Source organism: Podarcis muralis, chromosome 4 (assembly GCF_964188315.1).
Source record: "Podarcis muralis chromosome 4, rPodMur119.hap1.1, whole genome shotgun sequence".
NCBI lineage: Eukaryota > Metazoa > Chordata > Lepidosauria > Squamata > Lacertidae > Podarcis > Podarcis muralis.
The window spans coordinates 88,749,421-88,821,509 of NC_135658.1; the positions used below are offsets into that span (position 1 = coordinate 88,749,421).

The following is a 72,089-nucleotide window of genomic DNA, read 5'->3' on the forward strand; positions in this document are numbered from 1 at the left end:
AGAGAGGGTAGTCTGGGAAAGGAGTTGCTGCAATCTCCTTGAAAGGATTACAATGACTGTACACTTAACTCGCAGTTCTTGAAAACAATGGAGCAGCTTAGCCATCTCCTTGAGCGCTGTAAGCAAGGACTGGTTTCAAAGACATCCATTGTTGAAGAAGCTAAAATTTCTTTCTGTAAAACAATTTGATTCCCCAATCCCTATTCATTTGATAAATAATACTTCTTTATGCTCAGTCCTTTAGAACAACCTATGCAGTGTACACACCCACACCCACACCCACTGAAAGAGACAGGGAGAGAGGGAATCTGAATACCAACCTTCTCCAGGTAAAGAGGGAGCAGGTTTTCCATATCTTCCCTTCTGATTCTAGCCGAACAATTGAAACCCTCTGACTGGGCTGAGGAGGGGAGTGGGCTGGACTAGCTGGAGGTATTGCTCTGCCCAGTTTTCCTGGCTAAGGCAATCTCCCACCAGCCACCAGTGATGGAGTCTGGATTTTCACTTTTTGAAATATGGCAACCCTACCCAAACAGGGTGAAGAGAGCCTGAGCCTTCCTGAGATGCACTGAATGCTGAGCAGAAACATGGCAACATCTTTTGTAGACATTGAGATTGAGAGATTGCCCATAAATGTGAGGAAAACAATGTAAGGACACATGGCTCATAGATGGAGTGCAATTCTTTTGAGGAGATGCTCCCATATTCAGTTCCTGGCATCTCTAACTAAAAGTATCTCAGGTAGATGGGCCAGGAACCGAACTTGTACCTAAGATCTTGGAAAACCACTACTGGATAGAGTGAAAAGGTAATGGACCCCTAGATGGATAAGTCCAGTCAAAGGTGACTACGGGGTTGTGGTGCTCATCTTGCTTTCAGGCCAAGGGAGCCGGCATTTGTTCACAGACAGCTTTCCGGGTTATGTAGCTAGCATGACTAAACTGCTTCTGGCACAACGAAACACTGTGGCAGAAACCAGAGCATAAAGAAATGCTGTTTACCTTCCCGTCACTGCAGTACCTATTTATCTACTTGCACTGGTGTGCTTTTGAACTGCTAGGTTGGCAAGAGCTGGGGCAGAGCAACAGGAGCTCACTCTGTTGCAGGGATTCAAACCACCGACCTTCTGATCAGCAAGCCCAAGAGGCTCCGTGGTTTAGAACACAGCGCCACCCGCGTGATAGAGTAGAGCATACTGGTTTGGATGAACCAATGACCTGATTCATTAAAGAGCCACTTCATGCATCCAAATAGTTATCTGTTATCGCTAAAACCTTTGCATGTGCGTAATACTCAGGTTCGTTCCTACTGTTATCATGAATATCTGTTTGGCTCTATGAAATGTCACGAGTACTAGGTGCTTTTATTCTTCTGCGGCATTTGGTGCTGCAAATAACATACATTATTTCCTGTAGTTCGCTGAGAACAATTCCAGCAACAATTGGGCCTTTCAGAAATAATTTTGTAATCAGCTCCCATTGTTACCATGCAGCTGGAGGAGGCACAACTCTTTCTCCCTCACGCACGTACTAGAAAGAACAAGAGCAACACAGATGATGTCCTTTTTTGTTTTGTAAGAAAGCAAAATCTTCCCATCTCTCCGTGTACCTTTCAGCTTTTAGAAATCTTTGGAGCATAGATGGAGAATGTTAAAAAGACAAGAGAGAGCCCACAGTTGCCTAACTTCAGTAATCCTAGCTTTGCTTAGCTAAAATAAGAAGGCAAATGGAGATCATGGTTGATTCTCTTATCAGTTACTGCTGAGCATTTTGCAACTTAAAAAAAATAAATAAAAAGTATCTCACCATGTGACCACTGTTGCTTACAGGGCGGGTGGTGCTGTAGTCTAAACCACTGTCTTGGACTTGCCGATCAAAAGGTTAGTGGTTCAAATCCCCACAACGGGGTGAGCTCCCATTGCTCTGTCCCAGCTCCTGCCAACCTAGACGTTCGAAAGCACACCAGTGCAAGTAGATAAATAGGTATTGCTGTGACGGGAAGGTAAACGGTGTTTCCGTGTGCTCTGGTTTCTGTCATGGTGTCCCATTGTGCCAGAAGCAATTTAGTCATGCTGGCCACATGACCCGGAAAGCTGTCTGTGGCCTAAAAGCGAGTTGAGCGCCGCAACCCCCATTAGTCGCCTTTGACTGGACTTAACCATCCAGGGGACATTTACCTTTACAGGACAATCAATGCAGCAGGCAAGTCAACACACCGTGAGTGCATCAGTAGACGATCCAGATTTGTTCTGCCATTGTGCCCCCCCCCCGCCGTTTTGTCCCATCCTCTCTCAATAAGTGGCAGTACCTCCATTACCGGGACACTAGTGTTGCTGCTGCACTCCACAGGGTGAGCCACTTCTGCATTGGCTGTAGGGCAGCCTTCCCCAAGCTGGTGCCATTCAGATGTTTTTGCACTGCAACACGCATCAGCCCCAGGTAATATGGTTGATGCTCGGGGACAACAGGAGTTGTAGTCTAAAATGTTTGGGCAGCATCAGGTTGGGAAAGGAACTTATGCAGACATTCCTGTGAGAACTGAGCTCTGATGGGCTCCTGTCCTTCGCTACCATGCAAGAGCCTATGCCACGCATAGGCAAACTCGGCCCTCCAGATATATTGGGACTACAACTCCCATCATCCCTAGCTAACAGGACCAGTGGTCAGGGATGATAGCAATTGTAGTCCCAAAACATCTGGAGGGCCGAGTTTGCCCATGCCTGGCCTATGCCAAGGATGGGGAAACTGTGGCCTTCCAGATGTTGTGATATTACAATGTCTGCCATCCTTTACCATTGGCAATGCTTAGCTGGGGTTGATGGAAGTTAGAATCCCACAGCATCTGGAGTGCCACAAGGTCTCCATTCCTTGTCTAAGCCCTTTCCAGTGACTATTTTTTTAGTGTTATGAGTTGCAGTTGCTGAGTTTATGAAAATGACAGTTGTTTTTTAAAGCGATGGCCATGAAATGCCAAAGCTAGGCATTCTTATACATGTATGCAAATTAGGCCATAATATTATAGTTATTTCAGTTGTGTCATCATAAATTATGTTCCCGCACACCAGATCATTCATTAATAAGTCATTCAGTGTCTGCAGAAATTGGGCTGGAGTGTCCATAAAAAACATACTTACTTTAGGTGGCATATGTCAGAATGCATTGACATTCAAGTTATCAAAGGAACCAGAGTGGAATTTCTTCATCTAAGAGAAGCAGCTATGGCCATCTCAGCCAGCAAAGGATTCTAAATTGCTGATTCAGAGCTATTGCTGCACAAAATTTATCCTGTTCAGGTCTTGTCTGACACAGTGAAAAGCCCCCATATGTGGGATATGACTTTGGCAAGAGTGGAGTAGTAGTGGAGCACATGCATTGCATGCAGAAATTTCCACTTTCCATTCCCAGCATCTTCAGGTTGAGCTTGGAAAGACCTTCTCCTTAGACAGCTGCTGTCAGTCAATGTGAACACAAATGGGCCAATTCTCAGCAAGGCAATTCATAAAATCCTGATGATCTAGTCCAAGCCCTTGCGATGCAGGAATATGCAGCTCTCCCAAAGGAGGATCAAAACCGCAACCTTGGCATCATCGGCACCATTCTCTAACCAACTGAGCTATCTCATAACATTTGCTGCAGCAGACCTTATAGATACTGAGAACAGAAGTCTAGCATATGCAGCAATGGAACATGACACTTAGCAATAAACGGGTTACCAGTTCTGTAACTTTTTTGTTTGGGGTTACCAGAGCTACATTTAACTGCAACCCCTTGTGGAAGACTTTTGTTTCCTAACGTGTATCACAATCACCACAGTTCTTAGTACGAATGGGTCAATCTGTCAATTCTGGTCTCTCTCGGGTTCCATTTTTATGCACATTTCGCTCTGGTATATGCAAATTGCATGCACATATTCCTTGGCTGGAGAATTTTGCATTGCAAAATTCAGAGAAGTGGGAATTTCGAAGGATGGGTTCATCTTGGTTCACACTTTGTTTCAAAAAGTGCAATTCACCTGTAAAGGCAAACTTAAATGAATTTCACCACATCCCAAGTTCTTATGAACAGTGCAGGAAGATGAAAACCCTTAGATATAGGTTGCATTTTGCACTTTCTATTTCTCTTCTTTTTAATTGCTAGTTGCTAAGAACAGACTCATGCATTTATTTCTTTTACTTTAATAGACTTCTGAGAAGTTTGCAATAAGCATCCAAAATGTTAAAATTACTATGAGCATGTACAAAATCACATTGCAGTACATCATAAAAATCTATTAATACAAGCCACAAGAGCAGTTACTAAAACAAGAGCAAACAGACAATTAATTTGTGTACGATTTCTGCTGGTGGTGGCACAGTAAAGCAGAAGAAACACATTTCCGAAACATCTGTTTGTTGCAAATGTAAATTAACAGGAAATAATGCAAATGAGCTTAAATGGGGGGGGGGGAGAGATAATAAGCACAATCTTTGAAAGAATGCAAGAGTTTGGGATGGGGCAGATTAATCAGAACTAGCATTGTTTTGTAAAATTACATTCAGAAAAAAATGATCTGCCTACATTGCAATTATTGTTTTGCAAACAAACTTGGACAAATAATACTCCTTCTTCACTGTCGTCTTACGCAGCCTATTCCAAATGTCCCCCCAAAAAGAGAGAGAGAGGAGTAAATTAGGGTTTGCATTCAGGAAATGGGACTTCCACAAGAATGAGCGAGAAAGGGCACTTCCAGATAACCTGTTTATTGAGTGGCAGCTGAAAGGACTCAGCAATTCTAAAAATCTCACAAATATTGTGATATCCTCAGAGGTATTCACACTGGCACAAGTTAGACCTGTGCTGCTAAATTTGGTGATGTCCCACCAAACTGGTTGACAATATATTCAGAGGTGTCCAAATTGCTGAAGTCATATTTTGGTCTGCCATCTAGATTCAAAATGGCACCCGACTGAGACTGAAAGTCTTGAGGGACCAAAGCAAAAGGGATGACCTGTCTGGTCTGATTTTACTTCTTTTGTAAGGAAGGAGGAACGTGGCTGAGGAACAACCTCACTCTACAAATGAATATGGCCGATGCAAAGGCTAAGAGCATGTGAATACTTTAATTACTTTCCCTTTGAATAATCGGTTTATGTTTTGTAACTCTCTGTTGTTTAACCATTGTGTCTGTGCCATTATGTCTAATAGTTCTAAACACTACTCTCCATGCATTCCCATACCTTTGGTTTATTTACTTTAGTTTTATTTTATGTATGCCTTTTTCAACTGTGATCTATAATTGTATGTGGACTATATTGCCATCAGATCTCGTTTGATAACACTGTATCTTGCAAAACCTTGTATAAGCTTATTTTTGAAAATTAATTTTAAAACATAAAAAAATATGCAAACAGTGTTGCTGCATTTTGCAAATACAGGCATGCATATTTTTGAGACGCAATTGCATTTTGAACTTTGAGGCTTTGAAGACAGGGCTTTCGATTCAGCTGTGTATTAACCTTATTTGCATTCTTCACTTGTGATTACAGAGTTCTATTTTTTTGCCTTTTCCACAGTCGGGACAGAGTAAAGGGTGTTGGAGGGTTTGTTTTACATATTTAGCAGAGGGGGAATCTGTGGAGAGAATGACAGGTGAGAAATGTAACTGGAATTACTAAGAATTAAAAATGAAGTGAGATTGCATCTGTTTCCATGGGAAATTGATGTGTGTGTTTGTGTGTGAGAGATTTAAGGCTGAGTGAGTGAGTCTCGCCCCATACACTTTTCTGTCTGGCCACAGCCACTATTAGAATGTGAAAAATCCCAGAAAAATCCCCCACCCTGGGTTAAACTGACTTAGTGAAAGGCATACCATTTTAGGTTGCCTATGGATTCCAGAACGAGTTCATCTAGTTTCAGATGTATTAGTTGGTACAAATTCCCTGCAGTTTCAAACATGGTTATACATTAATTCTTTCTGTAGAATATATATATATCTGAAATGGGAACACCATTCCTCTGGGCCCATAGTGAAGGTCTTCAACTCATCTCATATACGTTCCTTTCTTCTTTCTTCCTACTCTGGATGACCTATCAGCCATTAAAATTCCATGGTGTTTCTTCCCCATTACTTTTTAATGGCACTTTAAACTCTGGTATAATAAGTGTTCTCAAGTTGGTGCATAAATTGCATCAAGAGAATATTTCATCAAAGAAGAGAATTCTTATAACACTGCTTAAGGTACCTGTATGAGATACCAAACTCAATTTTTTTTTTTTTAATGATGGGGAAACCGTATCGGTTGTAATTATGGTGAAGCAGGGATTTGCCTCTCCAGAGCTGGAGATGACACATTTATCATGGGCATAATCACCATTTCCTGAACATTAGGAAATATTCAGAAGACTGTGGCTAAAGGGAACGGAGGGGGAAAGAGATGAGGAGGATCTGGAGTTATAGTGGAAAGACTAATAACGATCGAGTACCCCACAGGAGATAGCTATTTAAATTAGAAAGATGTTCATTAACTTTCAGGTTGGGGAAGAGTAACCCCTGCATTTCCTCAAACACCAGTCTTAAGCCTCTTTTTGCTAGTGACCTTGCAGATGAACGGAAGAGCATTTCAATTAAACCTGCTGATGATGACAAAGTTAAGAAGGCTGATACATCGCTAAACTCATGCATTTACCAGAGTTCCCAGCATTCCAAAATGCACCACACATACATACACCAAGGCTGTGTACTGGCATTAGCTGATGCCCAAATCCCAAGCCCAATTGGAACTATTTGGAGAGATCTGGGCCTTTGGTGAGGAACTGATTTATGGCCTGGAGGCCACAGTAAGACTGCAGACTTCTAAATCCCAGCACAGAGTAATGGGACCGTTATCATTGCACCAAGCACCAGAAGCTTCCAGAGAAGGAATAAGTGGCCAATGTGCCCATTTCAGACTGCAGCAGACCCTGATTGTGGCAAAGTCCAATCTGAAATTGAATGAATCCATAAACTACAAACTCTCTAAATCTGTCCATGACTAGGTCTTGGAGAGTTCCCAATAACTCTAACAACAAGAATTTCAACAAACCAGTCCAAACTAACAATCCAATAATTTTGTTGATGCTTCACATTTTTAACAACAACAACAACAACAACAACAACAACAACAACAACAACAACAACAACAATTTATTTATACCCCACCCTTCTGGCTGGGTTTCCTCAGCCACTCTGGGCGGCTTCCAACAGAATATTAAAATATAATAGTCTATTAAACATTAAAAGCTTCCCTAAACAGGGCTGCCTTCAGATGTCTTCTAAAAGTCTGGTAGTTGTTTGTCTCTTTGACATCTGGTGGGAGGGTGTTCCACAGGGCAGGTGCCACTACTGAGAAGGCCCTCTGCCTGGTTCCCTGTAACTTGGCTTCTCACAGCGAGGCAACCGCCAGAAGGCCCTTAGCACTGGACCTCAGTGTCCGGGCAGAACGATGGGGGTGGAGACGCTCCTTCAGGTATACTGGACCGAGGCCATTTAGGGCTTTAAAGGTCAGCACCAACACTTTGAATTGTGTTCAGAAACGTACTGGGAGCCAATGTAGGTCTTTCAAGACTTGTATTATGTGGTCTCGCTCCCAGTCACCAGTCTAGCTGCTGCATTCTGGATTAGTTGTAGTTTCTGGGTCACCTTCAAAGGTAGCCCCACATAGAGCGCATTGCAGTAGTCCAAGTGAGAGATAACTAGAGCATGCACCACTCTAGCGAGACAGTCTGGGGGCAGGTAGGGTCTCAGCCTGTGTACCAGATGGCGCTGATAAACAGCTGCCATGGACACAGAGTTGACCTGTGCCTCCATGGACAGCTGTGAGTCCAAAATGACTCCCAGACTGCACACCTGGTCCTTCAGGGGCACAGTTACCCCATTCAGGACCAGGGAGACCTCCACACCTGCCTGCTTCCTGTCCCCCAAAAACAGTACTTCTGCCTTGTCAGGATTCAACCTTATTATGTTTTTATGTGTTGGAAGACACCCAGAGTGGCTGGGGAATAGTAGTAGTAGTAGTAGTAGTAGTAGTAGTAGTAGTAGTAGTTATTGTTATTCTGGTCCTAGGGCCAACTATGAACTTGGGCTCAAAGGACTTTGGGGTTAGGGTTAGGATCCATCTCTATTCTAAGGGAAAACACAGAACTTCCTTGGTAGCAAACAGGAATCCAGAGAAAGATGGCAGTCCTTATGTTACCAAAGTTGGAAATTAATTTTAGGGGTTATACAGACATTGCCCTGTTATGGATTTTTTTTTATTTTTCTTATGGACCAATGCATCTCTCTTACCTTTTTAAACAAGGCAAAATACTGCAAATCAATAGATAATGCACCCCGTTCCAAGGCAACTCCCCCGCCCCCATTTCAGTGTGCCTATTCTGTATCTCTGGAGTTTAGTATGAACATTCTTGAAGGGCATTGCAACCAGCTATCCCAGCAACACTAACAACAGAAAACCACTTGTGCTAAAACTACACTAGAATGCTCCAACAAAAGCCATATGAGGTTCATCTACTTTGTAGGACTAGCAAAGTCCTTTACTACGGTGTTCTTGCTATGCACTTGTCAGGTTAAATTTTGTAAGCCATCACCAGGTTTTTTCTCTCTTTTTAACAGGAGCCAAGAAACACTCCACAATGCAACTAGTCCTTCTCTAAATTCAGAATATCGTGCTGAGGCAACATATGGTGCATTCTGGTGACCTAATACATTCATACCATGAGAGTGGCAACACCTTGGCATAATAATATATCCACAGAAGATCTGTTTACTTTCATACTGCTTTGCTCAAGAAACAAAACTTTCTCTTCAGTCATTTGAGACAATATTTAACATTATCATTTATTGATACATATACTGCTTATATGCCAACATGGCTTCTCAGTGGTATTGAGTAGGCTATTGGATTGCCCTTTCAGTGGATATGTGTAAAATTCATTATGGTATTCTGCTTAATTCTATTTCAAGGGACACATAAATGTTATCTTAGTTATCAGTTATTCCAAGATGGAGTCATATTTATGGGCAATAGATTATCTATATAACTGCCCTAGAATAAAATATGATGGAGTGTATAACATAAGAAAAAAAGAAAGAAAGAAAGAAAGAAAGAAAGAAAGAAAGAAAGAAAGAAAGAAAGAAAGGAAGAAAGGAAGGAAGGAAGGAAGGAAGGAAGGAAGGAAGGGTCATAAACCTTTTGGGACAGTGGACACATCTGGAGTTCTGAGGAAGCGCTATGGGTACCAGTCACAAAATGGCTGTCACAGGAATGTGGTACAGGCACCTCCCCACTTGCAAACAATCAGCATGCGTGTGACCACTGACACACGTGTCGTTTCTGATGCTGAAAAGGTGTGGAACAGAATTGCCCACATAAGCAGGGATCTGCCTGTAGCACAAAAAGGCTACCATATCTAAAACAACAGAAAAAACAAGACCAAATGGTGCAGGTGTTTGCCCATCTGGGATGCAGGCCTATTCAGCCTCTTTAGATGGAGCTCCAACGATGCTACCACCTCGTTGGGTCCTTGGAGGAACCTCTGCCGTCCCGCAACGCTGCCGCACCTAAAAGGATGAGCAGACTTCTTTAACTGTGTATCATCAGTCAGAGCCAGTCTACATCTTACTGTATATCCACATCCGATGGAGGCCAATGGCATCCGGTTACTGGTTCCTCATTATGTGGGATGTTCCCACACCAGTGAGGCCATACTGGAAAGAGGCCACTTGACGTGGAACAACAAAGTGCTTTGGACCATCATGATGTGTGCATGCAACAATGTGGCTGTCAAAGTTCTTAAACCAATTGCTTCTAACCTTTGCGGTCTTATGCATTTAAAAGCCTATGATAAATCCAGGGACAAGTTTAAGCCTGCATAAAGTTATGCCAACTTCAGCAGTGCAGTTATTGCTGGCTGAGCCTGGCAGAGGGGGCAGGGAGCCTTTCAAAGAATGTCTAATTTACACCACTCTTTGTGCTGGCTTAATTTATACTAGATTGCCAGTCACAAGGCTGAGCTGAAAGGACCAGGAACCAGGGTAAGTTGCCCCTCTCTGATCTTTGCCATGTCCCCAGAATGCCCGTTTTTCAGGGTTTGCCCTACCTTAAGATCCATCACACTTAGCTCAGCCAGCTTGGTTCCTGCTGAGCAAAGATGTGGGATATATGTCTGTGTATCTCTGGGTGATGGGACGCGGGTGGCGCTGTGGGTTAAACCACTGAGCCTAGGACTTGCCAATCAGAAGGTCAGAGGTTCGAATCCCTGCGACGGGGTGAGCTCCCGTTGCTCGGTTTCTGCTCCTGCCAACCTAGCAGTTTAAAAGCACCTCAAAGTGCAAGTAGATAAATAGGTACTGCTCCAGCGGGAAGGTAAACGGTGTTTCCGTGCTCTGCTCTGGTTCGCCAGAAGTGGCTTAGTCATGCTGGCCACATGACCCGGAAGCTGTACGCCAGCTCCCTTGGCTAATAAAGCGAGATGAGCGCCACAACCCCAGAGTCGGCCACGACTGGACCTAATGGTCAGGGGTCCCTTTACCTTTTATCTCTGGGTGAGCTGAGGATGAGGGAGTTAAGTTGGCATAGCTCAGTGCACCAGGGGTCTCCCACTGCAGTCACGTCACTGATACCAGTGGTTCTTGCTACAGGATTACTTCTTAAACGTCCTGCACCAGAAAAGATAATTAGTAAAATGGGTTTCTTAAATGGCGACTGCAAATCACACAGTAGCCTGGTCATTTGAAGTTTCCATCACTTTACTTTCTCAGTGCTTGCCTACTCTCGTATCCATTTTTCTGCACTCTGTCAACTGGAAAGTTTGAGTGCAATACAAATCCCCAAAACTACAAAGGAATCCTACTGCTGGCTATGGTACATTTAGTTGCTTCCTGAGTCATAGCTTGCAGCATCCCTTCCGCTTGTGAACTTCTCTTGCTGGGACATGCCTCCAATCTCTTCTACTTCTCATAGGATAAATTCTTAAGTTTCAGTTCACTACATCACGCCTAAAGCCGAACACACATTACATAGGATTGAGTGGCCACATATATCCTTCCAACGTCAAGTATTATGCAAGAGATCTTTAAAACATTGCCTAGCATCTCTCCAGTAATCTATTGATTTGTCTCTTAAAAATACAAACTTTGTTTTGAGCTGTACTGTGGGCATAGAGTAAAACCAGACAGGTCACTTTCAAGCCTGAGAGCTCTATATACTCAGTGTATACTCTCAGGAAAAAACAACATCTTTGTACAATGAGATAGGGCCTGCCTACCCCTGAGGCAAGGTGAGGAGACCACCTGAGGTAGCAGAATCAACAGATCTTTCTCCCTCCCACCCTTTTTCCTGATTTAAGATCTTCATTCACTCCTTCCCTGGTGGGTTGTGTGTGCCGTTTTGTGGTTCACCTCAGGCATCAAAATGTATTGGAGAAAAATATATAATTTATCTTTTAAAAAATGTTGTATGGAATTAAAAATATTAGGAGGATTGGAATGATACATGGAGTATGGTTGTAATGGAGATTTAATAGAATTGGATTAATAGAGAAGATGCAGGAGGGAAAAAAGTTAACACAAGGACCCACAAAGGGGAGGAGGGAAGTCCAGGGGGGGATTTATGGAATTCTCTTTTGGTTTTGGTTGTTTGACGATTGTGTATAAATTTCAAAATCTGAAAATTAAGTAAATATATAGTCGGGCCAGTAAAAAAATAAAATAAAATGCCTTGGGCTGTCCCTGCAATGAGGATAGGGTTGCTGTACATCTGGATTTTCCTGGACAAGTCCGGGATTCAAATGGCAAAAATAGTGTCGGGGAAGGGGAGGGGATTTTTTTAAAAAAATGCCAAAATGTCTGGAGGTTTGGGAGCGCAAAAAGCTGTGCCCTGGAAGTCAAAGCAAGCTGGATTGGTTCTGGGAATTGTGTAAAAACACACATAAGTATCTCTTTCCTGTTCTAGGGCTCCCGTTGCATTTTTTGGCTTTTTCGTTTAAAAAAAGTAATCAACAATTTTGGTGGTTTCGTAAAACAGAACAAAAAAGCTCAAAAAAAGGGAAAATTCCTCTTTGAGCTGATGGCAAGTCTGAGTTTTTTTTTTTATTACAGTGGTACCTCGGGTTAAATACTTAATTTGTTTCGGATGTTCGTTCTTAACCTGAAACTGTTCTTAACCTGAAGCACCACTTTAGCTAATGGGGCCTCCCGCTGCCGCCGCGCCGCTGGAGCACGGTTTCTGTTCTCATCCTGAAGCAAAGTTCTTAACCCGAGGTACTATTTCTGGGTTAGCGGAGTCTGTAACCCAAAGTGTATGTAACCTGAAGTGTATGTAACCCGAGGTACCATTGTATTATCATTTTCTGACACTTACCAGGAAGCAACACAAGGTAGTTAAGAGGGGATCACTTACAATGCTTCACATTTTCCCATTATGCACCATCTCTGTAGGACTATGGGCCCAGTTCAGTGTGAACATGCATGTATGAAAGTACACACAGTAAAAACATCGGCGCTTCACTCCTCCCCTGGTCACCCTGCTGCCAAACCACCCAAAGCTAAGCTCTGGTTTGGCTTGATATTACCATCTACTGTATCCTCCCAATGAACTACAAGCAGAGAGCCAAGAACAAACACTGGCCTCAGCTCCTGATTTGTCTGGAGTGAGACATTCCACAGGCCCAGGTTTAGATGTAATGCTAAAGCTAATAATAAATGCATGAATATCTTTTATGACACATAGGCTCCCCTTTGTGCAACAAGATGTTCCATTTTTTTGGGGGGGGGGAAATCAGTTGAGAAACACCTTCTGCCACAAGTATCCTCCTGGAAGAGGAACCTTCTTGGCTGAGAACTGGCATAGATTTTGCAATATTTCCAAAAAGTATAAAGGCTGTTTTACATACTTTCACAGCTTTCCTTCTGCTCAACTTTCATTTTTTATGGATCCCCCTTTTTTTTGCTTCAACTTGTGCACTGATGAATTGAAAATGTTCGGGTAGCATTTGTGTCAGCAGGATCCTCCTGTTCCCTCCTGAGAGATGCTAAATGCTGGCTTATTTATCCTCAACTCACTGAAGAGCAGGGAAGAATTAGATGCTCAGGCTCATATCCCACGCGATCCAAACTGGCTTTCTTTTCAAATTTAGGCAAATGAGCGCTCCCAGAAGGATTAGGATCAGAATATTGCTTTCGTCTTAAAGATAAATTAAGAAAACAGAGCTTTTGTGCCAGAAAGAATACATTTGCTATGCTCTGCAATCACAACACCTTAATGGTCCAGTATTTGTCCTCCCCAGGGAAATAATTAAAGTTGGTTTAAAACCCACACACACAAAAGAGATTACTGTGAAACTATAGCCTTTCAGTCAATGTAGAATTTCCTTAGTTCATGCCACATTCCACATGTCCTACCCATTTCCTTCAGATATGTAGGCTTGTTTTCATAATGATTACAAACCTGCCACAACATGCAGTGGATGTCTAAGCAAGGCGACTAACTTCTGTATTCCGAGGGGTCACTATCTCTCCCAGACAGAGAAGCAGGGCTGGAAACATTTTTGATATAGTTGTCTTCTTCCTGCTCCTCTCACACTCAACCACATCTTATTTTCTTGGCTGGGATGCAATAGGGGATGAGAATCATTTGTGCAGCTTGGTTGCTTGAGGCAATTCTTTTGCTCCACACAACACCCTGTTTGGACATGGACAATGGGGCCATTGCTTTCCCAGGCATGGGAAATCTCAGGTCCAGGATTCAAATGCAGCTCTCCAAGTTGCTATTGTCTAGCCCCAGAGACTCTCTGCAGGCCACACTCCCATCCCAGGCCAAAAGCCTTAAGCAACACACTCCACTACTAAGGCAAGCAAAAGAAACATTGCATGGTGAGTTCCCGACCCCCCCCCCAGGTGGAAATAATGCCACATGACACAATTATTAAGGTTAATGGACTAAAAAATGGCCACAACTTTATTGGTTATAGGTGAAGAGCGGTATTGGCTTAGGCATTGGTCCTAACTTACTATATCCGGCTCCATCCTGTCTGCTTGAAGTCCAGGAAGGGTTAACCACCAGTAGGGGGAGTCCTGCTGATGCACATCAACTAGGAGCTCCCATGGGGTCACTGCTGGGGGCGTGCCTTGGACCCTAACCCCCTTAGGCTTTGGACAGGGCCATGCCCCCGGAATCCATTAACAGACTACCCTTCAATATGTGGGGCAGGTGATGGCGCTACCTCCCCTCTCCCATCTACAGAACAATACCAATGTCTAACCGCCAATACCCAGAAAGTTCTGACGATTTGCTACGAGGTAGGTGAAAACCAAGGGACGCGGGTGGCACTGTAGGGATGCAGGTGGCGCTGTGGGTTAAACCACAGAGCCTAGGGCTTGCCGATCAGAAGGTCGGTGGTTCGACTCCCTGCAACGGGGTGAGCTCCCGTTGCTCGGTCCCAGCTCCTGCCAACCTAGTAGTTCGAAAGCACCTCAAAGTGCAAGTAGATAAATAGGTACCGCTCCGGCGGGAAGGTAAACGGTGTTTCCGTGTGCTGCTCTGGTTTGCCAGAAGAGGCCAGAAGAGGCTTAGTCATGCTGGCCACATGACCCGGAAGCTGTACGCTGGCTTCCTCGGCCAATAAAGCGAGATGAGCGCCGCAACCCCAGAGTCGGTCACGACTGGACCTAATTGGTCAGGGATCCCTTTACCTTTACCTTTAGGTGAAAACCAAGTGGCTGGTGCCAATTTGCCAAGTGGAAAAATTCCTACCAGGCCCCTCAATGGCAACCAACCAAGGTCCATAGCAAGGTCAAGGAACAGAAACCTAATATGGCGGGAGGGTGGGAAAAAACAGGAACAGCTGGTGGGCAGCAAAGAGGGACATCCCCAGCCACGTCATGCCTTAAATAGGGCAGACCACGCCCCTCGAGCTAGCCGATTGGCTGGCCAGGGACTGACGTGGCCGGGAATCCCCCCCAATTGTGTGGGGCAGGCTCCACCCGCCACACACGTGGAGGGGCCGTGAACCCCGCAACCCCACCTCCTCCTTTGGCGGAAGTAGCCCTGTGGAAATCGAGAGGTATAGAGAAGCTGGCAGACTGCCATTTGCCCACAGGTTGTCTTTTAGGACTAGCGTTCTTACTATTCAAAGGGGAACCTCCCCAAAATATGATTTTAAATTCTGGAATGTAGGAAACCAGAGGGCAGGGGAGGGGAATATGACAAATGCACAGCAGAATAAATCTTTTTTTTATATATAAAAAAAACCCCCAAAAACCCCACAACCTTAAAAGTGAAATTGTATAAGTAAAAGTCAGAGGTCCTAATTAAACCCAAGGTCAAGTCATTGGAAAAATATAAGTGCCCATTAGATGAGATCTCTGGCGCAACCATGAAAAATACTGTGACACTTACTGAGGCAAAATGCAAAACTAGGACACTGCAAATTGAGCCAAAAGCTGCTCTTGCAATAAAATGTTAGCAGAATAACTGTTTTTCCATTTGCTGTCCTACAGTTCTATTCCTCTTCACTCCTTTGCCATGTCACTCAGCTAAATACATTTGTGTGTGTGTGTGCGCGTGCACGCCCCACTCCTCTGTCTCTCATCTTTGCAATAATAATAATAATTGTCCATTTGGACACTTGACCACTAAATCAATTCGGAAATGTTATTTGCAGCTGACAATGTTGAGGTTGCATCCGTAGGTTAGAAAGTGGGTGGGGTTGCTTTTAAGTTATGCAGGGAGCAAAATGGAAATTCTATAATTTCTCAGTCTTGTAAACACTGTATAACACTGACTGTGTACAATACAGCTGTTTCACTTATATGTCTCAAACCTCCATTGTTTTCTTGGAGAACTGAACCACTCAATTTGGAGGAGTGTGAATTTCAACAGTCAGCTATGTCTTTCATTCCATATATTGGTTCAAGAAGTGAAAATTAGGTATAATTAAAATACAAGTAAAGCTGAATGTCTCCCTTGGCCCTGTTGTATGATCTAACTAATGTTGTTGGGAGTGGGACATGGGCAGCAGTAGAACAGGATATAAACTCTATATAAACTTACAATATATGTGTGCTGTATGGAATCATCATTTGTATGTACTTTGCCTTGTTAGCATTTTATGTTATTGCTTATTGGAAAACAATAAAAATCAGCTACGGAGTAGGTGTTTAATTTTTTTCCAAGGAAGAGTTGCAGTCAATATTATAGCATTATTTTCTTTTTATAAAACTTAACAGCAAAGCAGGGCTGGGAGACCTATGGTCCTCCAGATGTTGTTGAACATCAGGCAAGACCTCCTTCCACCTGCCTTGCCTCATCCTCCGACCCTAGGAGTCCTCATAAGGGAGCTGTTCCTGAAGGAAGAACTGTGAGGGGAGAGACTTTGTCAGGCAAGGCCTCCTTCCACCTGCCTTGCTCTACCCTCTAGTCTCTGCTTCTCAATGTGTATTGTATTATTTTATGTACTGTAGCTATTGTATTGCCATTGTGTGTGTGTGAGGGACCGTGCTGAGGAGACCTGCACTGAGGAGGAACGGTGGGAGCTTCCCACTCCCCCTGCTCCTGATCTGGATCCTGAATCTGCCCAGAAGCAGGAGGACAGTATAGATTTGGAACATTGGTTTGCAGAGGGACATAGTTCAGAAGGCAGAAGCTGGGAAATACTGGATGGGGAACAGCTAGGAGAAGAAACTCTGGGAGAGTGAGGGTTAACAGATCGACAGTCTCTGGACAGCATTCACTCCCCTTCTCCAAAGTCATGGAGAGCTCAGAAAGTGGTGGAACAGAACGCACAGAAGGTACAAGCTCTGATTACAAGACGTAGGAGTGACGTAGATTAATAGGGGGTGTTATCCTTAATTGGGACCACCGCCATTTCTAGGAGATGTGTTCTTTGTTCTCTTACTGTGATTATTAAAGTTTTTAAATGGTAAGAAGACTCTTTTTCCTTTGTTCTGCTTATCTACTGCTTCGGGGGAGGAAACCGATTCCCTGAAGCCTGACTGTGAGTGTGTTGTGTGTGTGTGTGTGTGTGATTCACTGTGATCATGCAACTGAATCTCAAACTGATACAGGTCATTTCCAGACTGAGCATTCATCCTGATTTATCTGTGGGGAGATTCTACAATATCAGCTATATATTAGCATACATGCAGGTTTTTTTTTTTTTTTTTGCAAAGATGTTATATGATGTGATCCTACACTTTCCACTGCATTTTCCCTTTACTTTTCTTATTGCCAAAAAGTTCATTGGGGGCGGGGCTGGGCAAGTGCTCCATATCAATTTTAACCACACAACCTGAACTTGTCAGGATGTGATTAAATCCCATAAGGAGTGACAATCTGAAATGGCAAGAATTAAAATTAAATCATTAAAATACACTACAATTTTAAGTTGAGACACCTTTTTTTGACATCCACTATGTCTCTTTTAAATAGACCAATACGCTGGAATAAATGTATTTTCTAAGTTGCAAAAGAAAAAAAAAAAACCCTTTCAAAGTCAACATTAGAACTATAATCTTGTTTGCATTTTGAAGTCTGCCAAATTGGAGGTCATGCCAGCTATTCCATGTCGGCAGAAGCAAAGGGCATAGCTTCTCATCTCAGTGAAAGCTCCTTAATTTGCTTCTCGCTTCACACACAGGAAAGCCCAATGATTTCTAATTTTACATGGGATATATATTCAGTTGAATTATCTACGAAGAATGAGTATTTATGTCTTCTGCCTTCCAAAGATATTGTGACAAATACGCTGGCTTTGAAGAGATGGAGAACTCATAAGCGTCTGCGTTTGTTTTCTTTCTAGCAGGCCAATGCTGGCTCTTCATTTAAGACAACGTTTAACAAATGTTGTTGGCTTTTGAAAAAGTTGGCTTATTGCTCCAGAATCTGAAATAATGAAAGGCTATCCCTGAAGCCAATGCATTCTTATCTGTAGTGTTCTTTCATGCCCTTTATGGCTGTGCAGGAAAGAATATTTTTTTCCATGCAGTTCTCCAAAGATATAATAATGTATACAAAAATATTAGTGCAAATTGTTTGCAGAAATTATATTTATTTTGGCTATTTGTACCCTGCCATACATCATATGAACAAGCTAGAATGTTGACCAGATTTCAGTGATTTCGATCAATCAATCACAAACTGATGCAGAAATATGGAGAACTGAACTTAAGACCCAGAAAAGGTGAAACTCAGAGAAAGTGAAATTGACAGACTTGTACAGTGGTACCTCGGGTTACATACGCTTCAGGTTACAGACTCCACTAACCCAGAAACAGTACCTCGGGTTAAGAACTTTGCTTCAGGATGAGAACAGAAATCGTGCTCCAGCGGCGTGGCAGCAGCAGGAGGCCCCATTAGCTAAATTGGTGCTTCAGGTTAAGAACAGTTTCAGGTTAAGAACGGACCTCCAGAATGAATTAAGTACTTAACCTGAGGTACCACTGTATATGGTTACTTCCAGCTGGGCATTGACCAAAAACAAAGCTGCTTAGCTTCAGCACCATTGCTAATTCAGATCTTGCATTGCATTTAGAACTGAATCAATGAATTTTATTCTTGTGCTTCTGGCTGATGCAATCAATGTTATTTATTTATTACTTAATCAATATTACAATGCCTCTCTAAAAATTCAGAATCTGTCTCGGATATTCACCGTATGAGCAGGTTCCTTTTCTTTTCTTCTTAAAATCTGTTTTCTTCTTATCGCTTAATTCCAATCAGTCGTCTTTTCTCCCAGGTGTGCCTTTATGTAATCTGCTTATAAGCATTATGCATTTTAATGAATTTAATTTCCCTATGAATGTGATTGCGGTAACAATGATGTTGAATGAGCAGAATGGCAGAGGCATTTCTTTGTCATGGCATATACAAATTGTTTGATGGGACTAAATTGAACACTTTATCAAATTGCTTCCTTCCTGGAACTGCGCTGTGGTGGCTTATGAAATCCCCCATTTGTAGTGTGTTATTAAGAAGATGGGCTTAACCATGGATGTCTTCAGCTACAGTGGAAAATTGGAGATCACCTTCTTCCACCCCAGGAGGCAAACACATTTCCCTTCCCTGGAAAAGGTGACAGGGAGGACCAGCCAGCTGTTTAGCTAGGGAGAGGTTGGCTCTGTAACACAGCTTGGTCCCAACTGGAGAGATTGAGTATAGAAATATATTCATGTATGCAGCTACAGTGGCAAGACTGTTACTTGCCCAAAAATAGAAAGAGGACAAAGTCCCAGCAAAAGAAGAATGGATACAAAAACTTATGGAATATGCAGAAATGGCTAAACTTACCAGAACAATAAGAAATCGAGATAACTATATATATATATATATATATATATATATATATATATATATATATGGAAATGGTTTATGGAATATTTACAAATTAATTGTAAGCAGATAAGAACATTGGCAGGATTATCGTAATAACCTGCATTCTTATAAGAGTATACAGTGGTGCCTCGCAAGACGAAAAGAATCCGTTCCGCGATTCTCTTCGTCTAGCGGTTTTTTCGTCTTGCGAAGCAACCCTATTAGCGGATTAGCGGATTAGCGCTATTAGCGGTTTAGCGGCTTAGCGGCTATTAAAGGCTTAGCAGCTTAGCTGCTAAAAGGCTATTAGCGGTTTAGCAGCTTAGAAAAAGGGGGGAGGGAAAGTGGAAAAAAAATCGCAAGACTAGCAAGACGTTTCATGTTGCGAAGCAAGCCCATAGGGAAATTTGTTTTGCGAAGCAACTCAAAAACGGAAAACCCTTTCGTCTAGCAGGTTTTCCGTCTTGTGAGGCATTCGTCTTGCGGGGCACCACTGTATAGTTAAAGTAGATTAATAAATGAATAAGTTAAGTTAATTTGGAATACGCAGAAAATATATATATATAAAAATTAAGGAACCGCAGAAAGAGGGGGAAGGAAGTCAAGTTTCGAAATGTTAGTAAAATTATTGAAATGTATAAAATTGAAAATCATAAACATTATTATTAATAAGATTTCGCTTTATTAAGGCAAGGGGGACAGGGAGGATCAGCCAGCTGGTTGTTCAGGGACAGGTTGGCTCTGTAAAACTGCTTGGTCCCAACTGGAGAGATTGAGTTGATCAGGCTATAGAGCAGAAATCTGGTCATGTGATTTATAGGGTGCAATGTATCATGCCATTGATTCACTGGGTCACCCAACATACTTACAGGCTCAGCAGACCTGAGACAGTTTTCCCTTCTATCAGCCAGAGCAGAGGCAGTTTAGGGTGGTGTGATAAGTTTCACCACACTGGCCACCAGGCCTAGGGGGGTGCCGCAATTGTGGTGTAGTGAGTTGAGCAGAACGGAAAGTGAGAAGTGGACACGGGTGCTGAATTTTGGCCTCGCACAGGGTACTGCTGAAATTTGAAAGACCAAGGCCCATCCCTGCCCAGAGATGATGTGACCGTTGGGCAATTAGAGATGATGCAAAATGCCCCCCTCAGCTTCAACACCCTTTTAACATGCTGCATAGTTGGTGAGGCCGTATTTCAGTAACTTGGGGGAGGGAGAGCAAAAGGGGCAGGCCCAACTAGTGGCTTCCTCAAAAAAGAAGTCCTCAAATGTGAGAGCAATAAGCATTTGTGGGACTGGCTTCAAGACAGTGGTGCAGTGTGTGTGGGTGCTCCAGGGGTGGTTGCCCCAGGTGCAAAATTGTTAGGGGTGCAAAATTTCAACACCAAGTGCTGCCTCAATTTCGCTGCACACTTCTGTTGATGGGCTGTGTTGAAACGGCTTCTCCGTGCAAACCTGAGAGTTACCTCTCCAGACAAAAGAATGACTCTTCTTATCTCTGTGCGAGTAATCTCCTGAGTGTCATGGACGCTGTTAGGCAGTTGAATATGCATGCATAGTTTCCCTCCCTCCACACAGTTTCCCTCCCTCCACACAGTCCCGGGCACTGGCACCCCACGTTATGCCACTGCCTCATGGTGCTGTTTGATTACACAATGCCATGCCAGGATTCAAAGTGAGGGTTCTGAGATTCTTTTGCCCATCCTGCTCTACTTTGAGGGGAAGGTTGCAGTAGAGAAGAAAGGTAGGACATGGAGTAACTGAAACAACTCTTCAGCCCCCAGGCTCATATTTCTCTAGACTGTGTTTGCAGTGAAAGCGTCTGTACTCAAAACTCTGCACAAATGCCTGACAGCACGGAGTTCATGCAATCACCCTCCCCCATACACACACCTTTGTTAAGATGGAGAACATGTCCAGGCCTCCAATCACACAGAAGCTCTGGGTGGAGATAGGCGGACCTTCTTAGTGCAATGGAAAAGCTTTCAGCACACTTTGTCTGCCCTGAAAACAAATGCCTCCAAATACAGCAGGCCTCATTCTTCAGATTGCTTGTTGTGCCACACTTAAAAGACATGCCTGCTTTTGCCCTCAGTTCACATTAAATGTTATCTGAATGATGGAGGCCCTCACGCCAGCCTTCTACCATGCAGTCTGAGCATTGGCCTTCAGGAATGGAGGAACTGGCACTTTCACCCAGAGCTTTGAATTGTACAGGCATGACCTCTAAGCTGACAGCTAGCACCCTAACGCTTCTCTAGCTAGGCCTTTGTATGTTCTCATAACCCCTGTCCCAAAGAAATCCCAAATAATTGCTGCTTGATCCTGTGAACCTGAGTGTCAACATCCCTTCTCCTAGTTTGCGCGGGCTTGTGCATTACACACTTCTGTCCAAGCACATTGACCCAAGTACCACCCGAGGCTAATTCAGCTTGACAGGTAGAGCCTGAGACATCAAGTGACAAAGTAAAAATGACAAGCAATGGCAGCATCTTCCTAACAGTTGAAAGGGCAGAGAATGGAAACAGCTGTTGTCACAGTCACCTCTCTTGGGAGAAAAGGCTTCATATGGTGAAGGACAGCCAATGGCAAAAGCCCTTGTTGTTTGCTTAGAACTTTCCCCCTTCTAAATGTAGCTGATGTTCATATTTTTTTTTATTTTTTTTACCATCAGCAAGAAGCTGAGATGCAGCCTTGCTTTAAACAGGGGTGCCAAATTCTGATATGAACAGACCTCATCTGCACCTCCCAAACTAGTGTGCCACAATGCAAAGTAGCTACTTGGTGGATTTCACACTTCCTGAATTTTCTAATACAATTTTCAGGTGTTAAAGAAAGTATCAAAATGCACTTTCTCTTGAGAGAAAATATGTTTAGATTGGTGTATTTTGGAAGGAAGTAAATTTGGAAATGGGTTTGGGGAGAAAATGCCTATCTGAATGCAAGTTTATGTGCAGATTTATTTATTTTTTTAAATCACAAATGAATGCAGAGAAAGGACAATGGATTTACAGACAACTATGTGAGCAATATTTTAGCAAGAGGCACTGGGATGCTCAGGATTAGTATCCAGTCGGTCTCCAGCTGAGTCAGGAGGTTCAGGATCCTGGCTCGGTTGGGACACAGAAAGCTGAGCTGAATCCATTGAATTTTAAGCCAGTGAAGAGTGGCATTCTGGGGGAAGGACCAGAGAGGGGAGACTTAGGCTGCAACCTAGGCTTGTTCAGTTTGGTCACATGACCTGGCAACATGGTATAAATTAAACCAACTAAAAGGGTGGTGTAACAAAAACACTCTTTAAAGGCTTGTTTTCCCTCTGCTAGCCTTAGAATAGCTCAGCCAGCACCTGCCCCACTCCTGAGCAGAGATGGATCTGGTGTACAGTGGTACCTCAGTTTACGAACTTAATCCGTTCCTGAAGTCTGTTCTTAAAGTGAATCCATTCTTAAACCGAGGCATGCTTTCCCTAATGAGGCCTACCACTGCCTTCCACTGTTCGGTTTCCATTTGTAGACCGAGGTAAAGTTCACAAACCAGAACACTACTTCCGGTATTGCATAGCTAGTAAACTGAATCGTTCGTAAACAGGACTGTTCTTAAACCGAGGTAACACTGTACTTTACATCTTATGCTGGGCTTATTTATGCCATATTCTTGTGTATAGGATTGTTCCCTATGTGTGCGAGTGAAGTGGACCAAAGCAGACTGATTTGCCCATCTGTGCTGCAAAAGCAGCTTGGAATGGACTAGATAACAGATTGCAGAAAGGGCCTGTTCAGAAAAATCAACCCTGGGTTGCAGTTAAAACTGGCAGATATCATTCAACTGCCCTGCACAGTGGACAGAATGTTCGTGACAAAAGCCTACCTATTCTTCAAGTATCATATAGGTGCAATTTTATACTGATAGTGCAGGGAGGCAGGTCAGTTTTTGCTTTTTTAAGTTGCCACCAAAATTTTTGTAAAGCAAAATTTGAGCTGAATTTGGAGATTTGAATTCAAATGGAGCATCCATCTATCTGAGGAAACATGATTAAAAATCATGGTAGATGATTGGTAGATCATTTGAAGAGGATAATTTTTAGTGGGCTCTGTGTGAATTATTTTTATTTCTTCTTTATAAAAAAGATGTACAGACCATTAGTTATTTGAGTTATGCACTCCATCCAACCTATTGATTTCCTGCAGACCTACACCCATGCATTTCCATCATGAGGTAAATGTGTGACAGGGAAGCCAATGTTTCCCTCAGAAAAAAAAATGCATTTCTATTCTAAGAGTAACAATACACATAAAATGTGAAGCTCTTGGACCACTGAAAGCTGCTGTAATGCTAAGTGCTCTGTAGCAATTATCAGAAGCGGCTGTGTGTTGCCTCTGTAAATTTCTAGGGCGATTGGCTCCATCTCCTTAATGAACTTTTCATTGGCAACCTGGAAAGAAAGAGAGCATGATGCCATGTTTTTAAAAAGCCTTGTTGACAAGAGCATAAATAAAATCTTGGCAGTTTATTTTGGCAGAAGATCACAAAGTGAACCGATATATTCTTGTGCTGTCCGACGTCAAAAGAAAAGACCTCACATTTCTAATACTGTAGCCTGAAACACATAATGCTAATGTTTGCGTGTCAGGTTAAGTCTTAGAACAATGTGGAAATTTCTTCAGGACTTGAATCGACTCTGTATCATTTTGCAGGTATTGTTAGAAAGCTCACAGCCAGAATAAGAATGACTACCCCCACCATTAAAAATATTCAGAGAGACCGGGAAGGGGGTGTAGTTTAGTGGTAGAACATCTACTTCGCATTCAGAGGAAGGTCCTAGATTCAATTTCTGTGCTAGGCATTTTCACTCAAAATATGCCTTTCTAAATGGATTTTCTCTTAGAATATATATTTCAGATGGATTTTGAGGCTTATTTTCCACTGTTACAACATTCAGAGTAATATGGACTTCAGTGCATAGTTATGTTTATAAATGGCTTTGCGGCTTCTCTTCACAGCAAAGTGGCATATAGATTTTTACGAAATAAATAAATTTACCCCATTTGCCCTGTAGATTCGTATCACTTGCTTTAGGAGACCAGAAATAAGAAGGCAAGATAAAAGGTATGGGATATAAATAGGGGACGTTTATTAAACAACAATATAAAGAACCTCTAAACTAGGGTTGGGTGATATCTGGTTTTCAGCATCATGATATATCACCAGCTAAACATTGTGATACATTGATATATCACGATGACTGAAATAAGGATGGAACTATGTAGCACACACATGCACACACGCACACACATCATGATTCACAATATATAGCCAGGCCAAAAATTATGAAACCAATATCATGATATGGACTTCTAACCAGTTTGGGATTATATATCAATATATCACCCTGCTCAACTACATGGTGGGAGTACTATCTGTGGGAAATATTCAGTCCTCTGCTGGCCATGATCAGGTGAGCCTACTCTACAGAGGTGAAAAGGTGGTGTTAAACTCTACCACTTCCCCCCTGCTACACCCTTACAGGTGAGGAGGATGGTTTTCCAGATTTACACCTCCTTTGGGGCACACAATTCCTAGTATGTCACACAGGTAAACTTCAACAGTGATCCACATGTGGCCCTATGGATTGCAGAGCCCTTTGCGCACGTCTCTGGAATTACTAATCACTGGGCATCATCTGCCTCAAAGAAAATCGGTACAAGGAGCAAGACGTACTGACATCTTCCCAATATTTTCAAGAAAGCGATTAAGGAAGTACCATACTGGCAAATTGCAGAGCACTGGACATTAGAGTGACTATGAGTGACGAGTGGCATACTCACCAATTGTTCAGCCCTTTTCCCTTTCCCTCCACCCACACCTGCCACAGAAGAGGGCAAGTCTCAACTAAGGAGTTATGTGGGGTTTGCAAATGTCCTCTCCCCAGACCTCTTTTAAGGTTGGGCCTGGGAGCAGTAGTCAGTTCAGAACGGAATTAAGAAGGTTAAATTCCGCCAGCACCTCAAAATTCAGTTCCTTTTTCTTAGGCTATGTTGGGGTTTTTTTTCCAGTCATAACTCACTGGAACCTAGTTCCGGCACCTCTCAGATAGGCGCCATTGCCATTCTAAGAAAACAAATGAGTTATGGCACCTCTTTTTCAACAAAAATAGCACTGAGTTATGTTTAAGTCAGCTGAGGTTTAGGTTATATTGTGTCACAGAACCCCTGTCACAGGAGGATCTGCCTCTTTCTGATACAGGATATTGCTAAAATACAGCTTCATTGAAAATGCATCTTGCTTTCTTGAACTAGCACATCTTACTTCAATCATATGAAACATTCCCCTCCCTTTCTCTCACTTTTAAAACAGGTTCTTCCAAACACACTTGCAAGAAATAATGTGACTGAGTCAAACACATTAAAGCTTTTGCTAAGCGTGTTCATGATTTTTAAAGAGCCTGAGCTCTAGGGTCAAGCCATTGGAGGAAACGCATGCGGAAAAACTTGCATTGTGTCATGTAATATATTCAGCCGGGACATAATTCATCCATGCAGTGGAACTGGGAGGTTTTAAAACTTGGCTTTTATTTTTAGTTATCTATTATGCAACAAACTTGGCTTCATGCACCAGTAAATTCTATTATCTAGCAGCAGCACTATTTTGCTCTAAATCCAGTTTATAAATACAGAAATATTGTTGCAATGAAAAATGGCATTAATATTCACCAAGCAAAAATGCCTCCAAGGTCTTGGTCATTCTCGAGCTGGGTATATTGATGTGAGCTGATAAAGAAGTTGGATTGCCCTCATTTGTGCTTCCAGTGCAGCACAGAAATGAGAGTACTTTCGAAACTGGCTACCGCAAGAAAGCTCTGATGTTCTGAAATGGGACGGTATCTGCCACCAAGAGAATCATTATGTCCCCGATATTGACAAGAAAAGGATTAAGGAAGTGCCACACTGGCAAAGTGCAGAGCATCAGACGATACAGCCATTATGGGTGAGCAAGAAATTTTCAAGGTGAAGTGTTAGGAGCAGCAGGGTCCAACACATGCTGTTGCTAGTCCAATGGGCCAAAAGCAGGAAATTTGGTAGGGGGTGGATTGGAGGTCAGATAATCCAATTGTATATCAGTTATCCCCCCTTGTTACAGCTACCCAACTGGCTCCACTAGAAGTAGAGCTGTTATTATCAAAAGTCCCATGCTGTGGAACACTCTTCCAGCAGAGATTAAACAGGCATCAAAAGTGATCTTCAGGAATCTCTTGAAGACTTTGTTATGCTGGAAGGCCAAGACAGTGGTTTAATTCTTTCTTGATTAGCCAGCCATTTTAATGAATGTTATTTAAGGAGGTGTTTTGTTTTGTTTTGTTTTGTTTTTACAGTTCTGTACAGCACCCTGATGTTTTGAGAAAACATAAATGTGTATATATACATATAAATTAGAGTACAGAGATATTATGTTTTGTGTCACGGACCTTTACCCTGAGTCTTTTAAGTCCGCTTACCTTTCCCGGTGGGCGGTGTTGCGGCTGGTATCTGGAAATCTACAGTGATCTGGCGTGGGGGGCAGAAATTTGACACCCCCATTGGGGTGCCCCTATTTGATGCAAGTCATAGGGCTCCCCCTATTGGTGGTTTACCCTTATATGGACTCCCTGCAGATGGGTGGGAGTCGAGTTATAGCCTGGCTTCACCTAATGCTAAGCCAAACCGCTCACATCTGTAACCAATAAAGTTAGCATCAAAAAGATTTGGAAGAAAGCTGTCAGACTTTCTTCTCCTGCAAGTAAAATAATAATGAAGAAATAATAATAATAATAATAATAATAATAATAATAATAATAATTATTCTTTTAAAAGTTTTTATTTATACTTTTCAAATTTATACATTTCACTAGTTTTGCAACCAATTTAACAATTCAAAGTTTGACTTCCTTCCCCCTCTTTCTGTGGTTACTTACATTTATTTTTTAATATCCAAATTCATTTAATTATCTACTTTAAATATATACTTTTATGAGACTGTTGTTACAATAATCCTGCTAATGTTTGTATCTCTTTGCAATTTATCTGTCAATATTCAATAAACCATTTCTATTTTTTAATAAAAAGTTTGTTATTTTGGTTTCACCATTTCTGCATATTCCATATCCATTCTTCCTTTGCTGGGACTTCTGCTTCTTTCCACTTTTGGGCAAGTAGCATTCTTGCTGCTGCAGTAGTATACATAAACAAATTTCTATACAATTTGGGTAGTTCTGTCCCTATAATTCCCAAAAGATAAGCTTCTGGTTGTTGTTTTTTACAAAAGTTATTTTGAACATCCTTTTCAATTCATTGTATATCATTTCCCATAAGCTTTAACCTTACTACAAGACCACCACATATGATAAAAAGAATCTTTTTTAATAATAATTCTTATTATTATTCCTGAAGCCATATGCAGCAATGGGGGAAACAAACCCTCAAACCTGAATGATCTGTAGTTGTATAATGAAATCCATCAGCATTTAGGACCATAAATTGTCTAATGGAGCTCAAGCAACTGGCATTTTGTTATGTGGGTTAGCAGCTAAAATGAAGTGGGGACGTCCAGAACAGGGGAAAATAACAGATGAGAAAAATGAAAAAGAAAAACCCAACAAAACTTTGTTACTTCAAAAGTGAACATAGAGTTTATTCTTGTGGAATGTATATGACAACACAAGTACTTCCAGGTTTGTATTATTCACCAAGTGAAGGTGATCAAACTCGTCTTTTTGGGGGTTCTGCCAATGTCACACAGAATTGCACTCCAAGAGGGATGCAGAGGAAACTCTTTGACACTCTGATGCCTGAGGGCTGCTTTTCATTGCTGTGCCATCTCATGGGGAAAAAACATTTCTAATGAAAGATTTAACAGACATTCAAGTGACTCCGCAAAAGATATGCGAGCCACCAGTAGGAAATGGTGGATTTTGACAGTTTTACTTTTTCTCCATTTCTTTCTTTTTTCTCCATACTTAAGTTCGGGTCTCTATTTTAGTTTGCTTATTTATTCACTTTTGAATCATTATGGTGAAAAAGACCCTGTGACATTTCATTACAATTCAGTGCAAATTTCTCCTAATATACCCATTTTTGTATGCAGTTTTGCCTAATGTACACATTTTTTTTGCAAAACAATGTCTCCAAATATAACGCGCTTCATATTATGTTCCACTACTATATGCATACTTTAACCTAATATGTGCACATTTGTACACATTTTTTGGCTAAAGAACTGCATTGCAAAAGCATTTCGAAGGATACTTTCATTTCAGCACACAGATTGTTTCAAAAAGTGCAAATTATGTAGGTTCACTTTCAAATGTGAATGGAATCAAAATTCTCCCCATCCCTAGCCATCAACCAAGTGTTCATACATTTGCTTGCAGTGTAAATTTTTATCCTCATCTGCATGCAGGTGAATTACTTATGGGAAGGATCCCATCTTTTCAAATAATGCTAATATAACCATTCTTATGCACTGTTCTGTGTATATATATATCTATATATATATATATGTTTTCAAATACAAAACAGAATTATACACTCCATACATCTTAGTTACATCTTATTTCTTTTTTTTTTACTTCCCTCAATTTGTCTGCCAATCCTTCATATTTTAACTTTTTACACATTTCTACCTTATTATTTATAATATTACTGTAAACTTCCTCTCATTTTTAATACTTATTATAACATTCTCCCATCACAGCGCTTCATTAAAACTTACAAACGTAATCTGATTATCACTTAATTTTTGCAAATATTCAATAAATTTTTCCCAGTCTTCTGTAAATCTTTGATCTCGTCGGTTCCGGATCCTTCCTGTCATTCTTTCTTATGCACTATTCTTAATGTGTGCAATACATTCTTGTTAAAAGATGGTCTAGAAATATGAAAAATTGGCATCCATTTGCATGCATTTGAAAGAATATATTTTGTTCATTTTAAGGGGTAATTAAGTGATATCATATGAGAATTATTTTGGATGCTAAGATATATATTTGGTGCACTGTACTTTAAGGAGACAAGATGCAGATAGAAATTAAGATAGTCAGGCTGGCATAAAAAGAGCTGTACCAGATGTGTCCCATCAGCCCCATAGAGACCTGGTTAAGTTTTCAATCTCCCTGTCTCTAACTAGCACTTAAAAAAAAAAAAAAAGGACAAGGAACTTGTGAAGCACCTGACTGGACAGTCTGCGATACACACATCAGTTTCCCTATTACAGTGGTGCCCCGCAAGACGAATGCCTCGCAAGACGAAAAACCCGCTAGACGAAAGGGTTTTCCGTTTTTCGATGCGCTTCACAAGACGATTTTCCCTATGGGCTTGCTTCGCAAGACAGAAACGTCTTGCGAGTCTTGCGATTTTTTTCGCTTCCCCCCCTTTTTCTAAGCCGCTAAGCCGTGAATAGCCTTTTAGCCGCTAAGCCACTAAGCTGCTAATAGCCGCTAAGCCGCTAATAGCGCTAATCCGCTAAGCCGCTAATAGGGTTGCTTCGCAAGACGAAAAAACCGCTAGACGAAGAGACTCACGGAACGGATTATTTTCATCTTGCGAGGCACCACTTTATTATTATTAGGCAGAGAAACTAGTGCATCAGCAACAGAGAGCCTAGCCTGACATTGATTTCTGTGTTCTTAATGTCTATGGGTTTATTGCCAATGAGAATAACAACTGGACAGCTACTAAATTTTTGAAAATACAAAGGCTTATGACAGCTTCAGTTATAATTATGGCTTTAACACCTAAGTCTGAGGAAACAAACACCTCCTTTGGCAGAGTTATCAGCGACTGTCAATCAGAATTTAAAACGTTCTACAAACAGAGATGGAGTTTTATTTTAGGGTCAGGTCACCAGATCATTCTCTAAAGCCCTGCAGCCTTGCGAGAGTTTAAGGTCAGGTCAACTAAAATAGTAGCAGGAAGGATCATCATAGCAAAGTGAGGAATGCATGTGTAGTTAACCCAGATCCAATAATGACCAAGTTGAAGAATAGCTGTATATTTGTGGCTATTTTTGGACTTCCCAATTTGGTAATCAAGAGTAATTTGTGAATTAAGGAGGTGCATGTCAGAGGCTAAAATGCATCAGGCTCTTTCTTGTTTGCTGTTAATTTATTCCTGTGTTTCCATGCTTTAGAAGCATTCTGGGATGGAAACTCCACTCCCAGCCACACTGGCACGAAAGTAAAAAAGCAACAGCCTCACTGGAGTAGCTAAAATCAGCAACTGACACTAAGCCAATAGGCGGTGAAAGTAATCATCTGTTTTGGGGGAAGATTAGTTATTCAATTAAATAAATATACAGAGGGGCAAGGCAAATAACTTATGTCCTCACAATTCACTTGCCTGTCCAGTGGTCTTTCCTAGATTCTGACTGGCCAGACTAGGGACTTGCCCACATTTCTGTTTGTCCTGTGCCTAAAAAGCATGAGTTGTTTTTTTACTTGTTTTTTTTTACTTGCTGAGTGGTTTTCTGTTTATCCCACCACTTTCCCTGGGAAAACCCGCTCTTTAGTGCTGAATCAGAGCAAATGTCAATCTGTTGTAAACCTGATTAATGTTTGCTCCGATTCAGCAGTAAAGATGAGGTTTTCCACAGGTGAAAGCAGAAGTCTAGATGAGCCCTTGATCTTGCTTATCCTATAGTGGACAGATTTCTTCAAAGACTGACCATTCTCTATGAATTGCCTTTCCATCATTATTTATGTTCCAGGTTCGAAAAGAGTTGGACTGAACCAATATTTCTCACTAGTCTAACTTCCACCACACCAAATTTTTTCCAGCTACTTCTCAAATTATTATTATTATTATTATTATTATGCATATTTCACAGCTCAGTGAAATCAACACATAGTTCATCACTAAAAAAATGTCACCCCATGTGTGATGTTGCATCTGATTGGCTGTGCTGGTCCATGTGATTTTATTTACTCCATCTTAGAGATGACGTAACATCACGTGCCATTGAACAACACCATCCCATTGCCTTTGTTATTGCTTGCTTATTGATTGACACCTTGCCTTTTCATCCAGTATGCACACAAGACAGCTTGCAATAATAAGATAACATTATGATCCAGAACATTCCTATGCAGTGGACACTCGGGTTGCGAACGTGATCCATGGGTGAGACATGTTCACTACCCACAACATTCACAACCCGCAGCACCACATCTGTGCATGCAAGGGTCACAATTCAGTGCTTCTGTGCATGCACAAAGCATGATTTAGTACTTCTGTGCATGCGCGAGTGCTGAAACCTGGAAGTAACCCATTCTGGTACTTCCGGTTTCGGCGCATCCATAACCTGAAAATGCGTAACCCGAAGCGTCTGTAACCCAAGGTATGACTGTACATTAAAAACATCAAACCCCAAATAAACTGAAAGAAGCACAAGAGACAGTATTATGACAGAGGCAAGGAAAGAAGAACTGGCCATACCTTTCACTCACCCCAGGGGCTTTCAGTATAACCAGTGCTCCCCCCCCCTAAAAAATGTGTAGTGGTACTTTCATTTTCCTACTCATATTGAAATACTGACCCTTAATGAGGCCAAACTTAGATACACTAAACGTTTAGGGGTATGCGTACCCCTGCGTCTCCTCAGAAAAAAAGCATTGAGTATAACATAATAGGAAAAGCTTTAAGAGAGGTGTCCCCCCCCTCAATTCCACACTCCGTAGCGATTTGCTGGGTTCACCATCACAGTGGTTCTTTCCAGCAGCCAAGACAGGAGCTGGTCAGATGCCAACCAACTCAGAGAAGTAGACAGTTATCTGGTCAGTAGCAGACAGTGTGCTGGGTGTTGATGCTCGCTTGACCTCCAATCACTCAAATTGCTACTACTTACTGAGAGGCAGAGAGAGATGGAGAGGGAGAGAAGGCTGGCTGGCTGGCTAGCTAGCTGGTGCAAATGCAAAACACCAGATTGGCCCTGTCAACGTGATGGTGGACCCAGCAAAACTCTAAGGATCTTACTTTTGTCTGAGCCGGGATAGTACCTTTCACTTCCTGGGACCAGCTGTGCATTGGATTCATTCCATCCACTTCCCTTTGGCTGCTGCATCATGTCTTTGCTCTCTGCCCCCAACCTGGAAGGAAAAAGGCACTTTAAGTTTTGGTGGGCAAGAAGTTCCATGCCCTTTTCCTGTCCTCCATTACATACCCTCCAACATGCTTCCAATGAAAATGGGGGTGTCCTATTCAACAACAACAGCTATTACATGGTACCTGGGGTTACATATGCTTCAGGTTACATATGCTTCAGGTTACAGACTCCGCTAACCCAGAAATATTACCTCGGGTTAAGAACTTTGCTTCAGGCTGAAAACAGAAATCGTGCAGTGGCGGCGCAGTGGCAGCGGGAGGCCCCATTAGCTAAAGCGGTGCTTCAGGTTAAGAATGGTTTCAGGTTAAGAACCGACCTCCAGAACGAATTAAGTTCTTAACCCGAGGTACCACTGTATTTTTATTTTTATTTATACTCCGCCCATCTGACTGGGTTGCCCCAGCCATTCTGGGCGGCTTTAAACATGCATAAAAACACAACAAAACATTAAACATTTAAAAACTTTCCTATACAGGGCTGCCTTCAGATGTATTCTGAAGGCTGTACAGTTACTTTTCTCCTTGGCTCAGGGAGTCACATAATTCCATACCCTCCACCATTTATCTGATGAAAATAGGGACATCCTAAGGAGAAGTGGGATATTCCGGGATCAAATCAGAAACTGGGATGACTTCTGTAAATCCAGGACCGTCCCTGGAAAATAGGGACTGGTTTCCATCAACAGTGGCAGCGCTTAAGCAGTAGCACCCAGAATGCAATCTGTTGTCCACAGCTGGTGACGGTCATATGTTCTGGGGCTAGGGTCTGGCATAGGAGTGGAGATGACTTGTGGCTGGTTGCAACCTTCTCTTGAATTTTCACTTGGAAATAAAAAACCGCTGTAGTATAGCTCCCCCCTCCTTAAAAGCAAATAATCTCTTCTCACCTTTTGCTCCCTTTTTATCTTCTTCCGTCTCATTCCCTACTTACTTAGAAGAAAATAGGAGGCTGCATTTTCAATAACTTCAAACAGCCCCGTGGCTGTACAGGAGCAGGAACACCATTTAATTGCTAGGAGACTCTTTTCTTCCTGAGAGTTTTGTGCCTTCCGAGGGGATGATATAGCTGTCTCTTAAAATGCCAAGTTTTTCTTCTTCTTCTGGGTCTATTTGTAATCGTATCTCCTTTATTGGCATTATTGTAGTTGTCATTATTTATATACTGTACTGTAAAATTATATACCACTATTCATAAAGGAAGATCAGAGTGGTTTACAACAATCACGCATAAAACTGTACAGTAAAATAAAATAGAAATGAAATTATTATGGATAACGCAAATTCCAGCTAGGGAAAAAAGCCAGGAGAAAAAATGTGAAAAGATATTCTGGCCAGCGATCTGATGATGCCAGCTTACTTATATAACATACATCTTTATAACAGAAGTCAGAGCTTCAGTTATACCCTGATGGTTTCCAGATCTTGTCACCGATTGGCAATTGTCTGCAGCAGACCATAAAATAATTAATTTTAGAACCAATTTAAGAAGCTGGCATTTTCTGGAATGAGGCTGGTCTCTTCCAGAGTTCCGTTTCCCCACCACACCTCCCTGAATGAGCTTTTAAACCTGTTGAAAAACTGGCCCTTCGGTTGCAAGGTGATCAGAAGTGATATCTCTCTCTCTCTCTATCGCTCAGAGTTCATGATCCTTCCACCATTTTCATTTTTAGCTTTTAGAACCTTTAGACACCCCCCCCCCCATATTTTTAACAAGCCACAGAGAGGAAGAATTGACACTGAGGCTTTGAGACAAGGGGCTCTGTTCATTGAACATTTCAGGTGGCATGAAGTCACAATTCATTAGATTCATAATGACATGGCCTCCGTGACCTGATGCCAGCTATAACACAATTCCTTTTTTAGGTGATGTGCTTTTGTTTAAAAAAAAAAAAAAGAAGAAGAAGAAGATCAAACCATTTTCAAGTCCAAATGGCTACAAGTCCCCAAAAATTGTACAGGTGAACTGTTTGGACTGAGGAATCCCTAACTGCCCTTGTGTAGAAGATGCACATAAGTCTGGGCACTGGGAATATTCCACTGTTCATGGGCTTCCTAATAAAAGAAGAAGAAGAAGAAGAGTTTGGATTTGATATCCTGCTTTATCACTACCCTAAGGAGTCTCAAAGCAGCTAACATTCTCCTTTCCCTCCCCCCCCCCCACAACAAACACTCTGTGAGGTGAGTGGGGCTGAGAGACTTCAGAGAAGTGTGACTAGCCCAAGGTCACCCAGCAGCTGCATGTGGAGGAGCGGGGAATCGAACCCAGTTCACCAGATTACGGGTCCACTGCTCTTAACCACTACACCACACTGGCTCACTAATAGGAATATCTGCCATTTTGCTAGTCTAAGAAAAGCATTCTTATTCTTATTCTTAGTCTTATTCTTACTATTATTATTAAAAACCCTATTAGCTTCCCTGGTGCTTGAATTTTGGAAGGAAGTGCTTGCAGCAGTGGAGGGAATACATTGTACTCAGTCTTCTTCTCTGGTGATCACTCATAGCCAAGTAAGATTGCCTTCCATGAACATGATTTTAACAGTGAGTGACTGTGGAGGCCAATTCTGGATCCACACTTCCTTCCACAGTGGGGACATTGGTTTCCAGGTGTAAGTTGATCACAGTGAGGGTTTGCCAAACGTGCCTTCCTCTTAGCATGTTTCTCCCTTTCGTCCTGAGTTCGAGAGTCTTCAAAACCCATGACACCTTCGGTAAAGGCTGTTCTCCAACTGGAGCGCTCAGGGGTCAGCATAGCTGAGCAACTGCCAAGGTCTATGTATCATCATTGGGATCAATGCCAAACATGGATACCCATGGCCTTGCTCCTCCACCCCTTTGTCAGGCAAATGCCATAAATGTAAAGGACATGACTTCACCCTAAGAATCATGGGAAATGTAGTCTGTTAAGGGGGCTGCAACTGTAGCTTTTTGAATGGTAAACTGCTGTTCCAAGAATCCTCAGGGAGAAGCAATGTGTTTTAAATGTATGCTGCCTAAGTTTCGCTGCCATCTTTTAAGTGAGGGACCAGTGACAGGATTTGCTTCCAACTTCATCTCCATCAAGCCCTGCATGTAATTTGGGTCCAGAGGAAGAGGACAAGCACATAGTGGTGAAACGAACAGAGGCGTTCAGGGAGGGATCGCTGTCCGTCCTCCTCTTCCTGCTGCAGTCATAGCAGTGCCGACAGCAGCATCTCCCTAAGTCGCTCTGAGGCAGCTGCCCAGGCAGGAGTGGCGTGGCTTATCTTACCTTGGGGGGGGGAAGGGGAATTTATTTTAAGAACACATATTTTCGCCATTTTGTCACTCCCCTCAGTAATGACACCTGGGGCAAACGGCCCCAACCACATACTCCTTCCTATGCCTCTGCCTTCAGATGTCTTCTAAAAGTCAGGTAGTTGTTTATTTCCTTGACATCTGATGCGAGGGCGTTCCAGAGGGTGGGCGCCACTACCGAGAAGGCCCTCTGCCTGGTTTCCTGTAACCTCACTTCTCGCAGTGAGGAAACCAGCAGAAGGCCCTCGGCGCTTATTTTTATTTTTTGCATATTTGTGCGCATTTGTGCGCATTTTGTATACATTTATTTTGTTTATAGAGGAATAGTTAGGGGTAAGTGTAGGGTTAGGGTGGGGGTTAGGTTTGGGCTTAGGGCTGGGTTTGGGGGTGGGATCAGAGTTTGGGATCAGGCTTGGGTGGGAATTTTAGATAGGTAGTTAGCTTAGAAAGGAGGGGGGATTTTTCAGAAAGTAGATGTGCAGATTGTAAGTACCATTCCTTTGCTTTCTCTTGTCTCCTGGGGGTGGGGTGTGAGTCCCGGGGTCCCCTCCACAGCTTTAGCTCTCTGGTCCACCAGGGAGCTTCATGGCTGAGTGGAGATTTGAACCCTGCTCTCCCAGGTCCTCCCAGTCCAGCCCTCCAACCACTACAACTCTGTCTGGCTCCATTTTGCATCTCTCCAGCTGCCCTACAATATTGGCCTTCTTCCCCTTCCTGGGGGGTCTTTCTGGCTCCAAGGAAGACTCCACCCCCTTCCTCATGTTCTGCTCCTCTTCTGGGACACCTTGATGCTTGGAGGACCCTCCTAGGGGTCTCCTCCCTCACCAGGGCTGTCCTAAGAAGACGAGGCAAAGTAGCCCTTTAACAGCTGGAACTGCTTGTCTTTCCTGGAGCTGGAGCTCTTGAACCCATAGCACTTGGGGCCTCCTTTCTCTCTCTGCCAGCCATTCATGCTCTGGGCTGCCTCTTTCCAGCTTTAGCGATGCCCTTTCAGGTCGCAGAACTGCAGAGAGATGGCAGGAATTGGGCCAGACGCCCCTCCTCTCTCACACACACACAAATTGGGGCTGCCAGCTTCTGAGTCGCTCTCTCTGCTTGTCTCTTCTAGGTTCAGGCGCTTAAGGCGGCTGATCAGCTGCAAGAAGGTGGCCCCCCTAGAAGTCCTGGAGCAGCCCGCGGTGTCAGGTGAGCAAGTGGCCCTCCTTTTGGGGACGGAGGAGGGCAGGAATGGGCTAGGGGGGCATCTAGTAAAAAGATTCACAGAGCCAGATGGCTGGATCCAACCCACCTATCTGCGACAGCATCTGGAAACCCAAACACATACCCCCGAGCAAACACCCCGTTTTGTGGGGTCTGTTGGAGGAAGCAGGGGGCTGGGCTGCGGGGCAAGGCAGGGTGCAATTGTCAGCGGGAGGGGCACCTTCCCTGGGGAGCCATGTTCTGGGGACAGGAGGTCAGGATTAGCCCCCAAGGCCTGGTCTATCCTTCTCCTGTAGTAGGACTTGGAATCCAGGATAAAACTCTTGGAAAAGCCTTGCAAGGGGCTCAGGGAGGAACTTACCAATCCCCATGTCCTTCACTTTGCAGATGTGCTGGGAATCCACATCCCTTCCGTTGCGGTGAGTATTGGATAAAACGAGAGCAGGGAGGGGATCCCTCAGACCTGCCCCCCTCTTGCACTCCACTCTGCACTCTCAGATGTGGAGGAGCCCTCCCCCCACAAGGAACTGACAGCCTGACTTTTGCCTTTCAGCTGCTGGACAAAGATCAGCTCCAGCTTCTGGGCATCATCCAGGACTGCCAGGCAGCTCGGCTCAGGGGGCTCCGAACCCTGAAGTACTCCAAGGAGGAGACTGCCAAAGCCATTCTGGTGAGTGATGGGTGGTGTGAGGGACCCCCATGGGGAGGGAGGGGCAGAGAGGGGCTGGCGTTTGGGGTTGGAGCCGTCCTCTGGAGACTCTTTCCTCCTCTGCTCTCTTCTAGAACATCCTCGGGCACTTGGAGTACTTCAGGGATTGCCCCCTGAGCCTGGCCCTGGCCTTCGAGGCCCTCCTGCAGCTGAGGTGAGTGGGATCTTTGGGGAGGGCAGGGCTGCAGGGGGACAGAACTCCGGGGGGAGCTTTGGGTGCGCAAGTCAGGCAGGAGGGAGAAGGGGACAAGGGAGACTTGGAGGAGGCAGTGTCTAACCCCTTCCCTTTCTCTCTCCAGTTTTATGAGACCCCACTTCAGTTCCTCGATGGTGAGTGCAATCCTCCATAGAACAACAGAGACAGTTCTGGGGAGCACAGAGGAGGACAAAGAGGTATGTCCTCTGCTTTAACTTCTCTTTGCACAGCTCTTTCTTCTTTTTACACTCTTACAAAATTTAACCCAGCAGCATTCAACCTCTCTTCTCTCTTTTCCCACAGGAACTGAAGAGGCCATTCCAGAGCCTGCTGGGGGGTCTCCTCCTAGAAGCCCCCAATACTAGCACCCTTCTCCAGTTGCTTACCGCAAGTATCCTGATAGCATCAGGAGTGGTTTTAGGGTTGCCCCCCTGTCCCTTACCCAACTGACTGTCCCATTTCTTTCATCCCGCAGGACCTCCGATATTACGCCCTTTTGGGGAGTGAAGACCAAAGGAAATTAGGGGCCAGCAGTATATCCCTGCTGCTGGCCCTTTCACGAAGATTCCCGAACCCAAGAGTAAGTATTTTGCCTTCCTGTATTCAGTTCTTTGGCTGCTTCCATCCTTCCTGGGTGGGGCTGCTTCTCTTACACCCATCCAGGGTGGGGTTCATAGTGTCAACTGACTCATATTTGTCTTTCCTCTGCAGAACACAGTAATTCGGCCGGAGCTGGCGTGCTTCAGGAATAATCTGAAAGAAGGTAAGCCCCACACCTTGGGGACAGTGAACTCCCTGTCCCTTGTTTGCCCAAGACACACCTCCCAGGTCTTCTTGCTGGGAGTCCTGTAGGTCCTGCTCCCTGCCTGGCAGGCCTTTCCCACCTGGCCTGGGAGGGCAGCACCCAGACTGACTCCAGCTACAAGAAATGGAGAGGACTGAACAGTTTTTCTCTCTTTTTCATTCTTTTCCATCCAGATGACATCATCATCGAGGAGTTATGGTTTTCCTCCTTGAAGGAATTGCTGCTCTATTTGGACGTCTCAACTGGCTGAAGACTGGCAGAAGAAGAGGCACTGAGAATCAGGAGGGGGACAGATGATTTATTTTGGGGAAGGGGAAGGGAAAAAATGGAGGGGGGAAATGAGGATGATATGTTTTATTGATAAAATGTTATGTTATAATTCCTAATAAAAAATCTTATAAAAAAAAGTGTACCTAAGTTATTGAAGGAAATAAGGAAATAGTTGGAGGTCTTAAAACAACTAAAACTAAGGTTTTGGTGAAAAATATGGATGCACAGGCAAAAAAAGATTGGCAGATGGCCAGTGGGGCTGACAACTGAGAAAAAGGTGAAGTACTGTATATGGAAATATGGTTAACAGCGAAAAACTCCAATATATTTCAAGACAATTATGTAAAGACATGAAAAGATATAGGAAAAAACCTTGAGTTATGGGGAAGAATGAAACTCTCTCTAATGGGAAGAATTTTGATTATAAAAATGAATATATTTTGCCATTTTGCCCAAAATTCTATTTTTATTTCAAACCACTCCAATAGTAGGCAGAACAAGATGCTTCAAAGAATGGCAAAAATATGTTTCTAGGTTTAAACAACAACAACAACAACTTTTTATTTATACCCCACCCTCCCTGGCCAAAACCAGGCTCAGAGTGGCCTTGTCTGGCAAGGGAAGAAACTGAGAAATATAAAATTTTAATAGATATAAAATAAAGAGGTGGATTTTCATTGCCAGACATACAGTTGTATAATGTGGCGGCTTGTCTCCCCTTCTCCCCCAAACTGTCCTGCAGTGAATCAGGCTAGTTTAGAGAGGAGGGTGGGAATTCTTCATGAACAAAATGTGCAGACTGTAAATAGGATTCCTTTGCTTTCTCTTGGTCTCCTGGGGGTGTGGGGTGAGTCCTGGGGTCCCCTGCACAGCCATGGCTCTCTGGAAATTGACTCGGCCAGTCTTCTCCAGAGAGCTCAGCTCCTCCACACTCTTCCCCTGCCTCCCCCTTTTCTCTCCCCTCTCATCATTTACATTTACAGTGGTGCCTCGCAAGACGAAATTAATTCGTTCCGCGAGTTTTGTCGTCTTGCGATTTTTTTCGTCTTGCAAAGCACGGTGTCGGAAAAGTTTTGGAAAAGCTTCAAAAATCACCAAAGTCTTCAAAAACCTCAAAAAAGGCTACCACACCGCGTGCTATGAGTTGCTCCTCAAAGTCAAGTCGCAACTGTATTAATGGTGTTAAGAAAAAGGAAACAAACTTGCAAGACGTTTCCGTCTTGCGAAGCAAGCCCATAGGGAAAATCGTCTTGCGAAGCAGCTCAAAAAACAAAAAACCCTTTCGTCTTGCAAGTTTTTTGTCTTGCGAGGTACCACTGTAATAGGACAGTCCTAGGCCACTTTCCTCCCAGGAGCTCAAGGTGGCCTTCATGGTTCTCCCTGCCACCAATTGTTAGGTCCTCCTAGTCCAGCCCTCCAACCACTACACCTCTGCCTGGCTCCATTTTGCATCTCTGCAGCTGCCCTTGCATGTGAAGACAGGCTCTGGCAGATTGAGTGGGTGAGACCAATAGTGTGTCCAACAGTCAAGAAGGTAGTTTCTGTACATGTTGTAGAAGCAAGTGAGGGGGCTGGTGACCCTAGGAAGGTAGCGTATGGCTACCAGATTTTTTTCAACGAATCCGGGGCCACTTTTTTTTTTTTTAAGTTGAGTAGCAACAGAGAGCCAGTAATGGGGGTGGTGAGGCAAAAGACCCCGGGCCCAAGCACACATACATATTATATAAAGGTGCAAAGCCCTTCTCTCGCACTCTGAAACATAAATGCACAGAGTTGTGTTTTTTTAACTGGGCAATGGTGAACCGCCCGCCCGTGACTCCTGAGCCTTCCCCGATCTCTTTCCCCCTTCCCCCTTTGTTCTGCCAGATCAGGAGAGGCTCAGGGGTCATGGATGGGCGGCTGCTGCCCAAGAGGGGCCAGCCTGGTAGTGCAGTTGGCTCTGACTGGCTTCGGGAGCTGCTCGCTGCCATGGCGTCCACCATTTTCCCTGCGCCATAGCATCAAGCAGCTCCTGAAGCCAGCCAGAGCCAACTGCGTTAACAGGCTGGCTCTGCTGATGCTGCGGCTGCCACATTTCCTGGGGACAGATTTGCAAATCTGGGGATATTCCAGGGACGGAATTTGTCCGGGGCAGATTTGCAAATCCGGGGACTGTCCCCGGGAACTGGGGACGTCCGGTAACCCTAAAGTAGCGAATCTAGGAGAGGGAAAACTCTGCTCCTCAACCTCTGATGCCTTGCAGGAAGATGTTAACACTGAGCAAACATGTGTTGTAACAACTTGGAAGCTTCCTGGACTCATGTATGTGAATCATCTAAACGAGTATAAGAGCCCTGCTGGATCTGACCAATGGCTCACCTGGTCCAGCATACTTTTTGCATGGTGACCAACCAACCAGATGTCTATGGGAAACTCATAACCAGGACCTGAATGCATATCAGAACCCCAATCAGATCACAACACTAATCTCCATAGATTCCCCCGAAACAGAAAGCATTTCAATAAACCATGGATAACCTCCAAGCTTCATGTGGTCTCAGATACTTGGATAACCATGCGGTATTTCTGAAGCAGTGTAACGAAAACAACAGCATCTTAAACAGCCCCAGATGGAAGTGTTATGAAGAGATTTTCATTAAGAAGAATACAATTTGTAGTTGCGTGAGCCAGAGTAATGACACCATCATCTGTAAAAGACACAGTGCAACTTCACCTTTAATTAACTTAAAAGATGAAGTACAAATCCACTTTTAATTAACTTAACTTTGCCAGAGGTATTTAGCCTACTGACAGGGTTTTTGTGATTAAGTGCTATAACTGGAACAGTCACCCCCACCCCCATCTTCCTCATGTGCCCCATTTTTCCTAGTACTGAACGTGACAATTTGCAAAGCACACTAGTGAACTTTTCCGACTGTGGCACTTTCCCTCTTTTACTGGTTGTAAGCTGTACGGTTATTAAAAACACGTGGTCTTCGGTTTGTACCCAGGAAACTATTTATTCTTAGATTGTAAGATGCAGCTGTTCAACTCCACTCTTCAAATAATTAGATGCTTGCCAACTTATGGATGTATAAAGATGGGACCTATAGAAAGCAATCACACTCCACCACCCTACGCAAACTGCAAGCATGGGTATAAGATCTGGATTAGCTCAACATTGTTTGTGATTCATCAAGCTAACTAGATCCCATCTCCTATATGGGCAATATGAATCCATTTTATTGGTAGCCTGCTTGTAAATATGGGAAATACATAATGGGGAAAAGAATGGAAGAATAGAAGTATTTGGAACGTAAATAAGAAATTTAGTATGCCTGACATTAGAAACACTTAACTTAGATTGTGTGTGTGTGTGTGTGTGTGTGTGTGTGAGAGAGAGAGAGAGAGAGAGAGATTAGCCCTACACACTAACTAAAAGGCCACCAATCATTTGGGGCCAGTGGGAACATTTGAAATGTTGAGGAATTTCTGTGGTTGCCAGTCACAAAATGCCTGCTGTGAAGACAAAATGGCTGCTGTGGGGTGTGGCCTAAGACAAAAAGGGGGTCACATCCAAAGGAACAGAAAAGGAGACAGGGGCTTCTCTATTCAAAATGGATGGGAGAATAGCATGGATGTCCAAACATGGCACCCAGTGAAATTTGAGCATGTTAGAAGATGTGTTCTCTGCAGAAAAAGTTGAAACGGGGCAAAAAGGAAGAGCAATTTTTTGTGGAGATATCTACTGATATCTACTTTCTTGGGCACCATGGGAGGTAGTGATGGGCATATTGTGATGGATTTGCAATGACAAGTCTTGTATCTGATTGTTAGGTGGCAAAAGGCCTCTCTTCCTGGCAAGAGAAGAACAGCAACAGGAAACAGCTCCTATCAACCCAGCTACTATTAAGTCCGGGGCCACCTAGTGCTTGAACCAGTGATGGAGAGCCTCCTTATATGCCATTAGCCCAAGCCAGCATGGCCAATGCTTAGTGATGATGTGATCTGTAGTCCAACAGCATCAGGGTGTCACAGGTTCCACATTAATGGAGCAAACCATATAAAGGCATTATTTACACTGGGGTAGCCAATGTGGTCGCCTCGAGATGTTGGTGGACTACAATTCGCATCATCCATCACCATTGGCCATGCTGCCTTAGGCTGATGGGACTTGGAGTCCAACAACATTTGAAAAGCACCATGCTGGCATTTTTTTTAAAAAAAAAAAAGAGGAAGGAGAAGCATTTAGCTTGGTGGGTGACAGGTTTTGCAGGACTGGTCTGGATTAATTTTTTTGCCATACTGATATCATACTTGACATTAAAGGCATGTGAACTTCATGACTTGGAAGATCTCAATCTGACTTGAAGCTGGAGGAAAAACCTGTCAGCTAGAAAAGGCTTTCTCTGCTAAGAGCTGGAAACTGAGTTGGACTTTACTTGAGGTAAACAAGTCAGCTGTTGACCGAGAAGGATTTATCTGAGTGATTAAATTGAACCCTTCCGATGGTCTCTGTGTATATAAACATTATTCCTGAGCTCTGCTCTGAAATGGAAAAGTTTGCCTGAATGCTGGTAAAAACTTGCTAGTGAGATGCTTTTTCTGAACCCAGAACTATGCTCTCAGCCAAGGAAAGGGTTTACTGGTTTGTTTGTTTCTTAAAAAAAAAAAAAAAAAGGTAATCGTTTTCAATATTTCAGTGTATATAGAAACCAGACTGATGTAAACACATTTCTTATCTGTGTTTAAGTAATGTTATCCCAACTCCTTTAATTTAGAAAACACCCAAGTTACGTGTAAGGATTTAGCAAGAAAACTATGGAGCCTATGCTTGGCAACAATACAATGTTGAAGGGATGTTATGGAGAACTCTGCTCTTTTATATTGTCTGTCATAATGTTGTTGTCTCAATGAAACCCTGATATTTTGCAGGTGCCATTCACAGTTTTTCTTTTGTCTCCAGAACAGTAACTGCAAAGTTGGTGCCTCTTACGTTGCAATAAGTAAATGGAGATAATAGAACATACTGGTAAATTGCCATATTTCATACCTGAAGCAGAGGTCAAATTTCAAAGTTTTTTTATTTGCAAACCCACAGCTTATACCTCTGTTGCACTACTCTGTAGCTCTAACTTGGCTACAGGTGGGGATAAATTTGGTTTGGTTTATGTTTAAATATTTAATTCACTAATCTTACCTCCTGAAACAATACACAAACTAAAAAAAAATCTAGATTCAGGTAGGTAACCATGTTGGTCTGATGCAGTCGAAATAAAAGATTAAAAAGTAGTCCAGTAGCACCTTAGAGACCAGCTTAGTTTGTTCTAGGTATAAGCTTTTGTGTGCTATCTGAAGCTATCTGAAGAAGTGTGCATGCACACGAAAGCTTATATCCAGAACAAACTTAGTTGGTCTCTAAGGTGCTACTGGACTACTTTTTAATTTTTTATTTTGGAAAAAAAAAATCATTTGAAATTTGCACTTCTCTGCATTTTTCCATGGGGCTCTCCAAGCAAATGAAGTGTTCAAAAATACATAAATCAGGGAAAAGCATGCATAAAAATGCATGTAGTGTGTAAATAGCACACAAAGATGCATCTATTGGGGAAGGTTGCTTGCAAAAATCTGTACATTAGGAGAAATTGGATAAAAAATAAGTTTCTCAGAAGAAACGTGTACCAAAATGCGGATGAATTTTCATTAAGACTTAAAAATAAAATCACAAACTGATACAGAAATGTGGTGACATGAACTTAATATAAGAAAAATGAGAACCAGGGAGAAACCAAAACTGACAGATTTGCCAATCCCTAGTTTACGCCCAGTCAGGACATCTCTTTCCACAGAATAGTCATCGCTTAAGGCATGGGTGAGTAAACTATCTCCCTCCAGGTATCTGAAGAAGCCTGCATGCACATGAGAGCTTATACCCAGAACAAACTTAGTTGGTCTCTAAGGTGCTACTGGACAATTTTTATTTTTATTTTTTTATATATCTCCCTCCAGGTATTGTTAGACACTTACTTCCATCATCCCTTGCCATTAGCCATGCTGGCTGAGACTGATGGAAGTTGGAGTCTAGCAGCAGTTGAAAGGCCACGGATTCCCTGCCCTGGTTTATAGGATTGCAGCTGAAATGTAAACAGAGGAAAAGAGAACTGATGTTCTCATATATACCCTGGCTAACCCTGGGATAGGGAACCTGTGTCCTTCCAAGTATTGTTGGACTCCAACTCTCAGTATGATGAGATCTGGAATCCAACAGCAATTGGAGAGACACAGGTTTCCCCCACTGGCATAAGGGAAAGGGCAGTGGCTCAGACTGTTTCACGGGAAAAATATGCCAGGCTCAATCAATGCCATCTGCAGGTGGGTCTGGAAAAGATTCATGTCTGAACCTCTGGAGAATTACTGCTTGTCAGTCTAGACAAATTACAGTCATTACGTCATGTTGCAACAGGTTCATGTTGCATCTTTTCATGTTGTGAACATGGCAAACCCGGAAATGTATACAGTGGTACCTCGGGTTAAGTACTTAATATCGTTCCAAGGTCCGTTCTTAACCTGAAACTGTTCTTAACCTGAAGCACCACTTTAGCTAATGGGGCCTCCTGCTGCCGTCATGCCGCCAGAGCACAATTTCTGTTCTCATCCTGAAACAAAGTTCTTAACCTGAAGCACTATTTCTGGGTTAGCGGAGTCTGTAACCTGAAGCGTATGTAACCTGAAGCGTATGTAACCTGAGGTACCACTGTACTTCCAGGTTTCATCATGCGCACATGCGCAAAAGAGTTCTGCACGCTTCACGCATGTGCAAAAGTGCTCTTTCGTGCTTGAGCAGAAGTGCTGCTCTAGTTACAGACTCTTCGGGGTGCGAACGGCACCCTGGAATGGATTGAGTCCATAACTAGAGGTACCACTGTAGATGGATCAATGTCCTGCCAGGATGTGAGGCAGATCTCTCTCTCTCTCTCTCTCTCTCTCTCTCTCTCTCTCTCTCTCTCTCTCTCTCTCCTCTCTGACATTTCCTAGCAAGCCATGTGATGTATCACTAAAACTAAAAACACCATGTTACTACCACTCTGCCAGTGAGCTGCAGTTTTGTTCTAGAAATTGTTGAAAGAACGTGAAGGAATGGCAGACCTGCCCATGGACCTGAGTTGAAGTATATAATTTCCTTTTACATTAATATTTATAGGAAGAAATCACAAATGTTTCTGTGTTGAGCTTCAGTTTGCTTAGGTCAGAAAACTGCATCACCACCTTAGAGTGGGAGCATATTGTAGTTTTATGAATGCTCTGTTAGAGAATCCATATTCTGTTAGAGAATCCATATTCATCGAACCTTGAGCAACTATGGGTTTTGATTTAGTTGATTTAGCAACTGCTTAAAAGCATGCCGTCAGTCTTGGGTAGCAGAGCTGCCCATGAAGAAGCTCACTTGATGTATATAATATTATTTCATATTAATATTCATACCCATCTGTTAGCATGGCATCCTACTCCTTTCTCAAGATCCACAGCCAAAATTTACAGGACATGGGTGGCAAGCCAAAGACAAGAATGGACAAGCAATTTTGGAATACTTAGCAAGCTTTAGTTGACTTCCAAAAGTTTTGGAAATGTGGGCAGCCAAGACCAACTTGGCTCACAGGTCAGAGTGCAACAGAAGGTGAATATGGGTGGGATACAATTGTGGTATCGCCAGAGAATTCCACAGAATTGCTACAACAGTTCTTCAGTGTACTCATCTTTATACACTGTAGTCAATTTACTTTAATCTTGTCAGTCATGGACCTGTGGTGTACAATCTCTTTCTATTTAACTAGTTGAATTTTATGGAACAAGTGCATAGATTTCATGCTTCCATGAACATTTCATAACTTCTTTTCTTCTTTAAAGTTATGTATAAGGGGGAAAGCCATCAATTCATCCTAACCACTGTTTCCCCCCTAAAAAAGTCAGAATTCCAATTTTCTTTAGAATAATTCAGCTTATTTGTGCATCAGCCCCATTAACATAGGACACTATTTATCCAGCACCTAATGGATATAATTTGGTCAGCAAGTCTTTGTATCACATAATTTATTGCAAAGGGACACGTGTCTGATAAAAAAATAAGTGTACTGTCTTTCTGATCAATCTTTCTTACTTTTCTGTTTCTCATAGTTTTTCTTTTTTTTTCTAATCTAAATCCCAAATCTCCACATTTCGACATCAGTTTGCATTCTTTTCTTTTTTTAAAAAAAAGGTCTCATGAAAATCTGCAGGCAATTTTCTGTGAAATTATCCTAATATACACATTTTTGTATGCAGTTCTGCCTAATATGCACCTTTTTGCACTTCAGTTTCCCCTAATACAATGCATTTTCCTATATTATTGTCAATAATTATACCATTTTGTACAGATTACTTGACTGGAGAACCTAATTCGAAAGTGTGATTTAGGTTGCTTCACCTTTAAGTGCAAAATGAATCTAATTTCTTCCCCTGCCCCATCCCTACCTGCTTGCAAAGTCAGGCCTGTGATGTTGTCTATGCAGCCCTATTCTGAAGGAAGAAATGGAAGCACACATAGATTTCACTTTTTCACCCCACACTTCCATTGCAATATTCAACAAAAGAGCTTGTGATATTCAATGTACAACCCTGTTTCTGCTGCTTGCTCATTATGCTCCACATTTGTTGTCATCTTTCATTATGCCAGAAGTGTCACTCCCTCACATTTACTTCTTCAAAACATTGAAAGGAACCCCCTTATCTCCTCCACTGGATGAATCTCTTTAATTTTGTCAAAGGCGGAGCAAAACCATTCACTCTGAATATCATTTCTCCCACTATGTGGCAGGAGGAATTCATTATTTGAACACATGTGAGAAAAATAAAGAATTACGTTTTAACAAGCAAAAAGAAGAAGACCAGAAAATACCCAGAAGCAGCTAAATGAGATCTGCATTAGGAGGCAGGAGACATACACAATGCAACACAACTTATGCCAACACTCTTTAACCAACTAGGATGGAATTTACTATCAAAGTTGTATTTGTTTGGAATGTACTCTCAGCAGCAGTGGGAAAAGATGAGAAAGAAAGTTGTCATTAGCAATTGCTCAAAGGATACTGTCCTGCCATTAGAACAACGGCTAGTTAAAATATGACATGCTGCAGAAGTGTCCAAAATAATTAAATGCCTTGCACCGAGGGAGGAAACATTTGGGAATGTTTCTCAATATATGGCTTCCTTTTACAGGCTTTATGAAAAATAGACATAGCTTTCTTTCCTTTTTCTTTTTACTTTCCCATAATGGCTTATGTTTTATGCCATGTAGTTTGATTTTTTTGTAGTTTTTTAATGCTTTTTTCATTATTATTATTATTATTATTGTTGTTGTTGTTGTTGTTGTTATGGAATTTTCTTTTGTAATTTTGGTTGTCTATATTTATTTGTATTTGTTTAAAGCAAAATAAAAGTATTTTTTTAAAAAATGGACATAATTTAGATATTGATTGTTTTTACCATTTAATATATGCAACTGAGATGAAATGGCAATGGATATGGGGTTTTAGTATTGTATATTTTAAAGCATATTTATTATTATTATTATTATTATTATTATTATTATTATTATTATTAACACCTATCTATCTATCTATCTATCTATCATCTATCAATCTATCATCTATCTATCTATCATCATCATCATCTATAATCTTTGTTTAATCTATTTAAACTGCATTCTGAACACATCTTCCTTGGAGTAATCCCTACTTAATTTAGTGCATGCATAGGATTGCACTGTTATATGCCTAGTTTCTCATGAGATTCCCCATTCCCTGATTCACCAAGGAGTGCCATTTATGGCACAGGGCAGCAGTGGCAAGACATCTCATGTGGATGGAAAGCAACTGAACACAATTTGTGGCCATGTGAGAGGATGAGACCAGGTGGGATCTCATCCATGCTGGGCTCCCTAAGGTGGGCCCTGCTGACTCCAGGCTTTATCCAGCCTGACTCTTTGGTCACCAGGCTCTGGCTGACATAGGCCCCATGGGTGAAGGGCAATGTGCCTTTACAAATCTGCACATCACCAAGAGAGGTGCTGTATCCATCCCCTTGTGGTATACCTGCAATATTTGCACATTCTCCCTTCACACGTATGCACAGTCCATTATAATGGAAGGCAATTTCTTGCAAGGGAGAGCGAGCGGAGCATACATGCTTTTTCATTCAAAAGAAAACAACTGAAACAACTATAACAATGGTTTGTTGCGTGTGTAGGTCCCCAAGCCACCCCTCAAAATAATTCACAAAACACACGTAATTTAAGTTTTAGGTTTTTGGGCACTATTTTGGCCACAACTTTATTAATATACAAAATCTGTGAGTGGTTGCTTAGACATTGGTTATGACTATCTGTCCCCCCCCCCCCCCCGCCAGTGAAGGGAAAGACAATGTTGGGGATCAGTTGAGCTGAGCATCAGACCCTCACTGCTCACCAAACCAGCTCCCCAAGGCTTGCTGGCCCTGGTCCCATTTCAGGGATTGGACGAAATCGTGACAAGCCCCAGGATTCCTTTAATGGAATTCCCTTCCAGCACCATTGGAGGGGCAGGCACAGCCTATCCTGACCCCTCCTCCACCAATTTTTATAACCAATGCCTAACCGCAACATTACAAGTTGTGACGAATTGCTAAGTAGTAGGCAAAAACCAAGTGGCACCAGCCAATCAGCCAAATGGCAAAATTCCTACTTAGGCCCCTGCTCCAAGGCAGACGACCCCATGACAGGCAAAGCAAGGCCAACCGGAACGCAGGGCGGGCGGGCGGGTGATCCGATGCACTCTGCTAGAGAGAAAGCAAAAGGCAGAGTGCCCCAATATTTAAAGACTATAGTCCCACCCTCCAATTTGCTACATGCAATTTGCCCCAGCAGCCCGGTCAGCCAATCGTTGCACCAGGCAACAATCAATTAACCTGCCTGGCAACAGAGGGCTGGGCTGGCAGCCCACACCGCAACCCGTGCTCTCATTTTAGGGAGAACACGCTTTGTGTTTATGAGCATCTTCTGAAAGTGGACATTAAACCTAATCTGATGGTGTGCTCTAAATTTCATGCACCTTCAGAACAGTGATGGCAGCGATGTTAATTGCTTTCTGCTGTCATTTCCCCTAGGTTCAAGATACGTATACCTAGAATGCTGCCATTGTCTCTTCACACCAAACCGTTTAATTCTCTTCAAACACTGTGCGTGTGCATGCGTGCACACACATACACCACAATATTTAAACTCTCTGCTTTTCAAATCAAGAGGTCTTACAAATGAATTCAACTCCCGTGTGCTGCCTGTTCTTTATATCAAGTTCATTTTCACTTCAGAGAGATTTGGATGCCGGAGACAAATGTTTTGTAAGCCGCCAAAATAATGTTTCTAGGCCAAAACTGCCATCCGAGTTAAGCAAGCTGAGGAAAAGTATATTCTCCAGTGAGACATGTAATATCAAAATATGAGAAACAAAATTACCATCCCATCTCAACTAAGCAGAATATATATTGCCTTGTGTGGGAAATGAGATGTGCATGTTCTGTTCTTAATCACAATGGGCACCTTTTGAGAGATTTGGGATCTGAAAGTTAGTTTGAGGCTTGTTTATTATGGCCCCTAGCCACAGATGGCAAACAGATCTTGGCTCTGAGACACATTCCCAAACTGATAGAAATTAACTTCTATCTGCTTTCCCCAGAGTAGGGGGAAATGGCTTTGATTAGGCAGTATTTAGAACTCCCTTGGGGATACACTCCTGCAAAAAAATGGCAAAAGTTCAAAATTCAATGTGCACGCTGACTTAATTAGCCAAGCATAATGTTTAGGGAAACGATGCTGGTTTTGTTGTTGCCTGGCTCTCTCAAATAGCAGCTATTTCTACTTCCTATTGACGTCAATTACCATTTTCCTGCTGGCTTCAAGGAGAGAAAGAATATGTCTCTGATCTTACATGGAAATCCTCACCAGATCATGGAACTAATGTTTGAATTAAGGAAGAAATTGACAGCTGAAGAACAGGTTTGCCCTCTAGATCTTGCTTGATCCTGATTTTAAGGAAGGAAGGAAGGAAGGAAGGAAGGAAGGAAGGAAGGAAGGAAGGAAGGAAGAGCAGCTACAGTGGTACCTCATTAATTTATTCTCGAGGTCCGTTCTTAACCTGAAACTGTTCTTAACCTAAGGTACCACTTTAGCTAATGGGGCCTCCCACTGCTGCTGTGCCACCGCCACACAATTTCTGTTCTCATCCTGAAGCAAAGTTCTTAACCCAGGGTACTATTTCTGGGTTAGCGGAGTCTGTAACCTGAAGCGCCTGTAAGCCGAGGTACCAGTGTACCAAATGACCTAGCTGACATGCAAAGCCACCCTCCATGAGGGATGTTCTTGGACTTCAACTCCTATCAGCCCCAGCCAGCATTACCAATGGTCAAGGATGATGGGAATTATAGTGCAACAAGACCTGGAAAGCCACAGGTTCCCCAATGATGACTTAGAAAGCATGTTTAGGATTGCAACCTTAATATTTCACCCAGAAGGACGTTTCAGAAAGGCAAGGGGGCAATCTGCCTTAAAAATATTTTAGATCCCATGGTTATCATTTTTCTGAGTCATATGGAACTTGGAGGCAACACATCTTTTCAGCGCTTTTGGCCACACGTTAGAGAAAATATCTTCAACAAATTATGGAATATAATGAAGTTTTGGATTTAAGGACTGTTTACATGCCATGACTTCATTGTGTTTATATTCTCAGCATGACTTAATGCTTCTTTTTAATTAAAATACGACAGTTACCAACTGCATCCAATTATAGATTCATGGGAATACAAATACTTTTTAAAAAAATCCTTAAGTTAACAGAACACAAGAAATATTAAGTACATCAGCAGACATCTACTGTTTCCCACAGCTGCAGGTCTGAAGATTCAGTTTTCTGTTTTTGTCAAACTCAGATCCAGGACAAAGTGAAACTGAGTTCTTGTCTAAGGGCACATTCCTATGGCAAGATCCACCACGGCAGGCAACTTAAAGGTAAAGGTAAAGGTACCCCTGCTCGTACGGGCCAGTCTTGACAGACTCTAGGGTTGTGTGCCCATCTCACTTAAGAGGCCGGGGGCCAGCGCTGTCCGGAGACACTTCCGGGTCACGTGGCCAGCATGACAAAGCTGCATCTGGCGAGCCAGCGCAGCACACGGAAACGCCGTTTACCTTCCCACCAGTAAGCGGTCCCTATTTATCTACTTGCACCCGGGGGTGCTTTCGAACTGCTAGGTTGGCAGGCGCTGGGACCGAGCAACGGGAGCGCACCCCGCTGTGGGGATTCGAACCGCCGACCTTTTGATCGGCAAGCCCTAGGCGCTGAGGCTTTTACCCACAGCGCCACCCGCGTCCCATGGCAGGCAACTTAGGGCACAACAGATCTCCAGCATTACCAACTGATTCCTAGCTCATCTCATCTTATCCCCAACGCCAGCTAGGCCCAGTGTATGCCTGCATAACTACTGCATCTTGCCTCAGCCAGCTGAGCCAATGCCGGTGCATCTTGCCTCAGCCAGCTGAGCCAAAAGCAATGTTCTGGGGGTGTGACCACAGAGGAGAGACTTGGGCTGGATCCCAACCCCTTCAGTTTACTCACATGGTCTAGAAACCCAGCCCAAAGCACTTTTAAAAGGCTTGTTTCCCCTTTGGCAGGTGTAGGCAGAGAAGCAGCAGGAGCCCCACTGCTGAATGGGGTTTGGATCTGGTGTAACTTTACACGGGCTTAACTCACACCAGCTTGCTTCATGCCAAATTCCTGTGCATCGAATGGTTCCCGAAGGTGTTCCTGCAGATTATATAAACTGAAGGCTGACCCTTAACTGCACACAGCTGGTGGCCTTGGACAGGGATAAAGATCTCTATGTGCACCTCAAGGCAATGCTACATAGTTCACTGTTCATGCAGGTGTGTATTCAGATATGAGTTCACAACCACATTGTTTTGTGTATGAAAGTGGGACTTTCCCAAAACTTGACAGGTCTGGGTAATGGTCTCCTTGAGCCATTTGAAAATGGTGGAGGTGGATATCTTCTCGCCCAAATCAGCTTTTGGGAACTTATGCAATCTAATTTCCAATAATTTTAAAGACATGTAGATTTGTTACATTTTCATGGTTCGTGTAGGTATTTTAGCCAAATGGGACGTGGGTGGCGCTGTGGTGTAAACCACTGAGCCTCTTGGGCTTGCCAATCAGAAGGTTGGTGGTTTGAATTTATGCAATGGGGTGAGCTCCCGTAGCTCTGCCCCAGCTTCTGCCAATCCAGCAGTTTGAAAGCATGCCAGTGTGAGTAGATAAATAGGTACTGTTGTGGCAGAAAGGTAAACTGTGTTTCCATGCGCTCTTTCTTCTGTCACGGTGTTGCACCAGAAGCAGTTTAGTCATACTGGCCACATGACCCGGAATGCTGTATGTGGATAAACGCTGGCTCTCTCGGCCTGGAAGCGAGATGAGCGCTGCACCCCATAGTCACATTTGACTGGACTTAACCATTCAGGGGGTCCTTTACCTTTTACTTTTACTTTCTAGCCAAATGGACTTTCTTTATTATTCTCCATATGTGTCTCAAGATCATATCATCCCCATTGCAGTAATCCAATTCCAGTGTGGATGCTTTAAATGGCATCCACATTCACATTTGCATTCCATCTATGGCAACGCAGTGTTGATAGGAAGCATCTATGCTCAGATGTAAATCCAAGTGCATTTTTGAGTGTGACATTGTTAATCTACACCTTCTCTGAGGACACCTATCTTTTGAAGTGCATTCAAGTGTGTGTTCCTTTGAAGGCAATGGTTATGTGTCTCTCACACAAATTCACATTCTGAATTCAACATATGTACTGAGTCACGTGCAACATTCTCCATGGAAGCAGAGATACAGATGGATCAGTGTATTTCTGGTTCGTGACAGTTTGCATGTGTTTATTCATAAATCCATTTCTGCACATCATCTGTGGCATACATGCTTTGATCCTTTCCTGTGTTATTCTCACAGCAACCTTGTGAGCGCTGCTATTTTTCTAGAAAAAGAGGTGCTAGAACTCACCATGAACACCTCCCTCGTTCTCTTAGAATGGCAATGGCGCCCACCTGAGAGGTGCCAGGACTGAGTTCCGGCGAGTTCCGGCTGGCAAAAAGCCCTGCTTGTGAGGTAGGTTAAGTTGAGAGACAGTGACTGACCCAAAGTCACCTAGTCGGGACTTCAGCCCTAGGTCGAGACTTCAACTCTCATCTCCCAGATCCAGTTTAGTATTTTATCCACTGTGCGATACTGAAAGTGTGAAAAAAGAAGCATGAATTCAGTCAAGCTACTTTAAAACACAATTTACCTCAGTGAACCCTACAGTGCAAGGACTAGAACCACCACAAAGCAGTGCTACCCAGTGCTTTTTTTTCAGAGTATACATAAGGATACTTAGTGCGACTTTTTTCATTGTTAAAAAGTGTGGCACTTACTGTAACAACCTAATGGTGAGTAATGGCACATATTTTTCTAGAAAAAACCACTGGTGTTACCTAACACCATAACACAGACAGCTGCTCCAGAAGGACACCATGGTTGATGGTATCAAAAGCCGCTCTTCCTTTTCGCCGCCGCCGCCATCATGGGTCGCATGCACGCTCCTGGGAAGGGCCTGTCCCAGTCTGCCTTGCCCTATAGGCGAGCCTACATGGCTCAAACTTACTTCTGATGATGTCAAAGAAGGTATCAAAAGCCACTGAGATGCTGAGGAGAATTAACAAGGGCATATTTTCCCTCTCTCTCTCTTGGCAAAGGTTATCATGCAAGGTAAAAGGTAAAGGACCCCTGGACGGTTAAGTCCAGTCAAAGGTGACTATGGGGTTGTGGCGTTCATCTTGCTTTCGGGCCGAGGGAGCCGGTGTTTGTCCATAGACAGCTTTCTGGGTCATGTGGCCAGCATGACTAAACTGCTTCTGGCACAACAGGGCTCCATGATGAGTGTCAGAGCACATGGAAACACTATTTACCTTCCTGCCACAGTGATACCTATTTATCTACTCGCACTGGCATGCTTTCAAACTGATAAGTTGGCAGGAGCTGGGGCAGAGCAATGGGAGCTCACTTCGTCTTGGGGATTTGAACCACCAACCTTCCGATTGGCAAGTCCAAGTGGCTCAGTGGTTTAGACCAGAGCACCACCCGCGTCCCTCAGTCATCATGCAGGGTGACCTCAGCTAGCTGAGTCAGAGATCTGCTGTATCCTGGGATGCTCAACCTCTCAGATCTTGTCATAGGATTGCTGCCTAGAAGTTACCCTTTGGGGTAGTAAATAAGGAATTAAAATTCACGTATCTTTAAATATTGCTGAAAGACTAGTAACAGCTGTGGGAGGGAGGAGGCAGCATTTCAGCACATCTCGTCAGGCTACTTATAAAGCAAATCCAGGTCAGCCATTAAAGTATTTAACACAGAAAAGAATGGAATGTGTAACGTGTAATAAAAGCTGTCAGTTTGCCTCCTTTGAAGTACGTGACCCAGAGTTAACATAAAGGAAATTTAAATGTCCTTTGGGAGTAAATTGGTATTTGGGGTACTTTTGAACCAAATTTAGAATGGTTGAAAACAGGTGATTATATGCTTTGCAGTTGAATGTAAACCATGTGTACAACTGTCGATCTTAATATATAGGAATGCATTCAAACGGTCTACTGTGCGCAGCTTGGGAGAAAATGTGTGTTTTGCCACCTATAAATTAGACTGTTAAGGTTTAATTCTGCCCCCCCCCCCCCCGCATATACTGCACAAATTTCAAACAGGTGTATTTTCCCCATTACTGGCTAAGCCATTACATCCCATTTGAAAGATACCAGGATTTATTTTTGTTAAATGCAACACAATGCCAGACTTCTGGGTTTCATTGAAAGAGCTGCCTGGTTGTTGTTCACTAACCATAAAAAGGCTAGCAAATTAATCCATATTTAATTTAGCACCTCAATCTTTCATTTCATCATTTTGTGAGGAATAATTATAGCCCACCCTTCATCTCATTGGATCCAGATACAAATGCGGGGACCAATGATAAAATATATAAAATCAGATAAAACTCAATTATAAATTCTAACCAATTTAACCAGTGGAAATAAGTGGTGTGGGTGTGTGCGCGTTACAGTGTGGAAAATTCCCACTTTCATTCTGAAAAATGAAATAATAATAATTCCAGATTTATCAGGTGGTCTTTTCCTGCCAGGATTTTTTAAAAAAACCTATAATAAAATCCATACTGAATGAAAAGAAAAAGATGGGCAATATCTCCAGAACATAAGCATTTCTAACCCTCATCTAGCAACTGATGTCCACACAAATACAAAATTCAGCATTCATTTGCACATTCATCAGGCTGTGCTAGGAATATTGTTTCCTTTAACATTGTAGAGTATCTTGTTTAGAGAGTGAAGGTACTGGGACCGTCTCTATATAGTAGGCAAATTGGATAAAGCCCGGGACTAAGACCACAGTGGCACTGTTCATTTAAAGCACTATGATACCACTTTAACAGTCATGGTTTCCTGCAAAGAATCCTGGGAAATGTAGTTTGTTAAGGGTGCTATGAGTTAAGGGTGCTCACTGAGCTACAAACCCCAGAGTAGTTTAACAATCAATCCCTCTTCCCAGAAAACTCTAAGCATTGTAGTTCTTTGTCCACACGTTCATGCCAATAAATACCTCAATTGCTCCACAATCTCTACAAGACTATCTTCCTTACTGTAAATGTTCAGCGTGCTGCAATGCCTCGTAAAAAAACTCAGAATAATGGCAATTTGGTCCTGTTCTTTCAGAGTTTCAGACCAAACAAACACCAAAAGAAGAGCCGGTTCAATAGGTGACAGTTTTGTTAGGCAAAATAAGCCATACTATTTGATTGATCATGGTTCTTTAGCAGTGCGTTGCAGTCTGTGTAGACCTCTGTCACCGTAAACACTGGTAAGCCCCAAACTCAACTATGTAGGAAACCTTTCTGAGCCTGAGGGGTAGACAGGAGTAGATGCCAAAGTGGGTAGAGAAACAAATGTGCAAATTTATATTTGCACAGAAGGCTACTCCCTGCACACACTCAAGGCCCACTCTCTTGTCTTCCATCGGAATCATTATTCAATATCAAGAACACATTCCAGCTAGGCAGGAATGAGAAGTGTGGCCTGGGGGGGACATTCAAGGACTAGAAAGAGTAGCCGGAAAGTCCCTGAACCTGAGGTCCTCCACCTATGATGCCGTAGAGAAGATCAAGGCAGACTTATGAAATACTCTATGGTAGGAATTTAAAATGGATTAAAGTGCTTTCCCCAGCATTTTTGAGGTGGCTGAATTTCCATGAATAAAGCAGTGGGCGCTCTTAATTTGGAGATTGGAAGGAAGCAATTTGTTCCAGGAAGAAGAACAAACACCCATCATTATTACTTGCTCATTTCTTTCACTTTTTTTTTTAAATGATGAGACGTTCTTGAAAATTAGCGAGAGGGGGGAAAAATTAGCGAGAGAAACAACACCCTTGATGTTGAATTTCTACAGTAAATTCCAGCCCAAAGCCAATTTTTATTGCCACGATATAAATCCTTGAAACAAGGAGTTTCTAATGGAAGTGCTGACATAGCCTAGGGTGTTCCCGTAATTGCATTTGAGGTTCATTTTTACTAAGAACGATCTGTTTCAATAGCAACGCAGGAAAATATTTGATGCTATGAAGTAGCTCGAGCCTATTCTGTGTCATGTCTTAATGATTCCAGGGAGAAAACAACTTTAATATTAAAAAATATGGTCAGGAGGAAATGCGTCAATATGACTCGGTGATTTTGTCTCATTTGTGTTGGCAAGGGTGATGATATATCCTGCTGTAGTTTAAAAATACTATAGAGGCTAAACTTGTGGTTGTCTGGACTGGTGGCGGAGTGGGGGATGGCTGAGGAGGAATGAGAATGGGAATATTTTTGAGGAGGTAACAGAATGCAGCAAAAGACATACCTACATATGTTGGAGATGGGGAACATGTGGCTCTCCACATGTTGCTAGACTGCAACTGCCACCATCATGGACCACTGGTGATGATGGCTGGAGCTAATGGGGGGTTGGAGTCCAGCACTTTCTGGAGGGCCAGAAAGAGATCTCTTAGGACAGACTGTTCACACAGGGGGTGAAGGGAATCCTTGGGAAGCATCCCTAAACAGTTAGGGAAGCAAACATGATAATTGTAAAGCTAGATGACCTTTGGGTTCCCTTCCAGGTCTACAATCAGTGGCGTAGCGTGGGGGTGCAGGGGGGGGCAGCCGCACCGGGCGCAACATCTGGGGGGGGGGCGCTCGCACTCGCAGTGCTAAAACGAGTGCTAAAATCCATGGGTTAGGGGGCACAAATTACTTGCCTTGCCCCGGGTGCTGACAACCCACGCTACGCCACTGTCTACAATTCTAAGATTCTATGGACATTTAGCGAACGATGTTTTCCCTTGCTCTGATTAGGTTTTGGCTGCGCTACAGGGTTCATATGACACAACCTTGATGGCAGAAAGTGAGGAGGAATCAAAGAACCTTTTAATGAGGGTGAAAGAGGAAAGCGCAAAATATGGTCTGAAGCTCAACATCAAAAAAAACTAAGATCATGGCCACTGGGCCCATCACCTCCTGGCAAATAGAAGGGGAAGAAATGGAGGCAGTGAGAGATTTGACTTTCTTGGGCTCCATGATCACTGCAGATGGTGACACCTGCTTCTTGAGAGAAAAGCAATGACAAACCTAGACAGCATCTTAAAAAGCGGAGACATCACCTTGCCGACAAAGGTCCATATAGTTAAAGCTATGGTTTTCCCAGTAGTGATGTATGGAAGTGAGAGCTGGACCATAAAGAAGGCTGATCGCCGAAGAATGATGCTTTGAATTATGGCGCTGGAGGAGACTCTTGAGAGTCCCATGGACTGCAAGAAGATCAAACCTTTATAAATCCCAAATCAGGAACTTGAAACTTTGACTCTTGAGTTTTGCCTGTGATGTACAGACAGGTATAGGACACCAATAAACTAATTCTAAGGCTGTATATTTGTTCGCTCTAACTCCTTTCCAGGTTGGAATGTTACAAGACAATTATTTTCTTTTTACAAGTCCACAGGAAATTCTAGTGAGATATTTCTATTCTTGCTGTTTGGTGACGTATTGTCAATGACTCGTAACGACACCCAATGTCTTGTAAATGTATTTACCTTACAGCTGATGCTAGACCACTAAGGATGCAATAATGTGACCTGACATGGAAATATTGGCGGTTGGGCAGCTGGGGGTGGGGGATCTAACCGCAAAGTTACCTCTACATATATTTCTGCTGTGGAGCTCTTACAGTTCTGGCCTCAACCTCATATCATCCTTTATTGGGTAGAATGTTGAGACTTCTGCATAATTTCCAGTGCAGGCTTAGAGAAGGATGGCAGTACATCGCACTTAAAAAAATTATTTCTCCTTTGGCTATATGCATTGCAAGATGCTCTTCTTAGATATAGAACCCAGACAAACTTGACTTGATCTACAGTCTTTTATTGTGGATTGGAAAAACCTTGAATGAACTCGCACAATGGCATTTGAGGGTTTATGTTCTTTACATTGCCAAGTTGCCCACAAGTCTTTAAAACAAATACCCTTCTGCAAAAATATACCTATTAGTATGCTTCAAAGCCTTAGGGGATTTTAATTTTTATCCATTGTGACTATCCTTAGCATGAATGTCTTACGTTAGCCGATATATATATATATATATATTATATATATATATATATATATATGCAGGTTTTGGTGTCCTCGGGTGTCTTCCCGTGTAAAAGTTGGGGTGTCTAGGCGACGTTTCGACGAGGTCTCACTCGTCATCTTCAGGCTGGTGTTTTCGGCTTCTTGTTACTGGAACAGAGCAGGATCTCAGTGTTTGAGTTCCTATAAATACTGTTGAAGGTGTGGTGTATAGCCTCCAATGTTTTGGGCAGAGAGGAGGTTCCCAGGCTAGTGTGCCTTTTCTTCTTTTGTTCCTTAATTACTTGAGGGATATCTTGAGTGATTTCTTGAGCGATATCCTGAATCCCACTTAGGTGGGTCATTAGGTGTGGATTAGTTGCTCAAGCCTTTGTGTCTTGAACTCTTGAACTTTGTGAAGAGTTTTTTTGAGAAGATGGCTGTACTGCATTTGGTTGTGCTCTGGCTTGGCTTCGTGTATAGGGGCGAGCTGTGGTTTTGTGGCCTGTGCCAGCCAGATCTGTGTAGGGATTGCAGGGGGGTGCAGCATCCGGAGGTGCCACCATGGTTTGGCTACTGGATGGTATCTGTAATTCATCTGTGGAGAGGGTCTGGGTTTGGGTCTGGTGTGGTTGATTGGTGATGGCGTTCTGTGTGCCTCTGGATCTGGTGTCAGATTTTGTGGGGAGGGCTAATTTCCAGATGTCTGGCAAGCGGGATGTGTCGTCACGCTTGTTCATGTTGTGAGGGTGTTTCTCTATCTCGATGGCTTCCATGATTATTCTCTTGTGGTGATGTTCCATGTTAAAGAGCAATTTGGAATCTGCAAAATTAATTTCGTGTCCTGTTTCTTTCATGTGTTGGAAAAGAGAGGAAGTTTTTTCTTCTTTTTTGACGGCATTCTTGTGTTCTGCGATACGTGCATTTATTCGTCTGTTTGTTTGTCCAATGTACGTGGCTGGGCAGACTTTGCAGGGTATTTCATAGACCCCTTGGTTTTCCAACTGGATTTTATCCTTGGGGTTTCTGAGGATATTGGCTATTTTTTGGTTGGTGCAAAAGGCTGTTTTGATATTGTGTTTATGGAGGATTTTGCTAATTTTATCTGTAGTGCCCTTGATATAAGGAAGGAGGGCCATGCCATTGTTTTCTTCTGTGTCTTGGTTTTTGGGGGGTGTTTCTTTTTGGATTAGCTTCGTAACCCTGTTTTGCTGGTATCCATTGGCAATTAACACATTTGAGAGATTCTGTAACTCAGTTGTCAAGTGGTCTTCGTCAGCCAGGCGTTTGGTTCTGGAGATGAGAGTCTTGGCTACGGAGTTTATTTGTGCAGGGTGGTGGTGTGATTGTGCATGTAAGTAGCGGTTGGTGTGTGTTTTTTTCCGGTAGATAGTGTGTCCTAGGGAGCCATCAGGTTTTTTGTAGATTAGGACGTCAAGGAAGGGAAGTTGGTTGTTGGCTTCTATTTCCATAGTGAATTGTATTTTGGGGTGTAGGCTGTTGAGATGTGTGAGGAAGCTATCCAGTTTTTCCTTCCCGTGTGGCCAAATTACAAAGGTGTCGTCAACATATCTGAGCCAAAGTTTGGGTTTGTGTTCTGACTTGTCTAAAGCATTGGTTTTAAAGTGTTCCATGTACAGGTTAGCGATGACCGGTGAGAGGGGTGATCCCATAGGTGCTCCTTCTATCTGTTTGTATCTTTGTCCATTGTGGATGAAGTACGTGTTGGTTAGGCAGTGGTTGGTCAGGTCCAAGATGTATTCGGGGGGATTGTATTTGTTTTGAATGGCTGTCAAGGCTTCATTAATGGGCACTTGTGTGAAGAGAGATACAACATCGAAGCTCACAAGTAGGTCATTGGGTTGTAGGTTTTGCTTCTTTATTGTTTCTATGAACTGGAAGGAGTTTGGAACGTGTGAAGAGATGGATTCTGCATAGGGCTGAAGTTGCTTGGCGAGAAATTTAGCAACCAACTTCCCTTCCTTGACGTCCTAATCTACAAAAAACCTGATGGCTCCCTAGGACACACTATCTACCGGAAAAAAACACACACCAACCGCTACTTACATGCACAATCACACCACCACCCTGCACAAATAAACTCCGTAGCCAAGACTCTCATCTCCAGAACCAAACGCCTGGCTGACGAAGACCACTTGACAACTGAGTTACAGAATCTCTCAAATGTGTTAATTGCCAATGGATACCAGCAAAACAGGGTTACGAAGCTAATCCAAAAAGAAACACCCCCCAAAAACCAAGACACAGAAGAAAACAATGGCATGGCCCTCCTTCCTTATATCAAGGGCACTACAGATAAAATTAGCAAAATCCTCCATAAACACAATATCAAAACAGCCTTTTGCACCAACCAAAAAATAGCCAATATCCTCAGAAACCCCAAGGATAAAATCCAGTTGGAAAACCAAGGGGTCTATGAAATACCCTGCAAAGTCTGCCCAGCCACGTACATTGGACAAACAAACAGACGAATAAATGCACGTATCGCAGAACACAAGAATGCCGTCAAAAAAGAAGAAAAAACTTCCTCTCTTTTCCAACACATGAAAGAAACAGGACACGAAATTAATTTTGCAGATTCCAAATTGCTCTTTAACATGGAACATCACCACAAGAGAATAATCATGGAAGCCATCGAGATAGAGAAACACCCTCACAACATGAACAAGCGTGACGACACATCCCGCTTGCCAGACATCTGGAAATTAGCCCTCCCCACAAAATCTGACACCAGATCCAGAGGCACACAGAACGCCATCACCAATCAACCACACCAGACCCAAACCCAGACCCTCTCCACAGATGAATTACAGATACCATCCAGTAGCCAAACCATGGTGGCACCTCCGGATGCTGCACCCCCCTGCAATCCCTACACAGATCTGGCTGGCACAGGCCACAAAACCACAGCTCGCCCCTATACACGAAGCCAAGCCAGAGCACAACCAAATGCAGTACAGCCATCTTCTCAAAAAAACTCTTCACAAAGTTCAAGAGTTCAAGACACAAAGGCTTGAGCAACTAATCCACACCTAATGACCCACCTAAGTGGGATTCAGGATATCGCTCAAGAAATCACTCAAGATATCCCTCAAGTAATTAAGGAACAAAAGAAGAAAAGGCACACTAGCCTGGGAACCTCCTCTCTGCCCAAAACATTGGAGGCTATACACCACACCTTCAACAGTATTTATAGGAACTCAAACACTGAGATCCTGCTCTGTTCCAGTAACAAGAAGCCGAAAACACCAGCCTGAAGATGACGAGTGAGACCTCGTCGAAACGTCGCCTAGACACCCCAACTTTTACACGGGAAGACACCCGAGGACACCAAAACCTGCATTCCTGTACCCGTGAAAATCTACGAAAGCAAATATATATATATATATATATATACACACACACACACACACACACACACGCCATCAGAAAAGATTTCTTCTTAATAAGATGAACAAATCTTATAACTGTTTTTAAGTGCAAAATTTTATTATGCAGAAAAGATACATACTGTATGGATTCAAATGAGGAAAATATAAGGTCAGGGTAAATAAAGAACACAATTTAATTGAATATATGAGTATATACAAATCTACACAATTATTTGCCTTTCCCCCCCAAACAAAATTATATTCAGATGGTATAAGAGACCAGAAAGGTTGATTATTTATGTGTAACATAAAATCTTGTCAAACTGCTACGGGCTTTAAAAAAAAGGAATTTTAACAGGGGGTAGGGTTAAACTCAAAACTGCATTTTTAAAATGCAGAGTGCAGAAGGATATTTTAAATCTTCATTTAAAATAATTTAACACACATTTATTTAAATAAGTAAATCAAGTCTGTTCCTGTAATCATCAGATGGCTGAAGATCTCATTCACTTTATACTTGAGTGTGAGGAGGATAATGGTTTTCATATTAAATAATATATTTGTTGCTAACTCCCAAAATGGTATTTATCTTCCCAAGATAAAATGCCACTCCTACTGAAAAAACATTTAGAAGCGCAAAATGTCTTTGTCAAGCACTTCTAGTGTGGACTAAGTTTAATCAAAATGTCATCAGTTAAAATAGAGATCTTGGTTTTCTTCTTATGACATTATTTGGTGCTTTAAAAGCCCCCCCCCCCATCACAATTTCTGAAATCGATTCAGGTATAGGAATTGTTTCTTTGATATATGCCCAGATATGTATAATGTCAAGTGGCTATAGGACAGTGAAGTCTTCATCAGATAAGGCTATGGTCATGTCAACATGTATTTCTGGGCACACTTCATAAAAAGAGTGACGCCACCCAGCTAACTCCACCACAACCTTCTGATACTAAGAGAGCAATCCTAAGAAAAGATTCACCAGGATGAGCCGCTTAGGATGTAGCACAGGGGTCAGCAAACTTTTTCAGCAGGGGGCCGGTCCACTGTCCCTCACTCAGACCTTGTGGGGGGACGGACTATATTTTTCTGGGGGGGAGGGGAAATGAATGAATTCCTATGCCCCACAAATAACCCAGATTTCATTTTAAATAAAAGCACACATTCTACTCATGTAAAAACCCCAGGCAGGCCCCACAAATAACCCAGAGATGCATTTCCAATACGTTTCCGGGCACAATTCAAAGTGTTGGTGCTGACCTTTAAAGCCCTAAACGGCCTTGGTCCAGTATACCTGAAGGAGCATCTCCACCCCCATGGTTCAGCCCAGACACGTCTCGCAGTTCCCTCATTGTGAGAAGTGAGGTTACAGGGAACCAGACAGAGGGCCTTCTCGCTAGTGGCACCAGCCCTGTGGAACGGTCTCCCACCAGATGTCAAACAGAAGAACAACTACCAGACTTTTAGAAGACATCTGAAGGCAGCCCTGTTTAGGGAAGCTTTCAATGTTTAACAGACCACTGTATTTTAGTATTTTGTTGGAAGCCTCCCAGAGTGGCAGGGGAAACCCAGCCAGATGGGTGGGGTATAAATATATTATTATTATTATTATTATTATTATTATTATTATTATTATTATTATTTTAAATAAAAGGACACATTCTACTCAAGTAAAGACATGCTGATTCCTGGACCGTCCATGGGCCGAATTTAGAAGGCGATTGGGCTGGATCCGGCCCCCGGGCCTTAGCTTGCCTACCCATGAGGTAGCAGATCTCCAGTTCAGCTGGGTGATTCCTCCCTCCATCAAACTCAGCAGGCATTAAATCTCCAATCCTGGCTCTGCTGAATATTATTCTGGTGTGATTTGCTCATCCCAACTGAGCCAAAGCTGGCTCTGCTTTTGTAAGTCCCCCCAAAGGGGCGTTCTGGGTGCGTGGCATGACCAGAATAGGGGGACTTAGGTTGTATCCTAAACCCATTCAGCTCAGTAATGTGACCTGGCAACCTGGAATAAAACCCTGTTTTAAAGACTTGTTTTTCCTCTGACGGGCATAGGCTGAGCACCAATCCCAATGCTGAACAGGGTTTGGATCTGGTGTAACCACTGGCTTAACGTACACCAGCTTGTATTTTGTCAGCTTCTTGTGGATAGGATTGCTCCTTCTGTCCTCTTGATCCATCACTGATTATTCCTCTGACTGCCATTTCCAATTATATCAGTGTTATATCTGCAAATGAAGTAATTCATTGAATTCAATTCAACCATAACACACTAATTAAAAAGTCTCCTTGCTGTCATATCTACATGCTTTAGAAAGTCTGAGAGAAAACATGAAGCATAATTTAGCTTTTTCTTTTTTCTTTTTTAAATATCAGGTTGCAACTTGGGTTCTGCAGTTACATGGTCACGTTCAGTCCAGAATTATTTCTCCCCCTAGGTAGTTAAGCGAGGAACTCCTGTTTACTCTTTATTTCTGAAAGTAGATTTCGTGAGATGTAAATATGAATTAGCTGTTGAAAACCATCCAGAAAGCAAAATGGTTTTCATTTCCTTCTGTGTATCTGAATCCATGCAGACATAAATTCACACATGGAAGCAGTTTTTTCTTATGTGCAAATAGCACATTTTTCAGGGCCTTAATGCTTGCAGTGCTTTTCTGGAGGCTAAAGGGAGCTTACTGCCAGCTTTCAGAATTTGCTCTTTTTACCCTTTATTGGTTTTAGGTGCTCTAGCTTTTGTAACTCTCTTTCTTTGTGGTATAGTTGTGAAATGCAAAGAAACTTCATTCTAAATGCTTCTCGAGTCAATGAGACAAAGTTTGCTAAGGCTTCCTTAACCAACATAATCTCAAAGAACCTCTGTAGCCAGAAGTGCACAGGTTTGGAGGAGGACAACATCTTCGTTAAAAACAGGTCATCTCTTCAAGCTATCACAGATTGGCTAAGACTGGCTCTAATAGGTACATAAGGAAGAAGATTTATGGACTCTTTCCTCTTCTTTTCTAGCCGTCTTCAGGTCTTCAGTGTTTACAGGAGATGAAAATCAGGAGATAAAGAGTGGAGGCACACTGTCAAGACCTTCTTCCTCCACCACGTGGCCAGCTCTCTCTGATGGGAGGGTCATCTCCAACTCTTGTACTTGTGGAGACACCATTTGCAAATTAGAACACTGCATAAGCGGGGTTCAAATCCTGCATGGCAGTTTCTTGAGTAGAGGAGACTCCCTACTTCAGAAGGTCAGCTTCCAACTTGGAAAAGATTGATGAAAATAAGGTGATGCAGTGAAAGAGCGGAAATTGGACGTGTGCCCCTACTCTCCCTGAAGTGCATTATGCGACATGCCAGAGTATGCTTGAAATTATGGGGTTGTGCTACGCAGCCTTGGTATAAGAATTTGCTGCTCAAAGACAAGGCAAGAATTGGATTAGTTACCTTTGCCCTTTGGGCTAGCCTAAAGTAGCTTTTTGGATCATGCTCATTACTTGACTGAACTTCCTAGACTCCTTTTTTTTATGTTGCAAAGTACATATGTTCCCTAGATAGCGAGAGATAACTGTGCAGCTTTTTAACACTTCCACCTCTCAATTCTATCCCTCTGCAGTTTTTGATTGTTAGACAGATGTGGAGACCTCAATCCCTTCCCATGGTTCCTCTTCATGTTAGGAAATAGATAATCTATCAAGGCAGAGAGAACATCAAACAGCCCAGTTCAACAAGAGCTGGAGGAAATAGAAAACAGAGGAGAATGGCTCCCCAGCTATTTGGCAAAACAGGAGTGACATTTTTGTTAAATAGTGCGGCAAGGCAGACTTAGATTTTAAGTCCCTGGCGATTCTTCTGAAAACATTAATTTCGTGTAGTATTTCTTCTTACCTCCTGTTATGTTCAAAAAGCTAATATTTCAACACTTGACATCCAGCATTGGTAAATGTTTCCAAGTTTTTTTTTTTTTATGTGATTGTCAAAGGGCTTATTGAGATTAATATTTTTGCTTATGTTGGCTAAAAGGAAATCTGCTGTAGGGATCAGCCATCTGAGGTCCCAAAGCGAAACCTGGTCCTTTAGGAGTACCAGTTGATTCCCAAGAGGAAAAAGGAGTGCAAGGAGGAGGTTGTTGTTGATGATGATAAATTATTTGCACCCTGCCCATCTGACTGCGTTCAGTGGCATCGCAAGGTGGGGGCGGGAGTGGGCAGTTCGCCCAGGGTTCCATGCCTGGGAGGGTGACACGGAAGGCACTCTGTGGAGTGCTTGCCCTGCCGCCTTGGCCTGGCCCAGCCTGGGCGCGGTGGCACGAGCAGCCATCGCGCCGCCACAGCCGCATGTGGAATATCTTCCATTCGCCGCTGCAGCCATGAGCAGACGATCCTGCCACTGTCCGAGCAGCGTTGGTGGTAAACTGCTATGTACAATGCATGTGCGGTGTCGCATGTATGCACTGTGCATAGCAATGTTGCACATGCACTGTACATAGTGGTTTGCGGCCGGCACCGCCTGAGCACCGCACGGATGGCAGTGGGTTGCCTCCATCACCGCTACAGCCGCAAGCGGAGGATCCCTCTGCCACTGCTGCAGCCGCGAGCAGAGGATCTCACCACCGTCCGTATGGCTTATCGGGCGGCGCAAACCGCTACGTACAACACATATCTGGTGTTGCTGTGCGTAGCGACATTGCACATGCGCTGTACATAGCAGTTTGGCACTGGTGCCGCTGGAGCGCCGTACGGATGGTGGTGGGATCCCTCTACCACTGGCAGGAGCCGCTTACGGCTAGACAGAGGCCCCCCTCCCACCCCAGCTTGCCGTAAGTGGCTCTTGCTTTGCTGCTTTACAGCAAGCCAGGGAGGGGCAGACAGGAGCCACGGCTCCCCCTCCCCCTGACAGCTCGGGGTACTTGGGAGTCGCGGGGGTGGGGGCACAGAGGTATAGGAAGGGGGAGGTGGACATTTGGCGCCCGCCCACTACTCCCAAGCCTACCCCGAGCTGTCGATGGCGGGGTGACAAAAAAAAATTCTGCACTGGGTACCACCTGGGCTTGCTACGCCTCTGACTGTGTTGTCCCAGCCACTGTGGGCGGCCTCCAACATCTATGAAAACAAAATAAAACCTTAAACCTTAAAAAACCTCCCTATGCATGGCTGCCTTCAGATGTCTTCTAAAGGTTCTATATTTACTGATCTCCTTGACATCTGATGGGAGGGTGTTCCACAGGGAGGGTGCCACTACTGAGAAGGCCCTCTGCCTGGTTACTCTGTAGCTTCACTTCTTGCAGTGAGGGAACCGCCAGAAGGCTCTTGGTGCTGAATCTCAGTGTCCAGGCTGAATGATGGGGGTGAAGACTCTCATTCAGTATACTTGGCCGAGGCCATTTAGGGCTTTAAAGGTCAGCACCAACACTGCTCGTAAATGTACTGGGAGCCAGGGAAGAACCTTTTCATTCTCTTTTCTACATGGCTTCTGATCTGGGTAGGCCAGCCATGCAAGAGGCTTTCAGATAGGTTACCACCACACTCCTTTAGTTCCTTTTACTCTCAGATGGGTGTTATTTACGGGAGTAAAGGGCAGGTATTCAGAGAAAGCATCCAATTTACCTCTTTCCTGAGCCCAGTGTAACACACACATGTACCATGAACTAAGAATAACCCTTTGAGTTGGGGTAAAGATAGTCAGATGGTGACAGCCGCCACGAAATTAAAAGACGCCTGCTTCTTGGGAGAAAAGCAATGACAAACGTAGACAGCATCTTAAAAAGTAGAGACATCACCTATCCATTCTTAAGGAAATCAGCCCTGAGTGCTCACTGGAAGGACAGATCGTGAAGCTGAGGCTCCAATACTTTGGCCACCTCATGAGAAGAGAAGACTCCCTGGAAAAGACCCTGATGTTGGGAAAGATGGAGGGCACAAGGAGAAGGGGACGACAGAGGATGAGATGGTTGGATAGTGTTCTCGAAGCTACCAGCATGAGTTTGACTAAACTGCGGGAGGCAGTGGAAGACAGGAGTGCCTGGCGTGCTCCGGTCCATGGGGTCACGAAGAGTCGGACACGACTAAACGACTAAACAACAACAACAAAAGATAAAGCCAAGAACCCTACAGCTAAATGGTATGAAATTTACTCAGATTTTTTTTCAAAAGCTTCTGGGACACAGTATATGACGAGCTTAAAAAAATGTTTAAGTATAACTTTATGAAAAATATAGAAGCTTTTCTACTAGGGATAACGGACACAGGTATAGCAAGAGAAGATCAGAAAATATTCCTCTATGCCACAGGAGCGGCAAGGGTCCTAATTGCTAAAAACTGGAAAAAATAAACTGTGCCAACAAAAATAAATGACAAGACAAACTGTTAGAGTATATTGAACTGGCTAGATTAACAGAGGCAATTAGAGATCACACTAGACAAGCGTTTCACAAAGCATGGGGAAAATGCAGAGAATACTTCACAAAACAGTGCCTGAAAATACATACCTGGACTTGTTTCGATTAATGTCTGCAGGAGACTTTGTGGATATTTAAGTTATAATTAGAAAAATCTTAATAATTATTCATAAAGGAAACAGTTTATAAGAAGTAAATGAGGCCAGATACAGGATAAAGGAAGTCTTTTATTTGGTTGTTTGTATTGTTGTAAGTTATAAGTGACGCGGGTGGCGCTGTGGGTAAAAGCCTCAGTGCCTAGGGCTTGCCGATCGAAAGGTCGGCGGTTCGAATCCCCGCGGCGGGGTGCGCTCCCGTTGCTCGGTCCCAGCGCCTGCCAACCTAGCAGTTCGAAAGCACGTCAAAGTTTGTGGAAGCAGGTGGAATTGCTGAGGCAAGTTCTGGGACTTTGGGGAAGTTGCTTGTGGCCAGCAATGCTCTGGCATGCAGGGAAAATGTTTTGGAAGGCTTAGGATGGCCAAATATCCTAGTTTACAGAGCTCTCAGTTTGAAGTGCTGTCCAGTCCAAGTCTGGCTATGTTGGGGGTTATACGGTTGAGAACCCTGTGCCTCTTTCATAATATCTAGGTTGAATTTGGCTCAATCTGACTCACATTCATTAATATTCACTAATGACACATAGAGGGACGCGGGTGGCGCTGTGGGTAAAAGCCTCATCGCCTAGGGCTTGCCGATCGAAAGGTCGGTGGTTCGAATCCCCGCGGCGGGGTGCGCTCCCGTTGCTCGGTCCCAGCGCCTGCCAACCTAGCAGTTCGAAAGCACCTCCGGGTGCAAGTAGATAAATAGGGTCCGCTTACTGGCGGGAAGGTAAACGGCGTTTCCGTGTGCTGCGCTGGCTCGCCAGAGCAGCAATGTCACACTGGCCACATGACCCGGAAGTGTCTCTGGACAGCGCTGGCCCTCGGCCTCTTGAGCGAGATGGGCGCACAACCCTAGAGTCTGTCAAGACTGGCCCGTACGGGCAGGGGTACCTCTACCTTTACCTTATTGTTGTAAGTTAGGGGACGCGGGTGGCACTGTGGGTAAAACCTCAGTGCCTAGTCGTTCGGTCCCAGCTCATGCCCATCTAGGAGTTCGAAAGCACCCTTAAGTGCAAGTAGATAAATAAATAGTGGCAACACGTCACCTTTCAGAATGTTGGCCTTGATTGGTTGGACAATGGCAGATGTCAATCACAAGGCTGACACATAGCCAGAGGCTAGGGACTGAAACAATCAAAGTGGAAATGGGTTGGAAATGGTCCACCCAAGTAGAAATAGGCAGCAGATAGGTCAAGGAGGAGAATAGCTGCCTTCCCTGAGCTCTTTGGTGTGATTCCTCCATTTACAGATGATGGAGAGTGAGGCAAGGAGAGACTAAGCAAGATTAAGGAGACAGCTTGGGGAGATCAGAACTGCACCACAACCTTCATTTTCTATTTTGTGTTATATTCCATGCTTTTTAATGTTGAGCGCTGTGTCACAATAAATCATTCAATTCATTTCAGTTATGGTACTGATTCCGTGATCCCTCCGGTTACATTATGTGCACTGATGTGTATATAACACCCAGATTAACGGTCTGTAGAAGAAGGAAAAAAACACCCACGCTTTTCATTGTATGTATGGAATATCGCAAAATAATATAAAATTTAAAACTAGGGCTCACAGCCAATTAAAGAAATGTTATAGAGCAATTCCATGCATGTCTATGCAGAAGTAAGTCAATGGGACTTATCACAATGTTATTAGGTATAGGATTGCAGATTTAGTTGATTGGTTTTACGAATCAGGTCCAATCCAAAGTTAGGGAGTAATCTAACTCCCACTAGTGGGGCTTTGTAGAGTGGCAGCAGTACTAATGGTAGCCACAGTGAAAGGTGAAAAGGACATTCACCCCATTCAGCTTTGTCACATGACCTGTCAACCCAATGCAAACTAAGCCACCAAAAGGGATGCTGCTGCAATTAAAACACTAGTTTAAAGGCTGGCTTTCCCTCTTCCAGGCTTACATACCTTCCAACATTTTGTGGGATGTGAAACAAATAGCAGTCAAGTACAACATTCCTAGAGTGGACATGCTAGGGGATGCTGTGTACCAGCCAGGAGAAAACTTCCTGTTCCCTCCTGAGCTGGGACAAGCTTCCTCTGCATGTGACTAGAGGTGGGTGCGGTCTAATCTGGCCCTCTCTCTGCCTCAGAAACAAGGGCAAGGCAGGGAGCACACCTCTCTCTCTTTCTGATCTTCTCCATTTTGTTTTTCTATGTGAGAGAAGTGACTGCTTGTTCGCAGTCACTTAGGATCTAACTCCCTTATGAAATAGTTCAACATGTGTATATACTTTTGTAACATAAGTCTGCCTTCAGGGATCCAACTGTGAACTGAATGAATGCGAGTAAACTACTTTTATATTGACTTTAATAAGATTGTCGTGTTTATTCTTTTTAAGAGGGACAAGAAGGGATCTTACCAGGAATCCTATATTTAGAGGCTAAAACTACCATGCAACAAGCAAACCGCTGTGTGTTTAAAGGGGAATGTTTAAACTCTGCTTAGAGATATAATTTGCTAATGCAAGTTAGGA

General features: G+C 43.2%; 2 long non-coding RNA genes across 2 annotated transcripts; both read left to right on the top strand.

The window, feature by feature from the left end:
* The first annotated feature begins 36,628 nt into the window (after positions 1-36,628).
* LOC144327386 (uncharacterized) lies at positions 36,629-37,635 on the top strand. Its single transcript, XR_013392472.1, has 3 exons — positions 36,629-36,911; positions 37,314-37,345; positions 37,480-37,635. It is a non-coding gene; the product is annotated as an uncharacterized LOC144327386 (long non-coding RNA).
* Positions 37,636-37,932: 297 nt separating this feature from the next.
* Positions 37,933-38,673, top strand: LOC144327387 (uncharacterized). The gene is made up of 3 exons (XR_013392473.1): positions 37,933-38,028; positions 38,135-38,411; positions 38,543-38,673. It is a non-coding gene; the product is annotated as an uncharacterized LOC144327387 (long non-coding RNA).
* The last annotated feature ends 33,416 nt before the right edge of the window (positions 38,674-72,089 follow it).